At 40.6% G+C, this 72089-nt stretch overlaps 2 protein-coding genes across 4 annotated transcripts in view; both read left to right on the top strand.

Annotated features, from left to right (window-relative positions):
• The window catches only part of kpna6 (karyopherin alpha 6 (importin alpha 7)), a 19477-nt gene extending 8824 nt beyond the window's left edge, over positions 1-10653 (top strand). For both annotated transcript variants that reach the window (XM_069680967.1, XM_069680968.1), the window contains exons 10-14: positions 84-162; positions 2805-2930; positions 3137-3264; positions 5844-6028; positions 6283-10653. In XM_069680967.1, coding sequence (XP_069537068.1) covers positions 84-162; positions 2805-2930; positions 3137-3264; positions 5844-6028; positions 6283-6470 — 706 coding nt within the window. In that variant the 3' untranslated portion in view covers positions 6471-10653. The remainder of the gene's footprint in view (positions 1-83; positions 163-2804; positions 2931-3136; positions 3265-5843; positions 6029-6282) is intronic.
• Positions 10654-20320: 9667 nt separating this feature from the next.
• On the top strand, positions 20321-54847 carry txlna (taxilin alpha). 2 transcript variants are annotated; one of them, XM_069681903.1, is made up of 11 exons: positions 20321-20397; positions 22470-22653; positions 27078-27341; positions 27493-27584; positions 30648-30818; positions 33133-33327; positions 43597-43716; positions 43832-43906; positions 44445-44537; positions 51774-51869; positions 52602-54847. In XM_069681903.1, the coding sequence occupies exons 2-11, from the start codon at positions 22479-22481 to the stop codon at positions 52929-52931; spliced, it is 1611 nt and encodes a 536-aa protein (XP_069538004.1). In that variant the 5' UTR covers positions 20321-20397; positions 22470-22478; the 3' UTR covers positions 52932-54847. The 2 variants fall into 2 exon arrangements, with proteins under 2 accessions (XP_069538004.1, XP_069538005.1); XM_069681904.1 differs by having other exon boundaries at positions 20367-20427.
• Positions 54848-72089: the final 17242 nt, after the last annotated feature.

Raw genomic sequence — 72089 nt, 5'->3', positions numbered from 1 at the left:
CATACTTTCCATAGTCCTTGTCACAGTGAATATGGCTTGTAAACATTTACAATTTTCTCTCTATTAAACCTCCATTCTTCCAGGCACACTGACTATAAGGTGGCCTCCCCTGCCTTAAGAGCTGTAGGAAACATTGTTACTGGTGATGACATCCAGACACAGGTGAGAGTATAATAAAATTAAGTTGAATGTAATGAGATACACTCAGTCAGTGAGTAATGCGAAGTGACTTTTCAGGAATTCGATAGGACAGTGAATATTGGGAAGAGAGACTGAGTGACAGGCATCAAAGGGATGCGAGTTGGAGTCAAACCCGCTGCCGATGCAATGAGGACTTTGCCTCCTTATATGGGGCGCCTTCTCTACAAAATGAGATAAACCAGTACCCCCAAATAATACTTTTTGACAAATGCCCCGCCCAGACCTGGTATGAACATGTGGTTTTTGTGATTGGCGTTCTGCTGAGCAGACCGGGGCAAGAAAAATCACTCTTAACATACCTCACACCACAGGAAAATCTGGCACGATAATCTTTAGAATCTTTAGAAGAAGAAGATTTAGAAGATTTTTAAGTCCTGATGAAGGTGACTGAGGATCAATGTTAATTTTCAGACAGAGTGGGAAAGAGAGATCAAATCACAAGTGGTCACTGAAGACGCATTTCAGGTGTGAACAGCTGTGCTCAGAGCTGTCCACTTGTGAACGGATCACCCAGGACACATTATAATACCAAATGTCAACAGGGCCACATGTAGTGTTGTAGTGTTTCAAATAGCACCAACCAACCTTAAATATCAATATTACAGCTTCGACCATTCTATTTGTTTTTATCGACTCTTCTTCTTCATATATGTTTGTTATGATTGAATTTTCAAGGGCTTGAAATTAATATGATATTAAGCCACAAGCGGCGATGAACAGGCCCTTGCACCTTTGTGCATGTTGGGGTGTGCTGCAGCCGCAGGATGTGCTACAGCCACGGGCTGTGCACCAGTAGGTTATGCTTTTAGCATGACCCAAATTTAGATGTAGATCTTGTTCAGTCTGTCATAATACATGTGAAATTTGAAGCTGATTGAACATTGAACTAACCAAAACACACACTTATAAAAAAACAGCAAGGATCCCACATGCCGGCGTATTTAACAGCAGAAGAGCTTCTTTGTGTTGGTCTGAGGTTAATGTTGTCCAGAATGTTTGGATAGGTGGGCAGAGCCAGGAGGCATGAATGTAATTATCTCTAGTGTTAAAAGTGCAGTGTGTACATTGTCATTGTCTGTGAGTCCCATTTTTGTATTTATATTGTGTGCGATGAACTCTGTGTAAAACTTTGTATTGAATAAGTTGCACTTTGGACTCACGGGACATTGAGAAGATGTTATTGCATATATGCGTACAGGAGTTGCTATCAATTGAGATATTTACGTCATTTTTATTGTTGCTATTCTTCCAATTAGTGAGATGGGCAGGTTGTTCGAGCGGGTGAAATCCTCTTTAACGCTTTTTAGTAGTGGTGAGTAATTCAGTGCAAATAACTCTTGACAGCTTGGTGGAAACATTGATGCCGAGGTATTTGATGTTGCCTGCTATTATTGTCAGGGGGAGTTTTTTGGAAGCAGCATTCCAACCTTCCTCGCAAAGTGGGAGAATTTTAGAATAATCAGAAATTTTGGAGAATGTGGATATGAAACTGAAGACTTCTGGGAGGGATGTTGAATATGTTGTTAGAAATAACATGATGTCATCTGCATATAAGCTAATTTTGTGGTGAAAATGTCTAGTCTGTATGCCTGTAATGGTGGTGTTTTGTCGGATGGCAGCCGCAAGAGGTTCAATGAAAATGGCAAACAGTAGTGGAGAGACATCCTTGTCTTTTGCCCCGTTGTAGTATGAAACGCTGAGAGGTGTAGTTGTTGTTTATAACCGATGCAGATGGTGAGTTGTAAATGATTTTGATCCATTGAATTCACCATGGAATTTGATAGGAACTTTAAATATTTGTAAATGTTTATAGTTAAGCTGCTTTCCCACTGGTCAAAAAACCCACTAACATCCGGCTTTTTTGCTTAGTGGGAAAGGTTACAATCGTCATTCAGACCTGGGTCAAATGAATCTGCAGTAGACCTGGGTAAGGTTTATTGGAATTCAGTTTTAAACTAATTAATTCAGTTTCAAATGATGTCATTCAAATTTTGAATTCAATTATTTAAGTTGTGCAGTTCAAATATGAATAATTCAAATTCAGTTTCTGCTGATTCTATTTCTGTCCATGGACATTCCTCTGTGGCTGAGTCAGTCGTCTCTCAATTGGAAGGTTGGGGGTTCGATCCCTGACTGCTACAGTCACATGGCGAAGTGTCCTTGAGCAAGACACTGAACCCCAAATTGCTCCCGAAAGCATAGCCTACGGTGTTTGAATGGGCATAGAATTCTGATTGTAGATCGGAAGTTAGGCCTTTGCCATCAGTGTGTGAATGAGTGTGTGAATGGGTGAATGTGACATGTTGTATGCTTCTGTTTTAAAAGCGTATAAGCGCATGTTGTTTTAAAAATCATTAATAACAATCTTTCTCCACACAAGGTTCACCTGAAAACTGAATCATGGGAGAAAAAATTAGAAATGATAAAAAAAGTAGTGTTAATTGGGGGGACTTTATAAAACATACTGCTGATGAGGGACATATACACAAATTTTCACTTTTTACCTAAACTGTTTCAGCTAACTTGGACTCTACAGAATCATGCAGAAAGGGGTACCTATTTTGCCATAACCACATAAGCTCTGTATCTTTTGCTGTGCATAGGTGGTGTTGAACTGCTCCGCCTTGCCCTGTCTGCTGCACCTTCTCAGCAGTGCTAAAGAGTCCATTCGCAAAGAGGCGTGCTGGACCATCTCAAACATTACAGCAGGAAACCGAGCGCAAATACAGGTGAAGCATACACCATAGTTTATGACTAACATGTGGACAACATCCAGAATAAATAATGTTGGGTTGATAGAGAATGACTCTTACTGTACTGTGCAAACTGATTTTTTATTCTTAAAATAACTGCTTCAGGGGTTTAATTTGCAAAAGTGAAGATGCCATGAAGCTGCATTTTTGAGACTGATTTTAAATTTCATCTTACCCAACAGACAGTTATCGATGCCAACATATTTCCAGTGCTGATTGACATCCTACAGAAAGCAGAATTCAGGACAAGGAAAGAGGCGGCCTGGGCCATCACTAACGCCACCTCTGGAGGAACACCAGAACAGATAAGGTCAGAACTACAGTAACAGTACTACCCCCTCATCTAATAAGCTGATTGATTTGGAAAAGATTGCCTTATATTCAATATCTATGTTTTTTCAGTAATTTAAACTTCACAATACCAGATAATTTGTGTCAACAGGGAATTAGTCACTTGAAAGTCTTTTATGGTCAATCTTTTGACATGCGATGATGAGAGCTGTAAACCAAGAGCAAGTTTATCAGAATTTAAAAATGCTCTTATCCAGTGCTGTCACCGTCTCTTGCTTGACGGCAGCTGTCACTTAGGGCAGTGTCTCAGCATCCCACTTTTTGTCTTCTTTTACCCTGATGGTTTAATATTTTTTGTCAGCAGACTAGATCTTTTGGTTATAGGTTGCCTGTCGGCTGAGTGCCTCCTAGACTGCCTTGACTGCAGCTAGCCTGATCTGTTTTCACTGTTCCACTGTCATCATAACCCAAGCAAAACATCTCCCAGTCCTGAGCTCATCTGGCTATGGCTACCGTAATGCGACCAGCCTATCTCACTGCTCTGCTCCGCCAACTTAAGACATGCACAGTGATCTTACTGTTCTGTGGTCCGGCTCCATGACCACTAGTGTTCCAGATCCTGAGGCTGTTTTGGTCCTGCCAAAATGCCCTTACATCAATAGGTTCTTCCCTACTCTCAATTAAAAAATAGCTCCCTACAATCCGGTTGTGTCCCACCTTATTTTATATGTGTCTTGGGTCTCATTTTATTTTCTTTAAATATGCTTCCACTAGGCCATGTTATCAGCAAATTTCAAGGAATTTCATATCACTGCTATGCGTTTGACATGCAACTGTACATATCTTTTAAGTCTGATGACACTGAAAAACGTACTGTTTTGCACAACTGTCTGACTGCCATTCAGGATTGGATTAATGACAACTGCCTTCAGTTAAATACTAATAAGACTGAGGTCCTTATCATTGCCACTGATATCATTGCTTCCAAGGTTGCCAAGTGTATTGGATCCTTTCTTTTTCTGTAAAATCAAATTTAAAAAAACTCATATTTGATCAGGCGATTCTCTTTGGTCAACATATTATGTCATTAACCCGTTCATGTTTCTTTAATTTAAGAAACCTTGCCAATACAAAATCTGTTTTCTCACAAGCTGAGTTAGAGATGCTCATTCATGCTTTTGTTTGTTCTCGGCTTAAATACTGCAATTCTCTTTTCACTTGCCTCAGTAAGTCTTTCCTCGTCCGTCTACAAATGGACTCCAAGACTGCAGTGGAGTTCACATATTTCACTGATGAACACAGAACTGCAAAGGATTATCAGGCTTCAGGATCAAACAAAGTTTTATATCACGTCATCACTTGAATCTGTGATCATCTGCTCCCTCCCTCTGTGCTCATGCACATGAACGCAGCTCTCCCCCTCTCTTTGCTGCCAGTCTGCATCAGTTTTTTTAATTATATATTTTTAAAGTCTAATGAAGGTGAACCAGGCTCTGTGTTTATTTGCATACTGAGCAGGAAGGTGAGATCCGATCACAAGTGGTCACTGAAGACTAATTTGAGTGGCTCATTAATGCTAGATGTGAACAGCTGTGCTTAGAGCTGTCCACTTGATCAGCATTGTCTCACAGACACACACAAACAAACAACAGCTATCGACAAGGAAATTGATCACCGCTACAATCGTTAATGATAATCAAGCATGCTGTTGTCCGATGTACATTTAACTTGTCTCCCACGGTGTTTTGAAATGCATGTCATAAAATCTGAGTGCAATCAGCGCCCGCAGGGTGGGAGACAGTGCTGCATTTTGTAGCTGTAGCTGAGGAGGGAGCTCTTCAATTAATTCAAGTAGGGCTCGTCTGCCTAAATAGAACCTTTAAATCAGCTCACTGTCCGAGTAGGTGGGTTGGTCCGGTCAAGTACGACTCTCTTGTTTGAATGCTCTTTCATTTATCATTCTGTAAACACAAGCGCTGCCATTGTGTTTTTCTTAAGTTTTGTGACTGTTACTTTTACTTTTTGCTTTATCTTGGATTTAAGTCTGACTTTCAAAACCTGCACCTGTTCCATCCTAGGTGCAAAAGATACTCCTGCATGCAAGACAAACAGTGTACTCAGCTCTAGGTTACAACAGAGCAGCTATTTCTTTTGACATTTTTCTGTATGTTTTTGGGAGACTTTGGGATGTAAACAGGAAAAATACCCTACTTTTTCCATGGCAGCAGTTACTTATCTGTTTGCTACAGTTTGAGCCCCCTTTGTTTTACCCATGTTTGTTTTAATTTTTGGCAAAGTATGCTGAATTAGTCAAGAGTTCATGTTTGCTTTGGACACAAGCCATTTTATATTTGAACTCTGAACATTCTCCAGGCAATTAGGTCTTCAAGTATTCCAGACTTGCTCTTTCACACATTTTGCACACAGTGGCAGGTTCTTTATTTATTTTTAATCATTTCTAAGCATGGAAATGCAATGCAGTGTCCATGTCACTGCTTGAAAGCTTTCATATTTTTAATTAATTTGGGAGCTTGAAATTCAACATTGAGAGTCAAATCTTTAAATGTATCTTGTGCTTGTTTGTCTGTTTGCATGTAGATATCTGGTGAACCTGGGCTGCATTAAGCCACTGTGTGATCTGCTGACTGTGATGGACTCTAAGATCGTTCAGGTAGCTCTAAACGGCCTAGAGAATATCCTGAGGCTGGGTGAGCAAGAGGCCAAGCAGGAAAACAACGGCAGTGGAGTTAATCCTTACTGCAGCCTTATTGAAGAAGCCTATGGTACTGTTAATGAAGTCCACCCACACACATGATATGAGTTTGATATTTTGTATACATTTCAACACTGTTGGAAAAGAAGCTAATAGTAGATAATTTACTGCACACAAACTATGTTTAATCTGTTAATCTTTTAATCTTAAAGACTTTAAGACCATGTATTCAAGCCTAAAAAATAATGGAAGCAGTCATTTATTCTTACGAGGGATTTTATCAAAGATAAAACGTAACCCGTGATCTAACTTTTTTTTTTCCAGGTCTTGATAAGATAGAGTTCCTCCAGAGCCATGACAACCAAGAGATCTACCAGAAGGCCTTTGACCTAATTGAGCACTACTTTGGGGTTGAGGACGAGGACAGCAGTCTAGCACCTCAGGTTGACCAAGCCAACCAGCAGTTCCTATTCCCCCAGCAGGAGGCCCCCATGGAGGGTTTCCAGCTATAAGTTGCCCTTCTCCTCTAAAACATCTTCACTTCATAACTCCCCATCTCATGGACGGCCCCTAGATCCCTGAGTCATACATTTATGCCTCTTTCCTGATCTTCCACTACCCTCCACCTCTACCATCTCCTAAACATATTCTCATTCTGACCCCTGAAGGCTGAAACTGTCCCACTCTCCTGGGATGAATGCCCCTCTTTATGCTCCTCTACCAGTGGTCTGACTTCTTGTAAGGCAGACTCAAGAAATATAGTTTTATTTGTTACTTGGCCAAGGGAATTGTGTCAGATAAACTCCATTACACTTACAGAGAAGTGATCACCTCACAGCCAATTATGTCTACCCTACCATAAAATGCACACACTGACATCTTTCTGCCATTTGATAGCTCTTAGATCCTGTCATTCGCAGTAACCATAGTTTATTAGCAAAAATCTTTATGTACACTCAAATTCCTTTTTCTATTGGACATTCTTATTTCCAGAATTACCCATGTATCCCCATGTGAAGTCTACAGTGTGGGTGCATGAGGCGAAATACACCTAGCTCTTGATGTCAGTTAGAATGAGTGCAATTCAAAGAAAAAAAATATTTTTGTTTTATTAGGTATTTTCACCAAATCCTTTATTTATCTGCTCTTTGTTAGTTCTTTTGATTTTTCTTGTTCTTGACTAGCTTGGGGCCAATGGACTAAAGAATTTTATCTGTACCTTTTAAAGAGAGACAAACATTTAGGAAGGGCTCCTAATAGGATATTGGAAAATGGATTGGTGTTTTAGAGGATATGTTTAAACATCTAGTAAAAAAAAATCAAGGGTTTGAGGTTGGGATAGTTACAGATCCAATGTTTGTTGTGTGCAGTGTTATAACAACAATATATTTGAATTATGAAGTGATATAACTATTAGAATAAGGCTGGTTCTGCAGCAACCAAAAAATATTTTTATATTGGAATACATTCAAGGGGAGGCAAATGTTTAAAGAAAAGGGTGAAGTTTCACTTTCTGTTTCGACATGTCCTGGGAATTTCATAAGACAAACATTTATAGTTAGGAGATACTATGCCCCCTTCACCCTCCCAGATGTTTGTGGTAGGGTTTTTGCATGGTGTTATATGTTCCTTCTTATAGTCACTTAGTATCCCTGGCCAAGCAAACAGTTGGCACGGAGAGATAGAGAACAGAATTTCGAGTTACAGCGCAGGAAGTGGGCCACAACTAGTTGGTTTGGTGATGTTAACAGTGATAGTTTAGTGGCAGTGGTTGTGTTTTGTATAGTTAATATTAAAAATAGCATTATATATCACTATATTTTTAAGGAATGGTAATGACGGCTAAAATAGATTTTGCACGGTTCATTTATGTTATGAATAGGTTTTTTGTAAATAGCCTATCCTCTGCCTGGCTAGGATAGTCTATGCCGCTACTTTGTCCCTTTGTGGGATAACAACAACCCAATCAGAGTTTGGCTAGGGATATATCTCAAGTGACAAGTGACAACTGCAACATCTATTTTTGAGTTTAGATGTTATATGCAAACTTCATGCACACTTGCATACAACACCAGCAGACGCATAACCCACACCTCACACAGATGAGTGGCTAGTAGCAAAAAAGATGGTTTCCATAGCCTTATAAATAAAAAAAAGTTTTGCGTTTCACCAGTGTGTGAATATTGCCATATTGGCTTTTTTGTTTTCGAGCACTTTGCTATTTCTTTATTTATTAAAATATAGGCCTTTGTTCAATTTAATAAAGATTGTTTTCTGTTTTAATTAAGGCATTGGAAAGAGATTAATTTAAAAGTAATTTGACCGCACACATATAGTTGATGGAAACTTTTTTTGTTGTTTCTAGCCTTCTCATCTGACTTATGATGGTTTTAATTAGCTCTGTAAACCCTGACCTCAGAATCGCGCTGCCTCGACAGAAGCTGAATTGGATCAGGGTTTAGGCTTTGTGGATGCAGCAGAGGTATGGTCTTGTGATGTTTGACTGACAGGCGCTGCGTGAGGAAGAGTTTGGTTTACTCTGTGATTACTTTCCCCATCAGAGTGTAGGGGCCCCTGTTCTGTGAATTGCTGAACCAGCCAACTTTGAATAATGGAACCAGGAACAGAATTATGTTAATCCCAACCAAAATTTGGTTGATCATTCTGAATATTGTGTTTACACGGAAAAACACTTGTTTTTTTTATTTAAAAAAAACGATTTCATCATTAAGTTTTTACAAATGCCTTTAATGTCAGCCTATGGTGCTGCTATGAAATGAGTTTGAGATGTTTTTCACAGAACATGTGTGCACCTATAAGACATGAGTTTAAATCATGAATGAATAATTGAGCATTAAGAACAGAACTTAACCTCTACATGACAGATGTGTAGAACAGCATTTATAACTGAAGTCTACAATTTCAAGGCCAATTCTGTGCTTGGCCTACAAATAATGCCGGAATTGCAATGTAAAAAAAAAAGAATCCGTGCATCAACAAGAAAAAATATCTTTATTTCTGAAAAAAGGAAAATGCACTCCTATTCACAAAAGTGCCAATCTAACCACAAAGACTGGAGGCTCTTATGTGTCTGTGTTTGACTTGTTTTTTTCCTTTATATTTTTCTTTACTTGAATGTGCACACATTTTGTGCAGAACATTGCTGCTCTACTTTCCTTATTTTTAAAGTAACATTATGTGCCATTGTTTCATTGGAAAAGTGGAATTCTATACTGTAGACACTCAAATGAGGAATTGAATTAAGGCAGTGTAATTGTCTGGAGGAAAAATAAGTATTCTAATTGCCTAAAACTTTTTTTCCCGAGCAAACTGTTGTCCATTGATGGGAAGATCCCTAACTATTGCAGTCTTCTAATGGTTTTAACTGTGCATAGTTAAGCTGCAAATGTTTTGGAATCAAATAATTGATCTTATGTGGCGCATACAATAGAATGAAATATTCAGCTTTTTTTTTTACTTCATGACCTATAGTCAGTCCCTCTTTGTGCAAAGAAGAGAGAGGAAAAAAACGGTGCCGATACAAATATGATAGCACATTAATGTGGCACATAATGTAAACTGAGAATACTGTATGTTAGTGACCATCAGAGCAGACAATTGAAGGTAAAAACCTTATTGTCGTAGTTTCCTTAAGTAGGACTGAGAAATTGTTCAAGTTAAAAACTTTCTCCTCTTCTTTAAAAGCTGCAATATCCTAGTCCCTCTATTCTCACTCACCTTTGTTTTGTTTTTTTATTTAAGTACCATTTATAGAGTCCAAGAAGACAGTAATAAATATTGACCAAAATATGGCACCCCAGAGGCAAGATCCTCCCCCTAACTGCTCTCACAGGTGACACTCCTTCCTCTTTGTGCAGTTAAGAGAAGCAACTACTATACTTTTTTTGTTTTAGATAAAATCTGGGATTCAGAAACTGTGCAGTGATTTACATTAAAAAGTATTATAAGTTAACCTATATGTATGTTCTGATACAATGACAGGGATTCAGATGCATTTCTAATCACTTCTGAGAAGTGGAGAAAAAGCCTCATTAGAACATGTCATGGGAAGAAAAAAGAAAAGAAAATCAGAGTTGAGGATGCAAGCCTCCTCTGCTTTTGATAATCTCTTTCCTGATCAGGATTTTCTGGGCTATATTTTTCGATAGTTATGTTTAGAGTAAAAGTTTGTTCTAGTCGAGCTGCATGATCTGGAACCTTTGTTATCAATAGGTGAATGAACAGATGTCACTGAATATCTCAAATCTGACTTGTCTTCCGTCCTAGAAGCTGTTCATGACTTTATCAAAATCTAAAGCCATGCTTGGCTTGGTCAAATAATGTTGTCTTCGCTACAGATGTTTACAATGCTACATGTTTGTAAAATACTTTTCATATGCCATCACTGACCAGTGTCTGCTCTGGTCCTCTCATTTCTATTACATTTATTTATTTTCGCTACTCTTGTTTATGATATTATATTTACTCAAAATTTCCCATCATATACTGTGACTTGATGTGACTTTACCGACGGTTTGAATGAGTGATGAGAAACTAATTCACTTCAACTGAACATGATACTCAAAAAATAAAAATACATACAGGACAAAGCAAATATATTTAAAATAAAAAGAAAATATATTGAATCTAAATTTGTTCAGTGGAAATACTGTACTAAACAAATAAAGCTATGATGCAACCCTTTAATGCAAATGTGTCTTCTTTCATCACTGGCATGCTGTGTGAAGAACTGTTGCTGTATTTCCATTTACAGTGATACAGCATTGAACAAACTGACAAGTGTCTTTATATCAAGGTGGGCACTTTCTTGATGGAAGTGTCAACATTTTTTGTTAACCATTGGGGAAATTAAGACGAATATCCATTGTCTAAAATGTCAGACACGATGTGAATGGGTCAGCAGTGTCACCTTCACATTTCACCCGGAGCAGAGAGAAGAGACTGAATCTTGAATTTCTACATTCGATTCGATGTAGAAATACGCCGTCAGGCGCACAGAGCGCACCAGACAGTTTATGGTGGCTGTTTCACACTCTCCCTAAACCTCCACCGTAATATACTCACAACCACACACATTGTTTGTGTAAATAAGCAAAGAAATAAAGCCAGTGACAGCTCTCGCTAAATCATAAGGCTACATATGTTTTTAATCAGTACGAAACATAGAGCAACTTTATCATAACTAAACTGACATAAATAAAAAGCCTGCGTTTCACCAATCGAACTTCAGATAATACAAAAATTCTGTGACACTTGATCCATACATGTCTGAGACTGCTACTCTGTCCTGTGGTGTGCGTCAGGGCTCTGTCTTGGGTCCCATTTCATTTTCCTTATATATGCTCCCAATAGGCCATGTTATCAGCAAATTTCAAGGAATCTTATCTATGCTGATGACATTTAGTTGTATGTATCCTTTAAGCCTGGTGACACTGAAAAACTTTCTGTGCTGCACAACTCTCTGTTTGCCATAAAGGACTGGATGATTATTGCTAAGTGCTACTCATAGTGATTCATGTTGGGCCTCTCTTTAAATAACATAACAAAGAGTCGGTCTAGACCTGCTCTTTTTGTGAAGTGTCTTGACATAACTCTGGTTATGATTTGGTGCTATACAAATAAAATTTGATTGATTGATTGATTGATTGATTGAAGTCACATTACACCAATCTTATTTTCATTACATTGGCTTCCACTTATTCAGAATACATTTTAAGGTCCTTGTTTTCATTTATAAAGCCCTGCATGATCAGGCACCTTCGTACATCTCAGACCTGCTCCATCCCTACATCCCCTGCAGATCCCTCAGGTCTTCTGACCAGGGTCTACTTGTCGTCCCTCGTGTCCGAATGAAAACTAAAGGAGATCATGCTTTCGAAGTTCTAAGCTAATCGTATGAAACTTACTAAGAAAGGAATAACAACTTGGATTACTCAATAACAGTCGCTAGTAGCCTTGGGACCGTGTCGGTCGGAGCAGCGAAGTTTTTCGCCCTCCAAGGGCTGCGACGGCCGTCTAGCCCTCTTCGGGAAACGGTTTGTTTGTGTTCTTTGTTTGTACCCGACACCGGTGTGGTGGGCCTACACTCCCCTCCACAGATGTAAGGTACGTGTGTTTGCTTTAATGAAATTACTGTGTTTCGCCGAAGCTGATTAGCCAAAGTTAAGTTGTCCCTAACCCTTGACGGTGAAGTCAGCTTTGTGCTTCCCGCTCCCGGTAACGGTGGGTATTTTGTTTATACTTTATAAGCCTCTGCGGGCATAGGCGGCGTGCTCGTCTCTTCCTCCCGCTGAGGGTACTTATTATTACCTTAGCCAGCCGTGGCTTCACAGTGCTGAGAGAGGGTGCATTACTTTTGTTCTGCTAAATTTACTGCAATCTCCCCCGGTATAGGTGGCGTAAGCGCCCTCTTCTCCCGGCTTATGGTGCCGAAATTGTTTGGTTAGCCGCAGCTAGCCGGTTACAGTGTACTGTTAGCTACTCTCTAACCCTAGGTTATAGTGAGAGGCTAAATTTCCTGTGGCATCCATGATCAGGCTGACTGGAATTAAACGTGCGTAAAGTTAGAGGAGCAATAACGTAAACCTCTGCTGTTGTAGGTGGCGTCCGCACCCCCTTCCCTCAGCTTATGGTTATATTGGTCTGGTTCATGGTCACATCCGAACCGACAGCTCATCACTCCAACATCTGCTGTTCAAGCGGCGTTTTTATGCCCCTTCCCTCAGCTTACTGTTATATTTGTCTAGTTCACGGTCGCATCTGAACCGACGTCTAATCACTCCCACCTCTGCTGTTTAGGCAACGTTTTACGCCCCCTTCCCTCAGCTTAGGTAGCATCTGCCACAATGGATGATTGTCATTATTGTGCTGGCTGCGCGGCTTCTCTTCAGGCTGATGATGGCCATGACCACCTGCAAGAGGCTCTCTCAGAGAACCCATGCATGAACTGCAGCTACATGCCTCGGGCATTGAGAGTTGCGAGATTGGCGCAGGTTGGGCCCTCAGTAGATGCTGGGGACCTCCCTGCATCAGGTCAGCTGCCTCCAGCCCAACCTAGACGTTCAAGACGCCGGGCTGCTCCCGCTGCTGTAGCGGCCCCCTCCAAGAAGACAGCGAAGACAGAAGGTAAGCTTTCTTCCAAAGTGGATCGCCTGTCAGCCGAACTGGCAGAGATGAGGTCCCTCTTCCAGGCTCGTCAACTGGAGACCTCAGGCCCGGAAAAGGCAGGGGTGCTCTTGCTGTCCCAGAGGATGATGTCCTCTCCCTGGCAGCTTCTGCCTCTTATTTCCATGAAGACCAGAGGGACAGCATTTCCCTAGCCTCTGAGCCGGGCTCCCATTCCTCAACTCAGAGCTCATCCAGTGATGTTGGGGACGGCTCCATGCAGGCCACCATGCATATGGCCCTGGAGCGCCTGCAGAGGGAAATACCTCAACAGGCTGAGTCAGCTCCTGAAAGCGCCTCTTCGGCCGAGCAGAGGTGGATCTCTTTGCCTCAGGGATGTCGACCCACTGCCCCCTCTGGTTTTCCTTGGCAGAGGCAACCAGCCCCCTGGGCCAAGACGCACTGGCCCACCCTTGGCCAGAAGGTCTTCTGTATGCTTTTCCGCCGCTTCCTCTGATTTGGCCAACACTTCAGAGAGTACTTCAAGAGGGTCACAGGATGTTACTCGTGGCCCCATTCTGGCCAGCAAGGACATGGTTCCCTCTGCTGCACAGACTCTGTCGCAGCACGCCGTGGTGCCTCCCCGAACGGACAGACCTGCTGGGTGGTCGGATCTGGCATCCCAACCCTCAGCGCCTCAAACTGTGGGTTTGGCCACTGGAGGGCCCGATCCGCTGCTGAGCAGCTGCGTTGGACCCTGTCAGGCAGACCATCATGAACGCCAGAGCACCATCCATCCATCTGCAGTATGACAACAGGTGGAAACTTTTCTCTGACTGGTGTATCGGCCGGAGGGAAGACCCAGTCCTCTGCTCTGTGCCTACTGTCCTGGAGTTCCTACAGTCCCTCCTGGATGATGGCCGGTCTCCGTCTACCCTTAGAGTGTATGTGGCGGCAATATCATGTAGACACGCTAGAATCGATAATGGCACAGTAAGGGGTCACAATCTAGTGTCCCTCTTTCTTAGGGGGGCTCGAAGGTTGCATCCCCCGAGAGTTCCAAGAACTCCACCATGGGACCTACCTCTGGTGCTGGATGCCCTTTGCCAGCCTCCTTTTGAGCCCTTGGCACGGGCAGAATTGAAGTGGGTGTCATGTAAGACCGCATTCCTACTGGCCATTATTTCAGCTAAGCGCGTCAGCGAGTCACACGCCCTGCCAGTTACCAGATTACTCCCTGGTTGCACCATTAGAGGAAGATGGCTGCTTCACAGCTCTGACAAAAAAGGTTACTGAAGTATCTTAATATGAAGATAAAACAACAATTTTTGGTAAACGTCATCTTTAAGGTGTGTAGTATTGATATATGTATACAATCACTGAACTTTGTTCAGTGTGGTCACAGCATGAGTAAACATGTTGACGGAAACAGAAGTGACCGGTGGGATAACAGTGAATCTGGATAGACACATACTTATACATATACAGAGGTCTTGTTCTACCTAACTTTCTACTCTGGTCTTTCTTTTAGTTTAACTTTGAATTGCATATGTAGGACCTGGAGAACCATCCAGACAAGGCATGCAACATTGTAGTCTGTCTGTCTGTCTGTCTGTCTCTCTGTCTACATGTCTGTCTGTCTATTCGTCTGTCTATATGTTTGTCAATAGCCTATGTCTGTCTGTGTATCTGTCTATATGTCTGTCTGCCTGTTTGTCGATATGTCTGTCTGTCTGTCTGTAGCCTATGTCTGTGTATCTGTCTGTCTGTCTGTTTGTCTATATGTCTGTTTGCCGGTCTGTGTATCTGTCTGTCTGTCTATATGTCTCTCTGTCTGTTTGTCTATATGTCTGTCTGTCTGTCTATAGCCTATGTCTGTCTGTCTGTTTGTCTATATGTCTGTTTGCCTGTCATTTGTCTATATGTATGTTTGCCTTTCTATTTGTCTATATGTCTGTCTGTCTGTGTACCTGTCTATATGTCTGTCTGTTTGCCTATATGTCTATATGTCTGTCTATAATGTACTTATATAGCGCTTTTCTAGTCTTTGCAACCACTCAAAGCTGCTTTTACACTATATGTGACATTCACCCAATCACACACACATACTTTTTTAAGATTTTTTTTGGGGGGGGGTATTTGCCTTTAATTGATAGGACAGCTGATGATAGACAGGAAATGTAAGGAGGAGAGAGTGGGGGACGACATGCACCAAATGATCGGCAGATCGGGAGTCGAACCTGCGAGCAGTGCAACGAGGACTGCAGCCTCTGTATATGGGGTGCCTGCTCTACTAACTGAGCTAAACCAGTGTCCCACACACACACATTCTTACACTGATGGCAGAGGCTGCTACATAAAGTGACCAACTGTCAATCAATTACCACATTCATCCCTGTTGGCTTTGCCACTGGGAGCAATTTGGGGTTCAGTGTCTCGCCCAAGGACCACCGACTCGACCACCAACTCTACCACTGAGCCACAGCTGCCCCGTCTTTCTGTGTGTCTGTCTATAAGTCTGTCTATGTGTCTGTCTGTCTATCTGTCTGTCTGTTTGTCTATATGTCTGTCTGTGTGTATATCTGTGTCTGTCTGTGTGTCTGTCTATATATCTGTCTGTCTGTCTGTCTATATGTCTATGTCTATATGCATTTACGTATGTATGTATGTATATATAAATTGTCTGGGACTGGGATGGGATATAAGAATTCTGATAAATGTGAAGGAGAAATAAGTTAATTCAGTATAGACATTAGCCCACCGGCCACCATTGTGACTGATCATAAAACACACTTTTTTACCTACTTTTCCATTACTGTAAAATGAAAAAAAAAGATTGATTATTTCAAAGGGTTAGCCTACTAACTTGGATATTTTCATGTCTGGGAAAAATTTGGGATTAAATGGATTAATACGTAAATCTATTTATTTATTTTTTGTTTATTTAATCGTTGGTCAGTAAATAGGAGTCAGGAGTTGTTGGCGTTTCCCCGGAGAGATTACAGCGGATCGTAGTGATGAAGAGACCGGTTCTTTTACGTTTCCCGTTACGTGTCGGCTCGCCGCTCTCTCACCGGGCGAGCGAGCGAGCAGCGAGTCTGCTACTTCTTTAGTCTGATAACTAAACACCTGCAGTCAGTCACTGACAGAATCTCCTCCTGGGAAAGTCAAACCAGCTCATTCATGATTTATACAGTCTATGGATAATAACCGTTAGCTACACTGAGGAGCATATAGCCTAGCTTCATAGCCGTAGCTGGCTGATTCATGCGGCCCGCCCATAGAGCTCAGCCATAGGCTGTAGCTCGGTCGCGCTCTGCCTCTTTTATGGAATTAGATTTGTGCCAAAATAATCAAACAAAACTTTTTAAATATCAAACAAAAATACGAATTTGAAAGAGAATAAAACTCACCCAAGCAAAAAAAATTAATCTCAAAATTAAAACTTATCACTTGCAAACAAATTATCTGTGTAATTGTGTAAAGTATTGGTCTTTTACTCTTTTCATAACATATCATTTTGTTTACAGTTCCCTTTGTTTCTTTCTCACTGCTGGCTTTACGGTTGCGCTCCCAGCTGTCTCGTTTGCGCTCCCTGATTTTTTGTTTGGAGTTCTGGCACAAACCTCTCGAGTGGGCGGGTTCTTTAAGGGGTACATCCCCATTGGCTAATGAGTTTTTGAGTGACAGCTCAGTATACGGACTTGGCTTGGGAACTAGAGGGTGGCCGGTTCAAGTCCCAAAATGGACCAAGCGTGGAATTGGGGCTGGTAGCTAGAGAGATGCCAGCTCCTTTTCTGGGCTCTGGCGAGGTCTCCTTGAGCAAGGCACCAAATCCCCCACTGCTCAGGGCACACGTCCATGTGCAGCCCCCTCACTCTGACAGCTCTCCATTTGTGCATGTCCATGGAGTCCTGTTTGTGCATGTGTGTATTTCGGGCCTGTGTAGCATGTTTGTCCTTACAGAGTGGGAAAAAATAGAATTCATAAAGTATCTCTTCTTATTATTATTATTTGCAGAGATGACCACAATGTGGTATATGGTGGATGTGAGGTTTTTAAAAGGAAGGTACAGGTTCAACAAGTCAGAGTGCAAATTGCATGTTCAGAAGCTGTCAAGGTGATTAACCAGGGGAGAGAGAGATATACAGGAGACACAAATGATGGTCAACAAAACAAACAGCAAGAACAAACTAAAGATAGTAAAGTGTTAATTGATTTGAAGAGATTATGCTGATAGAACAGGAGTCATAAATGCATAAATGAATCAATGGAAACAAAACAAAAACTAAAAGAATATAGTTTATAGTAAAAGCAGCAACAAATCATCTAAACATTAACAAACTGACATGGAGAAAAGCGAGGAACAATCTCAATGCTCAGGCAACTCAACAGGCATTATGGGTTGGTTAGCAAAAGGCTAAGGCATGGTTGTTATATTACAATGGAATGCAAGGAGGTTAGTAGTAAAATGGACAAGAATTTAAGAAATTTAAGTATTCATCAATTACCAAGTATACCAGAAGTTATCTGTGTCTGTGTATAAGAAACATGGTTGAAACCTCATCTAGACTTTACAATCTGTATTTATACTGCTGGTAGGTGTGATAGGGTGGAGGGAGTAGGTGGAGGGTGTGCTACATTAATCAAGCAGAATATGCCATTCAAAGTTGTCAGTAAGGGGAAAGAGGAAGATAGTAATAGAAATATGGACAAATGAAGTACTGTTCACCATCATAAATTAATATAACCCATGCAAAAACTAGCTATCAACAAATAAAAGCAAATTCAAAGACAGACTAGAAATCATATCTTTTGGTGTGGACATTTCACTTCACATAGCACATTATGGGGATGACAAAAGACTTTTTGGAGGACAGTAAATTGGTGTGTATTAATAATGGGATGAGGTCAAGAATAGATGTCCACATGGGTAAGTTTAGCACTTGATTTCAGAATCAGAAGTGCTTTACTTATCATCGGTGGGAAATCTGGGCGTTACAGTTGAGAAGCATGAAGACATATATGGCATAAAGAATATAGGAACTATAAATAGTAAGAAATATGTCAAATATATGCATTATATATAAAATAAGAAATAAAGGTCAAATATAAAATGCTGAAATATGGGCTCTGTGGTGACTTAAATATGAATGCCAGAATTTAATATGATTGCCAGAATAATGGTAAATACAAGTTAAAAAGTTAAATACAGCAACACAACATTGTTAAATTGACAGTATAAATGCAGTATGTCAGAATATTGTACAGGTGAGTTATTGTACAGTTGGTTTATGCCACATATTATTATCTAGTTTATGTACAGTGTTCAGTGCACAGTTGAAAATAAGTGTCTGACAGTCAGAGGGAGGAGTTGAAAAGTTTGATAGCCACAGGCAGGAATTACTTGTTGTGGCATTCTGTGGTCTAATCTCAGGGGAATTAGTCTTTCACTGAACGTGCTCCTGTGCTTAACCAGAACATCATGGAGAGGGTGGGAGACATTGTCCAAGATTACATGTAACTTGGACAGCATCCTCCTCTCTAACACAGCCGTCAGAGAGTCGAGCTCTACCCCCACAACGTCACTGGCCTTGCAGATCAGTTTGTTCAGTCTGTTGGCATCAGTTACCCCCAGTCTGCTGCCCCAGCACACAACAGCAAACAGGATAGCACTAACCACCACAGACTCATAGAACATCCTCAGCATTGTCCTGCAGATGTTAAAGGACCTCAGCCTCCCCAGGAAGTAGAGGCAACTTAGGCCCTTGTAGATGGCTTTAGTGTTCTTGGCCCAGTGCAGTTTATTATCTAAGTACAACCCCAATATTCCTCCACAATGTCCACACGGGTGAAAATAGGGGTCACCTGTTTGCCCTCCTCAGATCCACAATTAGTTCCTTTGTCTTTGTCATGTTGAGCTGAAGATGGTTCTGCTCACAACATGTGACAACCAAAATCCTGTTTTCAGCCTCCAGGACTGTGATGGGTTTAACACTGGTTTTAATGGAGGCAGGCAGATGTGAATGGGAATAATGGGAAGACTCAACAGTTGTTAGTGATAATTTTTCAATTTTTAGTAGTATCCATGTAGATAGAGAAGTAGAGGTCAAAGAAAGAGAAGCAAAGTGGATATTTAGTAAAGCATGGGATCAGTTTGTGTATTTATGTAAGAGGGAAAGGGGGAAATAGATTTAAATCACAAAATAGTTTATAATATTATATTATATTATATTATATTATATCATCTATAATTAAAAATAATATTATATATTATTGAATAATATTAAAGGCAGCAAAGTTATCAATTCAATAAAATGTTAAAATATTTGGATGTTCAGACAAAACTTATTACATAATTTATAAGTATATTAAAAACAGGAAAGGACCCCACAAAGCCTACAAGCTACAGACCCATTGTACTAACTTCACATGTTCGAAAAATAATGGAAAGGATGATTGCAGAAAGAATTACTTGTTACATAGAAACCAGAGGATTACTATTATTTAGCAGTATACACAGTTGAAATGCTAGCAATTAAATGGAAAATTACTGGAGGACATGCTGGTGGAAGCCCCCATGGTCTCATGGATTGTGTGTGAGGCTACAGAGCTGTGTGTCTGACCATCTTTTGAGCAACATCGGAGCCCCTTAGGGAACTGTTTTATCTCCCTTCACCCACTTCTTTTCACCACCTACACATCAGACTTTAAATGCAACTCCAACTCATGTCATCTATAAAAGTTGCGTTTTAAGCTGCTATTACATTCTAATTTTCTAATTAATCATTGGGTATTGGGTATATCAAGGGAATTTATCTCAAGTTGAATTTTAGATCAAGAACGGATTGTTAGCTGAACTTGTTATGTAGATGTCTGTTTATAGAGATTAATAAGAAGGTAAATCATTGTCAGATGGCCGCTGATAGGGCACAGCAATTTAAACAGTACACTACAGTTAATAGGAAAACATCCAACAGGGTGCCTGAGACAAAAAATGATTACAGACGATGAGGCGAGTGGAGAACAGTGTCAAAAGTATTTTGCAAAGTGGACACAGTTAACAGGGAAGAAAGTGGATATTAGCCTTTTTAAGGGCGACTGGACTTAACAAACGGATTTAAAATAGTTGGAAAACGAAGAAAAGTAAAGCCTGAAGGTGGCAGTAATGCAACTTTGTGGATGCCGGCTGCCGTAAAACACAAAAGAAGAAGAAGAAGAAGAAGAAGAAGAACAACAACAACACCGGAAGTCATTTTCTCTAGCTTATGCTGTGACGGAAACACATTAGCGGTTTCCTGCTCGATTCTGAAGGTAAACAATTCCCCAATATCTGAGAAAGCGGTAAATAATGTCGAAAGAAATACAAGTTTTGTCTGCCAATGTGTTTACATGTTTGTGCCCTGTTTACACGAGGTTACATTAGCTAACTAGTGGTCGTGCCGGCTGTTTTAGTTGCATCTGGCAGCTAGCGATTGTTAGCATGTGTTAGCTAACGTGATGTGAATGCCAGGTGGTACAAGTGGTAAAGCGAAAGCTTGTGAGGACAAGGGGCATTGGATAGGAAACGTTGGTTACATTTGCAATGACATTTTTAAGTCCACATGCGATCTGAAACTATCTTAACTAAATGGTGTTATTATCCAAGGCACACGCATCGTCATTGGTCATCTGACAAGGTTATTTAACCACAAAATAAAGGTTAGGTTACATAAAAAGTAAACTAGCTACAATTCTGGCGGTTAGAAAAGTCATTTCTAGAATCTACATTGTTTGCTTTTATTAGATGCCAGGCTTCAGTCCAACTATTACCAAACTAACACTGTAGCTATTATCCCAAATTCTGACACCTCAATTAGTCTAAATGGCACGTCCTAAGCTATATTTTCCGCGTAGGACCATGTTTAGCAGTATGAATCTCAGTCTTATATTGAGTAAATTAATTTTGCATGAGGATTTTTAACAGAATTAAATAAACTTGCGAGCAAAAATCTTAAAACACTTAGCCTACCAACACATCTGTAGTTATTGTTATTATAAGCATACTTTTCCTAATATAATGTTGATAGGCAAGGACTGCACAATATTGGGAAAAAACTAACATTGCAATATGTTTTGTTTCTGCGATATATATTGTGATTTGATTTGTGAAAAGTATAGGAAATTATACCAGATAAATGCAGTTTTATGGATTTCATGGGCATTTTCTGTAATTGTTTTGTGTGGCCAAGTACCAAGCCTTGTACTCACAAGAAAAGTATTGGATTTATTATTTTAAAATCACTGTATAGAGTCTCAGTAGAGACACTGTATTTGGAGGCTGGATTAGGAAGCTCATGAAAGTAAGACAATCACATGGAAGCCTTTAATCGGTAAGAAGTGATAGTACCATGATTGGGTATAAAAGGAGCATTACTGAAAGGCTCAGTCGTTCACAATCAACAAGGGCACAAGGTTCCGAATCAGAATCAGGTTTATTGCCAAGTAGGTTTACACATACAAGGAATTTGTTTTGGTGGTTTTGGTGCAGAGCAGTTAACACAGAACTAGAATAAAAATGAGTAAAAGACTTAAATAGAATAACATTAAAAAACAGGCAAAAAAAATAAAAATATAAAAAGCAATACGTATAATACAAAATATGTACAACAGGTGTGAATTAAAAACTGTACAGATGTGCAGGATATTGGTGAGTGCAAAAACTTACAGTATAAAGTTAAACTTAAAAATAAAAATAGTGCAGTGTACAGACAATATAAAAGTTCAGTGTGCGTTAATGTAACGCATATATGTTCTCCACTTTGTGAAAGACTGGCTGGCCAAATAGTCCAACAGTTTATGAACAACATTCCTCAACGTGCAATTGCAAGGAATTAAGACATTTCACCATCTACAGTCCATAATATCATCAAAAGATTCAGAGAATCTGGAGAAATCACTATGGAAAACCATTGTCACTTAACACAGTACATCGCTGCATCTACAAATGTAAGTTAAGACTCCCAGAAGCGCCGCCAACTTCTCTGGGCCCTAGCTCATCTGAGATGGACTGATTTAAAGTGGAAAAGTGTGCTGTGGTCTGACAAGTCCACATTTCAAATTGTTTTTGGAAATAATGGCCGTCAAGTCCTCCAGGCTAAAGAGGAAAAGGACCATCCAGATTGTTATCAACGCAAAGTTCAAAAACCAGCATGTGTGATGGTATGGGGGTGTATTAGTGCCCATGGCACAACAACACATCTGTGAAGGCACCATTAATAGATAGGCACTGAATTAAGAGTACTAAAATAGCTCAATTGTAAAAAGTTTGGTTTCCTGTTGTTTAGAATTTTACTTCTGTGGTATTGCCAGTGAGCCATGTAACATTGGTGTTTCTACTTTAAAAGATACTAAAGATGATAAAACAAGACACAGAAGAGTCTGCCCCTCAGAGCAATGAGGATTCTCCACCCACAGCAGAGGGGGTGGAGTCACCTGCAAGTGCTGAAGTGAACTTGGACATCAACAGGCCCAAAGACTCTGAATCACAGACAGACACACCTCCACAAGTTGATGAGCCTGGAAGTGAAGGTAAAGTTTAGTTATTTACACAATTATGTTGTTTCTATTACATGAAAATGTGAATCCTTCACAGAGGGGAGTGGACTACAGGCATTTTTCTTACTAGGGGAACTTTTTCATATTTCAAGAACAGTTGGAGGACCCCAGCAGTTTTTTTTGGGTTCTATCTGCAGGAATTGTAGTGGATCATAGTTGACTTAATTTTGAAAACATTTTAAGTTCTTCTTCAGAGCAGGATCTAAACAAAAGATGAATCTTTAGTGATGTAATGTACAATAATTTGCAAAAGGTGCTGTCTAAAAACCTTAGTTGTAAATGGTAAATTGAATGGATCGTTTAAACTTATAGGGCCTTGGTAGTCTCTGACCAGTGCTCGACACTATTCAAAGTGCCAACCTGCCCACCACAATCTAATATAATAAGCACAAACATGTGAATTTATGCATAGATGACTTTGCCTTTTTGAGTAATTTGGGATTCAGTGTCTTACCCAAAGACACTTAGGACATGTGGGCTGCAGAAGTCAGCGATCCTGTCTTCCAATTAGGGGCCAAACTGTTGCACCTCTGATCACGGCCCTAAGCCTCTGACTGTTAAATCTGCCATATTAGTGGGGTGCTTATTATCAACCAAATCAGCCCTTGTTCTTGACCATCTGTAAATCAGGTCACAGTTTTAGTAACTTTCACTCCTTATGGGTTGAACCTTTCTCACTAGGGATGCATATGGTTTACAACAAGCAAGTGATTTGCTGTGGTAGTGGGTGTCATGTGTTTTGGGCGTACCCCTATTACACACAGATTATATTACTTAGTTAGTGCCCCCATCACGTTTATGATTTAAAAAACAAAAACAAGATGTGAAACCCATTTAGTTAATTTGCACACCAGTGTCCATATTCATCAAATACAAAAACTCTCATATGTAAACTCATTTGCTTATTATCAATACTAATTCTGATGACCGATGCTACAGTTACTAAATTAACAGAGACACAATTAGACAATACACAGGTCTGCTGCATGTGACAGTCAGATTTTTATTAACATTAGGTGTGTCATGTGTCTCCAAATCCACAATTCTTATCTTCTTATATTATCTTAATTCGACTGGTTGCTAGGTTCACAATTACATTTTTTAACCACTGATTGCTATGCCAGTGGAATCATATGACAGATGTTTTACTATGTTTATGAATATGAACATTTTCAGAATTTGATGAGTCCTATTATTAGTCAGGTCATTTTTCAGGGACAATGCAGTTTATAAACAATAAAGTAAATATGAAAAGTTATCTGTTCGCCTAGTTTAAAAACTACAAAAATAAAATCAGCGTAGTTTAAAACAATAATCATGATGTAAAGCAAGTCTATTACAAAAAATTTACAGCACAGACATGGCAGCAATAAAGCAGAGCATGTAAGCTCCATTTGGATAACCCAAACAAGGCCTTATAAATGTGCAGCATTTTCTCATGTCATCAATTCCTTTTTGGTTTAGAATTTAAATCGTGACACCATTACCTGTCATGTGACGAGAGTAAGGACAAAAGACTTTTATGGTGGATTTGGTGTATAAGCCTTGTTGGACCTCACCATGTGGCTCAAACTAAGAGCGGCCTACATGAAACACCAAAGCCTGAAACAAAATTAAACCACAAGAAAAACATCAAAAGTGTGCTGAATTCTTGTCAAGCCCTGCAAATTTCTCCTAAGTGTGAGATCTTGCAATCTGAAATCAGACTATCCCTTTTTTTTTTATCTTGGTACCCCTTTTTTTCATTTGCCTAGGCACAGTCCCCAACTTGCTGGCCAAGCACAGATTGTTTTTTTTCACAATATTTTTCCAGTCCATGAACGTTTCCAGGAAAGACCACTGCCCAAACAGCGTCTCATTTTTGCCTGCAGAAGAGAGAAAGAAAAGGAACATTTTCTTTGTCAGCGAGAAGGATAAATCCTATGGCCCAGTGTTGTTTGATTAGACCCGTGGTTTTCAACTGGGGAGTAGGGACCCAAAAGTGGGTCGTGGAGCTGTTTTTAGTGGGTTGCAGGTGTATGCTTAGAAAAACAAGTTGTGGCTCTATGCTGCGCTTTTATTTTGAACGACATGGTTTCCTGTGCATGCAGTAGTAGTGTAGTTTATTCACACTCCATGTGATCCACAGATAATCTCAGCTACAGTTACATTTACATTCTTGAAACTTGATGAGCCCTACATTAGTTGCAGTTTTTTTCTCTTGAAAAATGGCTGTATTTTATTTTTTTTAATTATTTTTTGGGCTTTTTTGCCTTTTATTATATAGGATAGCTGAAGATAGACAGGAAATATGGGGAACAGAGAGTGGGGGATGACATGCACCAAATTATCAGCAGACCGGGGGTCAAACCTGCGATCAGTATGTTGAGGACTATAGCCTCTGTACATGGGGCACCTGCTCTACCAACTGAGCTAAACCAGTGCCCCAAAATGGCTTTTAATTTAATGAATTATAGAGGGAATATCTCCCTCACACTGCTACCTGCTGGTCATTTTGGTTGACTATTGTACTGTTGTGTTTTGTGATGTTGACATACTGTGAAAAGTCGTTCGTCTCAGGTCCAAACTGCACCATTTTTCATTAAATACATCCGAGTGGTTGAAAAATGTCAGGAAAAAAATCAGAATGCGGGTTGCGATTTGACATTAAGGAAGTGGTGGTGGATCCTGAGGCTGAGGTGGATGATTTCAGCTGCTTTGATCAGCCCAAATCTGTGGACAAAATGTCCACTGATCCATCTGTGTTAGTGCCGAGGACCATGCTGAACAACAGACAAATCAAACAGATGGCTACAGAGAGCACTGCTAAATAAGAGGCTTTTGTCTGGGCAGAGACGGTGTTAGAGAGTGTTCATAACTGTTTGTGAAAACTGCTGTACTGTGTTTTACTGTCGAGGAACCGCTTCATCTTGTTAAACCACTTCTTTGTGTTTGCTGCGTCTTGTTTTGCTGCTTGTGAGTATTTACTCTCAACCACCTTGGTAATACTCCGTAAACTGCCTTTTTTCAAGCGACGTGAAGCGATGTCCGTTTCTGATGACAGAGCCAGCTGGATAAGCTGTCAATTGGCTTTAACAGCTGTTTGCCTCTGCAAACACGGGCACTTTATTAATCCTAATTAAAACAAGCACCAACAGTGTGTTCTCTCTGTATCCTGTTTGACAAACACCTGCACATGAAGAACAGGCTTCCTGTACTGTACTGTACTGTTAACCATACAAACATTTTTACTGACACATGCTTTTATATTATTCACTTACTATTTAAAATTGCCGATAATCTGATTGCAAATTCATTATTTAATAAACCCAAATACTTTTATGGTCTCTCATGAACACTGGAAGTTTTTTATTAGGTCAATAGTTTCAGGGAAAATAGAAATCAAATCTGACGCCTATTAATGATAAGCCTCACATGTGACTGAATGAAATAACCATGTTATAAGTGTTTCTTGACAGAGAGACTCCCCTGCTCTCTTTGACTTCAATTTTAGCTGTAATAATAGTTAACGAGGCACACGTGCCACTCCTCTAATTTGGTTTTATAGACTTGGTCGCTTGTAGTTTCTTTTGATGATACTTGTTTGTTTTTCTTGAGTGCCATTGATTTTTATTAATGCTAATTTTGTTAAAACATTCTTTTATACTTTTTAAAGAGCTGTTTATTTGTGCCTGTGCCTTTTTATATTGTAAAAGTCAGCTCTCAGAGTCAACCCTTCTCTTATCACTAACAAATGTGAAATAATGTTTAGCTATTGACATTTCATAAGTAAATGACTGATTTCTTATTAACCCTTTTTGGTTATTACTCCCTGATCCCAGGGTAGTACCCTTAAACTTAAACTTCGATTCATATTTTTTCAAATTAAAATATCAATAACCATTTTATTCAATATTAATATTTGACTAGTAACCAATCTGCTCCAATCATGTCCCAACATCTCCTAAAATTCTAGGCATTTGCTTTGTCCAAAATAAGGGCAGTATCTAAAGATTTAATGTTAGGGATCAAAGTAATCATCGTACAAATGTTGAATTTCATTGACAAATGACTTTTTCTGTTGTTGTTGTTGCCAGTAGCAGTACCAAGCTAATGTTGTAGTGTGTATTTTATAGGTTCATGTCTTTCTTTACAGTCAAAGAATTTTGCTTTTAGGTTAGCGGTAGACTGGTGGTTTGATCCCCAGCCTCTGCAGTTCATGTCCATGTGTCCTTGAGCATGAATGTGTAAGACAAGTTACTGATGAGCAGTCTGGCACTTTGCATAGCAGCCACTGCTTACAGTGTGTAAATTTGTGTGTGAAAGGGTCAATATGACATGCAGTGTAGCGCTTTGAATGGTTTGAAGGCTCGAAAAGTGCCATATAAGTGCAGTTCATTTACCATTGACCCCATCAGATGCAGAGGCAGCACTGTCTCAATGTGACATGGCTGAGGAATTGAGCCGGCAACTGGAGGACATCCTCAGCACTTACTGTCGAGAAAGCATTTCTGACGATGCCGGCACCCTGCCCAATGGCCAGTCACACAGCCCAGAGCTCAATGGCCTGACCAACGAGAGGGAGGGCGACAAACCAAGGCAGGGCAAAGTCAGTGGAGCAAACAACGAGATAGAGAAGGAGCAGAAGAAGAGTCAAGACAAGAGGAAAGTGAAGGGTCTTGGTAAGGAGATACTCGCTCTTATGTAATCTTTTTTCGGAACATCTGGATACACTCTGAATCCATTTTGCTGACCACCAGAGGCAAAAAGTCTTGGAAGTAATCCCAGGTTGAGTTGTGTTCTGTCCTGTGTCTGTTTTACTTGTTTTTGCAGGCAAAGAGATCACTCTTCTCATGCAGACTCTGAATACATTGAGCACCCCTGAGGAAAAACTTGCAGGCCTTTGTAAAAAGTATGCAGAGTTGGTAAGTACTTTTTGCAAATGGGATCAATATTTTTCCATAGTCAGCCTGTGGCTCTAAACTTGTGTCACCATGTGCAAAATTTGCATCCATGTCATATGAGTCACTTTAATTTAAATAATCTATTTGCAATTTTCATTTTACTCAATTGTCTACCTTATTTAAGTGTTTAGTCAAAAACGTCTTTTATCTGCGTACCTAGCTTTTCTTCAGCTCTCTCTTTTAGTGTTCGGTATCAACAGCTTGTTCTTAATTGGAAAGGGTAATACATTGGCTTTGTGGTCAATTTGAGAGTCTTTGTAAAATAATGTTCAGACGAATTCAGACATACCAAAGACTGTAGTTAATAAACCAGGACAGCATGGGCATCGGTTTTAAGCACTTCTAATTTATGTTCCTTAATAATCATTAAGAAATCAATAGTAGAAATTAATGAAGGTACCCTAATCAGGCGATCTGAACATTATTTAGATTTTACATATTAGACACCATTTACAACAACAGCCTGATTACATAATGGAGAAATAGAGTAAAAACTTGACCATCTGCCACATATTTTTGATGTGGTTTGAAGTGCTCTGTAATAAAACGTCTACTGGCCTGTTTGCTTAACAATTTTAACACATGCATTTAATCATCACACACTAGATTTTTATAGATATTCATTAAACACGTATGTCTTAGGGGTGGCCGATATGACCTAAAATATATATCATGCTATATTTTTTCGAGTTGTGAGTGAACTGTATTGGTGAGCAACATGGGTCTGAGCAATTAAGTATATTTAGTGAAGTATTTTAGACTTTCTTCTTAATATCCTCACTCATCCCTATTTTGTCCTCTTCTGGCTTCAAGATATCTTAATTTGGGGCAGGGGTATATTTCAAATATAGGGTAATACATGACCCTATTTAAAGAAGGTTATAACTAGGGCTGTCATTCAATTAAAATATTTAATCTGTGATTAATTGCAAATTAATTGCACATTTTACCTGTTGTAAATGTACCTTTTAAAGAGATATTTTTTATATAATACACTTATCAACATGGGAATGGACAAATATGCTTCCTTTATGCAAATTTATGTTTATTATTATTGCAAAATTCCAAAACAAAGAAAAATACTATCCAGTATATTTTACAGAATAACCTCAAAGGTACTGCATGCTCAAAAAATATGCTGAAAGCATAACTTGGCAATCATCGCATATATCAATGATTTCTGTGAGAAGCACATCACATGTAGACTCAGTCTGGATTCCCCTCTTTCTAGATGCTTATTTCTTCCTTCTACAGTTTAATTGTACTCTCTTCTTCACCTTAATTCACGTTTTAATTCACAAACTACTTTAATCTGATCACTTTGCTTTGCAGTCCCCCCAACACACCTGCACCTCAGCTCTCTGCACAGCTGCTGGCCCCGCCCCCCTCTTTCTGTCTGTCTCTCTGTCTGCTGTGTTGACTGTCTTTATCAGCAGTCTTTTTAGGTAACAAAAGTTAGATATTTTCTCTCGCTATTCAGTTCTCACAGCACGTGAGCCGTGTGTGCCCAAGGGACTTTATTAATGATGTAATGTTCAAAATGATCAATTGTTATCGAATGACATCTGCACCTTTTTCTAAGCTTTATAAACAGCGACAATCAATGCATTTACAATAGGGACATACGGAGATGCACAGTAGGAATGTTTACATTGCGTTACAGAACTGCATTGTGTGCGGACAGAGAGCGTCCTGATGTCCTGTGTATCCTGTCACTGTTTCAGTGCTCTTCCTCAACAAGGAGAGCGGGCGAACGACTGTTCATTTGGAGCGTAGTTTAATTGCACGGAAATCTCTTGAGTTATTTTTCCCCAACACACCTACACCTCTGCTGTAACTGCACACAGCGGCTTGTCTCACCCTGCCTCTTTCTGTTTCTCTCTCCTAAAATGTGTCTGCTCTGTTGACATTCATAATGAGCTGTATATTTTAGACCGGACATATATACGTGCTTTTCAACTTTGCGTACGTGTACACAACCAGCTGCATCATGAACGTAATTGTTCACATACTTGGCTATGCACTCTGTGTGTTACTGGAGGATACCTCTAGAGGGCACACCAGAGAACACAGGCCATATGAAAGTAATGGATGTGCAGTATGGAAACAACAGACATGGCGACACTCAAGGGGCATACTATTATGTTAATTCTAAATGCTCAATGGCCTGTTGACTGACAAAATTCTGTAGCCAGCGCAGGTGACTAATGACTGGTTCACAGAACACACTGTCGGCACTGTCCACACTACATTTCTCAAACATTTTCCTCCATGCATGGATGTAACGGTCTTAGACCTGTTTCCATTTAGTTTTGCAGGTTTCCATGTCGACTTCTAAAATGGAACGGATTGATTGAAATTTTTGTTGCTGTGGAGTGGCAATGACAATTCGTACAGATAATTGTGGACTTTCTCTAGCAGTTTGTCTTTAAAACTTTCTGCCATTGTTGTCCCTCCTGCTGTGTTGACCCTGTCACATCTCCTCTGCCTCTACACTGCTCCTATTGTTCATGTGCGTACTGCATCTTCTGTTAGCATTGTGTTAATGTTTGAGGACGTGGACAGCTGACACTGCAGGGAGCACAGGGCAGCCATCATGCACATGCGATTCCGTTTACACAGCAGCAGGTGAGCCGCGTGTGAAGGAGGCTTGTCATTAAATATATTGTGTGTTGAAACAAACAAAACCGACGTGGTTATAAATGACACCATAACTACACGGCTGTACTTAAAAGCTATTAAAACTATTAACTATAACTATTTTTAGTAATCATTCAATTGTGGATGAAGATCTTAGACAGATAAAATAAAAAATATGCTAGAATTAGTCCCTGAATATACTTGAGCGGCGTTTTTATACCGGGACGGCCTCCCCAGGTATAGTCCATGTATGGGAAACACTGCTGGGTGCTACGTAGGTCATCGGTGTTGGGGGAAGCAAATCAACCTCTTGTGTGCAGTTAAACCAAAATGTGTTTTTATCCCGGTAATGACGGTATTAACATATTTCTGTGTTTGGGACAGCTGGAAGAGCACCGTAACACCGAAAAACAGATGCGAGTGCTACAAAAGAAGCAGAACCAGCTGGTCCAGGAGAAAGACAACCTGAGGACAGAACACAGCAAGGCCATCCTCGCTCGCAGCAAGTTGGAAAGTCTGTGCAGAGAACTGCAGAGACACAACCGCACTCTTAAGGTAAAGGGAACCAATTTGTTTGTAAGGATCATATATAACACAGAACAAGTAAAAGTATTTGCATTTACTCCATGTGTAATCGATTTTGTCAGATGTTTACTTTGCCGGAAACAAATGAGAAAAATCTGTGATATGGTAAAACATTAAAATTTTACACTGCACCTGTTATAGCATCTTCTCTCTGAAATCCGAAATATTTCCAAATGGTAGAAGTTCTTATTTAGTCGCTGTTTTCTCCTGTTTAATATTTTTATGTGAAATGCCCTGATCCAATGTGCGAGTGTGGCTGAAGTAACCCGAGCGGTTTTCTTTCTTGACAGTTTTCCTAATATATTGTGTTTCAGGCAGTCTTTTGTGATTCTTATCACAATACAATTTAAATCAGTTCAGTGGCTGACACTAATTTCTAACAACCTGTAGTCTGTGGAGGTCCATTCATAATACCTATAGTAGTACTTTGCAAAAGTTTTAGGCAGGTTTAAAAAAATGCTGTAAACTAAGAATGCTTTCAAAAATATAAATAATAATTGTTTATTTTTATCAATTTACAAAATGATAAGTGAGCAACCAAAATAAAAATCTAGATCAAATCAATATTTCGTGTTACTACCCTTTGCTTTCAAACCAGCATCAATTCTTATAGGTACACTTGCACAAAGTCAGGGATTTTGTAGGATTATAGTCAGGTGTATGATAAACCAGTTATACCAAACAGGTGCTAATGATCATCATTTTCACATGTAGGCTGAAACACAGTCATTAATTGTAGCAGAAACATCTGTGTAGGAGGCTTCAAACTGGGTGAAGAACAGCCAAACTCTGCTACCAAGGTGAGGTTTTGGAAGACAGTTTCATGTCACAGGTCATACACCATGGCAAGACTGAGCACGGCGACGAGACAGAAGGTAGTTATACTGCATCAGCAAGGTCTCTCCCAGACAAAGATTTCAAAGCAGACTGGGGTTTCAAGATGTGCTGTTCAAGCTCTTCTGAAGAAGACCAAAAAAACGGGCAACATTGAGGATCGTAGACACAGTGGTCGGCCAAGGAACCTTAGTGCAGCAGATGTTAAACACATCAAGCTTATTTCAATTAGAAATTGGAAGATGTCCAGCAGTGCCATCAGCTCAGAACTGGCAGAAACCAGTGGGACCCAGGTACACCCATCTACTGTCCGCAGATGTCTGGCCAGAAGTGGTCTTCATGGAAGAGTTGCAGCCAAAAAGCCATACCTCCAACATGGAAACAAGGCCAAGCGACTCAACTATGCACGAAAACATAGGAACTGGGGTGAAGAAAAATGGCAGCAGGTGCTCTGGACTGATGAGTCAAAATTTTAAATGGCTGGGGAGTGGTACAATAATAATAGAGTGTCTGCAGGCAACGCATGGTGGAGGTTCCTTGCAAGTTTGGGGCTGCATTTTTACAAATGGAGTTGGAGATTTGGTGAGGATTAATGGTTTTCTCAATGCTGAGAAATACAGGCAGATACTTATCCATCATGCAGTACCATCAGGGAGGCGTATGATTGGCCTCAAATTTATTCTGCAGCAGGACAACGACCCCAAACATACAGCCAATGTCATTAAGAACTATCTTCAGCGTAAAGAAGAACAAGAAGTCCTGGAAGTGATGGTGTGGCCCTGACAGAGCCCTGATCTCAACATCATCAAGTCTGTCTGGGATTACCTGAAGAGACAGAAGGATTTGAGGAAGCATACATCCACAGAAGATCTGTGGTTAGTTCTCCAAGATGTTCGGAACAGCCTACCAGCCGAGTTCCTTCAAAAACTGAGTGCAAGTATACCTAGAAGAATTGATGCTGTTTTGAAGGCAAAGGGTAGTCACACCAAATATTGATTTGATTTAAATTTCTCTCCCTCCCTCTGTTCATTCACAGCATTTTGTTAATTGATGAAAATAAACTACTTCCACTTTTGAAAGCATTCCTAGTTTACAGCATTTTTTCCACACCTGCCTAAAACTTTTGCACAGTACTTTATATAGCACCTTTAAAACCAGAATGTTTACAAAGTGCTTTGACAAAGCAAAGGCATAAACTCAGGAAGATTACAGAATACAAAACTGATTAAAGAACTTTCAACAATGAGGCCAAATAGAGAGTATTCAAGAAATTCCATAATTGGCAAGAATTCAGGTCAAACGCCAAAAGAACAGGAAGAAAAAGGAAGTGTCTTGTGTATTACTTATAAGTACTTATCTTAAAGGTTTGATGCTGAGGAAATCCAGCTATTCATGCTTTTACAAACATTCCTTTCTAGTGTAATCATGTTCCACTTCTTTTCCTCTTCAGGAGGAAGGAGTGCAAAGAACACGTCTGGAGGAGGAGAAAAGGAAAGAAGTAACCTCCCATTTCCAGGTGACACTAAATGACATCCAGGCTCAGATGGAGCAGCACAACGAGAGAAATGTCAGTCTTCGACAAGAGAACACAGAGCTGGCAGAGAAACTGAAGAAGCTTTATGAACAGTACAAACTACGAGAAGAGGTGGGTGGTCAGTCTTTTGACTTTCAAGTACGGTACATCTCTGTGATGTTATACTGCATGTGGAATGTCATAAATATGTTCAGACCAAATTTTTTAACGTGAAAGAAATTTGTGTGACACTGTCGCGAAGACATATCAACGTTTATCTTGACGTCATGAACGGGCGCTCTGCAGATGAAACAAAATGCTGGCTAGTTGGTTTCCAACTGAAAAATCCTTGAGCAGAGTCAGGCCTCACATATCTAAAAGTGCATAAAATTGAGCACTTGTCAGCATCAATTAGCTGGATGCAGAACTTTATTGCTGTTTATTGTAATAATTGCATAAATGACCAGGATGTACATGACAAGTGAAGTCTTGTTTCAAATCAGGGGTGTTGGAGCAAGGTTAGAAGGTATGACGAAGTATTAGGGACAAAAAATCTCTAAGATTTTGAGAATTAAGTCATAATATTGTAATTTTACGAGAATGAAGTTGTAATTTTAGGCTGCATCTTAATTTGTAGGGTAATATCAGAAGGGCAGCCAGCCGCCTGCGCTAAAATGACTAAGATCAAGAGTCATTTTCAAATAAAATCACTTTTCAGAGTCCTGACGGTTATGACAAAGTGATGCTGATGTTCCGAAAGATTAAGTATTTCGTAATTGTGAAACCTATACTATTGTATTGATATATAGCCGTTTAGTGTGCTTGCACATTACTAGGCAGGAAATCTCGCATGTTCTCTCGAGGTACATGTATGCTATTGTTGTGTCTAAAAGGTCTGGCCATAAGGGCCAAATTAAAGCCAGGACCCCCTGCCACAAAGTAATTAACAGCATTCTTAAAAATATAGTCAAAGTCTTCAAAAAAAGCTCAGCAGACAAGCAGGCAATGGAGACTGGCAGAATCTGATGCAAAGAGAGTTTATTCCTGTACAGACATTCTATACAAGCAACAAACTCTGAGTCGCTCCGGAGAGTTACTAACTACCCTGTGAAGCTCCCCCTATCTTGACTCGGTCCTCCATCCCTTTTAGAAATCTAACCAGTCCTAAACCTGGAATCATTGGTGTCACACAAATTTGGTACTTCTGAAGTACTTCTTCATTTGCATAATGCTGACTCAGAAGTTCTAAGGATGACCTAAGTTGCTAGTAGTTTTCCAAGGCCGCCTTCTGTCTCGTGGCCTTGTGAGGTGCTACATGTGATATCAGGCACAGCTACAAGGCTGCTCTATCGTCTAAGTGCAACACTCCGAAAACATATCATCAGATTTCATTGTGTTCTATTACCATTTTAAAATTAAAGCATTTGATCCTTAAACACATTTTTACCAGAATACACGTTTTTCACACAGAATATGATTTACTTCACACTCAAGTTGATTATGAAGTTTCAAAAATGTTCCAACACTATGCTTCCATGCTGACGGGTGTGTTCAATAAATACAGCTCCGGCTCAAGTTGTGTTTAGCCTCCTGTGCATCATTTACAAGCATAGCTTCACAAGATGTTCACTGTGAAGTTATACTTCACACGTTCCTCATTTTAGTGAAGGTGGCTGGCTGCTCTTCTGATATTTATAATATTTAGGCTAACAACAGTCTAAAATTATTCTCGTAAAATTACCACTTTATTCTCGTAATATTGCATCTTTTTTCTCATAATCTCTCTTTTTTTTTTTCTTTAATGGGGCCCTAATACTCTGTTGAAAGAAGGTAACGGACAAAACAAGAACAAAAAAAAATAAAAAAAGAGACTGTTTTTTTCTTCCTGACTATTTTTTTTTTTTTGCTGTAACGGTATTACATATATTAACAATCTCTATTGTCATTGTATGGGAACATATCTGAGCACAGAGAAAATCATTTTTTGGGGGGGCATGAAATAAAAACGAGGTAAAGGCCTGGCCTTCATGTGTTTTGGGAGAAGTAGCCTGCCCTGTTTTGGGCTGTGAGTGAACTGTATTGGTTAGCAAACCTGGGTCTGAGCAATAATGAATATTTGGGGAAGTAATGTAAGACTTTCTTTTTAATATCCTCCCTCAGCCCTGTTTGTCCTCTTCTGGCTTCAAGATATCTAAATTTAGTAGGTGGAGGACTGGCTTCACATCAGAGATGCTGACCTATTCCTCCAATGATGAGGCATCAGTGAAATCCTTGAGGGGCTTAAGTGCTTCAGCCCTTGTGAAAAAATAGTATTCTAAATTGTACTAAATGTTAGTATACTAAAAGTGTACCAGCCAACAGACTTATAGTTAGTATATTTAAATTGTGTTAAAATGGAACAACTAATTTTATACTTAATATTCTTTGTTGGATTTTCAATTGTAAGTGTCTTTAGTGTACTTTATTGTACTAAAATGGGACTTTTTTAAGTAAACTTAATTACACTACTAATATACTACTGCATATGTACTTCCTTACATAATGTAAAACAGTTGCACTTCAAGCATACTTTAAATGTGCAAGCAACAGAGAATAAATACATTAATTATGCAATAATAGCTTACTTGTAATCATACTTCAAGTTTATTTAAATTACCAAAATAGTACACTTCCAGGAAAGGTTGGTAGTACTCAACAAATACACTTCAATATATTTTGCCACACTTCAAAACACAATTTATGTATTAAATTAAGGTAGGGGCGACCGTTTGAGACAAAGCTATGTCTTGAAAAAAAGTAATGTAACGCCTGTCAATCACAAACTTCCACTGCTGTCCAAGAAACTTGCAGACCAATGCATTCGTTGTAAATCATCACACGTGACGCTTCTCAGCCAATCAAATCTGTCACTCAGATTAACATCGCGACTGACCCAGTGGGTGTGTGAGAATACAGATACAGACTGAAGAGCCAGCCGACAGGAGAGTTACAGAGACACAGTGGGAGAAAATAAGTGAGTCAAGGAAAAGCAGACATAGAGAAAACCACACTTCTGTTCTTATATGTACCCGTATGTGCCCTCTCTCTCTCCCCCTTGCTCTCGCTCTCTCCAGCAGTCCGTCAGTGTACAGTGCGTTTAAATATTTTTTTCATAGTCATTGCCTGTTTTAAAACTCACCATGAGTCACCATGAGAAAAAGTCTAATGCAATTGCATTTCGGCAAAACATAAAATAAAATTTGGCAAACATAAAATAAAATATAAAATGAATCCCCCTGTCATGGTCAAATCTCGATAATTCTGTCAGGAGGCAGAGAGATCAATCAATCAAATTTATTTGTACAGCGCCAAATCATAACCAGAGTTATCTCGAGACACTTCACAAAAAGAGCAGGTCTAGACCGACTCTTTGTTATGTTATTTAAAGAGAGGCCCCACATGAATCACCATGAGTAGCACTTAGCAATATTCGGCACATTGGCAAGGAAAAACTTCCTTTTAACAGGCAGAAACCTCGAGCAGAACCAGACTCATTTTGAACAGCCATGTGCCTTGGCTGGATGGGCCGAAAATGGGATAGAAGGAGATGCAGGATAGAGACAGGCAAAGAGAGAAACAAAAACATATGTTCTTGTTACAACAACAACATATGTCCTTGTTACATGAACAACAACAGACACATACTTATGGTTACAATGCCAATAATAGTGGTAGACTAGGGTGAAGATTAGCTAAATAAATAAATAATAAATTAGCGAGAGAAGAAGAGTAATGATAAAGGCTGAGGTAATCGTAATTGTAACAGTTGAAGTCAACAGGTCTACTATTAGCACTAGCAGTAACAATAATGATACTATGGGGAAGACTGATGTTAGTAGTTGTTGCAGTCGAGCAGGTCCACAGCAGCAGGTGGTCTGCAGCAACGATCTCCAGGAACCTTCAAGACAAGGGAGCACAAGAACTCCCGGTGTTACTACACTACAGATAAAACACTTTAGGTACCACAAGCAGGCCTGCATCCTGGGAGCGCAATGTTCTAGAGGGGTAATATGGCACTATGAGCTCTTTAAGATATGATGGTGCCTGACCATTAAGAGCTTTGTAAGTAAGAAGAAGGATTTTAAATGCAATTCTAGATTTTACAGGAAGTCAGTGCAGAGAGGCTAATACAGGAGAGATGTGATCTCTCTTCCTAGTTCTTGTCAGCACACGTGCTGCAGCATTTTGTACCAGCTGCAGAGTTTTTAGTGACTTATTAGCGCAGCCTGATAGTAACGAGTTACAATAATCCAACCTGGAATTAATGAATGCATGGACTAGTTTTTCTGCATCGTTTTGAGACAAGATGTGTCTGATTTTTGCTATGTTGCGAAGATGAACGAAGGCTGTCCTTGATATTTGTTTTATTTGGGAGATGAAGGACATATCCTGATCAAATAGAACTCCCAGATTCCTAACAGTAGTGCTGGATGCCAGGCTGATGCCATCTAGGGCAGTTATATCATTAGAGAAAGAATCTCTAAGGTGTTTTGGGCCGAGCACAATAACTTCAGTTTTGTCTGAATTAAGTAGCAGAAGGTTTCTAGTCATCCAGATCTTAATGTCCTTAAGGCATGCTTCTAGTTTAGATAGCTGATTGGTTTCGTGTGGCTTCATTGATAAGTATTATTGAGTATTATCTGCATAACAAGAAAATGAATGGAGTCTTTCCTCATGATATTACCAAGAGGAAGCTTATATAAGGTAAAAAGAATCGATCCGAGCACAGAACCTTGTGGAACTCCATGACTAACTTTGGTGTGCATAGAGGACACATCATGAACATTAACAAACTGAGATTGAGCTGATAAATAAGATTTAAACCAACTTAATGCAGATCCTGTAATGCCAATTAAATGTTCTAGTCTCTGTAACAGGGTGTGATGGTCTATCGTGTCGAAAGCGGCACTAAGATCTAACAGGACGAGTACATAGAGAAGTCCTCTGTCTGAAGCAGTAAGTAGATCATTTGAAACTCGCACATGTGCTGTCTCACTGCTATGGTGGACTCTAAATCCTGACTGAAAGTCCTCAAATAAACTGTAGTTATGAAGAAAGTCACATAATTGATTAGCGACTGCTTTCTCAAGGATCTTTGAGATAAAAGGAAGGTTAGATATAGGTCTATAGTTAGCTAAGATGCCTGAATCTAGGGTAGGCTTTTTAAGAAGTGGCTTAATTACAGCTAGTTTAAAAGACTGGAGTACATAGCCAGTTGATAAAGACATATTGATCTAGTAAAGAAGTGCTTATTGAGGGAAAGACTTCCTTAAGCAGCCTGGTTGGAATCGAGTCTAAAAGACAAGTTGATGGTTTAGACAAGGTCAATGGGAGAGAAACAGTCAAGGTAAACATCAGGTTTTTGAGCAGTTTCCAAAGATACATCTGCACCAGTTAACAGCAGGAGGTTACAAACTTTAGGTTTTTGTCATTAAAGAAGCTCATGAAATCATCACTGCTGAGGGCTATAGGAATACTTGGCTCAATGGAGCTGTGACTCTCTGTCAGCCTGGCTACAGTGCTGAAAAGGCACCTGGGATTGTTTTTATGTTCTTCTATGAGAGAGGAGTAGTAGACACCTCGAGCATGCGGTTGGGCCTTCCTGTATTCATTAAGACTATTTTGCCGGATTAAACGAGACTCTTCTGTTTTGGTGGATCGCCACATTCTTTCAAATTTACGCAACATTTGCTTCAAGTTACGAGTTTCTGAGTCATACCATGGAGCTAGCCTCTGTCGTTTAATAATCTTCTTTTTTAAGGGGGCAATCGAGTCTAGAGTACTTCTCAGCGAACCTGCAGTACTATCAACAGACTGTTCAAGCTGAGAGGGACTAACATTAGCATAAGAGCTTTCTGTAGTAAACAGATGTGGTAAAGAATTAAAAGCAGCTGGAATTGTTTCCTTAAATTTAGCTACAGTCCTATCAGACAAACATCTTGTGAGTACATTTTTGTTAACTGGAGAGTAGTCGGTTAATAGGACATTGGATGTTACTAGATAGTGATCTGATAAAAGAGGATTTTGTGGGAAGACAATTAAGTTTTCGGTTTCAAGGCCATAAGATAGAACAAGGTCGAGGGTGTGGTTAAAGCGGTGAGTAGGCTGGTTTACACTTTGAGTGAAACCAATAGAGTCCAAAAGGGACATAAATGCCATGCTAAGACTATCATTATCAACATCTACATGAAGTTTGAAGTCCCCTGCAATAATTATTTTATCTGAACTCAGGAATAAATCTGATAAAAACTCTGAGAATTCAGTTAGAAAACCAGAGTATGCGCCAGGAGGGTTAGGGTTAGGGTATCACAAATAAAACAGGCTGTAAAGTTTTCCAAGCTGGGTGTGAAAAACTCAGAACAAGGCTTTCAAAAGAGCTGAAACTAAGTTATTGTCTCGGGTTGATTAGAAGACTAGAACTGAAAATAGCTGCCACTCCACCACCTCGAACAGTGTCTCGAGGAATATGTGTATTAAGATGACTGGGAGGAGTGGATTCATTTAAGCTGACATATTCTTCCTGACACAGCCAAGTCTCAGTTAAAGAGAGTAAATCAATATGATAATCTCATATCAGATCATTCACTAATAGAGCTTTAGATGACAGGGATCTGATATTTAACAGACCACATTTAATTCTCATATTTCTTGGCATAACTTTGGTTGTTGTTTAAATTTTTATTACATTTTTTTGATTTACTCCTTTTTTATATAAGTTTGAATTAACTGTAATAAAAGGCCTAGGTTGGGGGGCAGACACAGTCTCTATAACATTAAACACTGATAAACACATAAGCTTGGTCCCTACCCAGGGACTGCAGCCTTCGAAAGGCCGTATTTGAAGGCCGATTGCGTCACAGAAGTGCGGAACTTGTAATCTCGGGTTTGTCCATCAGAAAGGACACAAATCTGCCAGAGACAGCAGATTTAGCTAGCGCTTATTAGCTGATATTTGGTCAGAGAGACACTGGTATATAACATAACATTATGGAGTTTTTGAATATTTCATGCCATTAGTTAGAGATGGACTTCAGTGAATCTTTTATTTATTCACAGAAACTTATATTATACACAGTTCATGGCTGCATCCCCAATGTCCTTTTTTTTATTGTAGTGGCCTTGTCTGTACTTTCCTTTACATAAGCAATTATTAAGTAAATCAAGATTATTAAGATATTAATTGAATTACATTATTGATATATTAACATTGCATTACAAGAACACAATGTTTGCGTTTTGAATACAATGCCGGAAATACTAAAACTGAGCTTTTATCAAAATAGTTGTTAGTTGCAGCCCTCTACTCAATACAATTCAAAGGTGTGTTTATACATATTTGTATGTCATCACTTGTGAAAAATTACAAATTTTTCTGAACGCTGTATGTCAAAGGCTTTTTTTAAGCAAAACTGCTGCTCTTTACACAGTACAAATAGATCCTGTGTTGACTCCAAATTAAAAGAAAAGTGCTTAACATTAAAAACTAAACAAATAATTATATTATTATTTTTTAAATAAAGAATGCAATCAACATATCAAATAAACATATCAAAGAAATCTTTCATCCGTTTCCTGGCAAACTGAATTAAGGTTTTTCAAAGGGTAGCATTTATGAGGTCGATGTATTTGGAACTCTTTCGATGACTGCACAAAGAAAATAAATGATAAATAGTATAGGATTGAGTGCAGAATCTTAATCATGCAGCTTCATTTACTTATACTTTAGTTATTATTTTGTTATACTTTTAAAGCACTGAAAATAACAAATATTGATGTTTGTTTGATAATGTAAGGAAGGTATAAATTAATTTTTAAGCATGGACAGTTCTACAGTAAGCCTGTTGTTCCAAATGACATTGGTACTAGCTAAATGCTAAATAATATAAATAAGTAAAAATATGATAAATGGAAAAATAGATTATTGTTGAGACAATTGTGCATGGTTACCTTTTATGGTACCTTCTATACATCAGATGTCTTCTTTGTGGGGCTCCCTTTTAAGTTCTTTCAGGGAGGATGGATTCCCTCAAAGCTTTCTTGGCTACTGTGTGAAGATTCTCATCCTACTTCTGTTGAGGTCAAAATGGTGATTGAGCCTATGGCCCACTGATGAAAGCCTTTGCATTTGCAGTATATAGTATTATTATGGACTGGGAGCATCCATTAGTGCATTTCCGGTCTTTGCAAGTGTTGAGAGTAAACGGTAATCTACTATGGCTAAGGAAACAAAGAAAAGAACCCTGACTACAGATAAACTTCTAAAATGAATGAAAATCCAAAGAAAAAAAATGATTCGCCACTCAGATGAAGGGAAACAGTCTAAAATAGAAAGCGACCGTCAGCGAGGAAAATCAAGAGTTACAACCGTTACAAAGGGAGCCAACCTTTGACGTCTGGTTAAATTGGGAAGTGTACTCCCACATTTACTGTTTATTGCCATTAGATGCCGCCAAAGTGAACTAACCTGAAATCTTCCAGATTATATCTTAAAGCAAGACAGTCAGTTAAACGTTCTTAGCTAGCTGCAAACAACTGTTAGCATAATTATTAGCTTGAGGTAGACGGTGGCTCAGTCTGTAGGGACTTGGCTTGTGAACCGGAGGGTGGCCAGTTCAAGTCCAGCTGCGGACCAAGCATAGAATTGCGGCTGGTAGCTTGAGAGGTGTCAGTTCCCTTCCTGGGTTCTGAATCCCCCACTGCTTGTGGCGCATGTCATTCTGACATCTGTCCGTTAATGCATGTCCATAGGATCCTGTTTGTGCATGTCTGTACATTGGGTATAATGTGTGTAGCATGTTTGTAAAAAACAGAGTGAAAAGATTGAATTTCCCCTTGGGGATTAATAAAGTATACCTTCTTCTTCTTCTTCTAAAACCAGGTATCTTTAACTCACTATACAATGTCATTTTTTAATGACGCAAAATCTCTGCAACTGATTGGTCGAAGGTCTGGTGTACAATGTGCTACATCAGAAACGATTTGATTGCTACGAGTGTCTGTGTTTGTTCACCTCCCGATATTGAGTAGGGTATACTTCTCTTAAATGCCTCTTAATGCTTCGTTTTGATGCCCTATCTCGTTTGACTTCTGAAGGCTCTAGAGTCAGCAACATCAAAGAACGTAGATATGCTGTGAATTATATAGTAGTAGTAGTAGTAGTATGTATTTATTAAAAGTATACTATAGTACAATTTTTTTGAAGTGTAATCAAAGTGCACTTACATGTACAGTATATTATGAAAGTATGTAAGAAAAATACTTTTTAAATACATATGGATTAAGTACATAATCCGTTAGTAATGTAACATACACAATAAGATTTCGGTATATTTTAACTACACTTTCGTATAATTTTTTCCACTAGGGAGTGATAGCTTCTCACAACTAGAAGGGGGAGGAGGGTGTATTGCACATATAATATAGGGTAAAACATGAGTTTTATGGTTTGTGGTCAATTCGAGACTCTTTGTAAAATAACGTTCAGACAAGTTCAGACATAGCAGAGTCTGTAGTTATTAAACCAGGACAGCATGGGCATGGCATGGGTTTGAAGCACTTCTAATTTATGTTCCTAAATAATCACTAAGATATCAGTAGTAGAAATAAATTAAAAAGCAGATGAAACAGTTTTCCTCTTCTGACTTTTTTGGAAACCACATGTATTTATTTATTTATTGTCTTTTAAAAGCTTTCTGTGCTTCAATGCCAGGAACACAGGCTGCACCATTGTTTGAAGAGATTTTCCATATTTGTGCTATAGATGTATCTATCTTGGTGTACTGTAGTACACTACAAGTGAGCTGTAATTTACAATAAGCAAGGTTTTCACGTCGCAGTATGGCTACAGTGAATATGCAACTCCCACACCATTCATTCAGGGGATTTTAGTGCATTTTGCTTCACCGCTTCACCTGTAGCACAGGTGTTATGTGAGTTACAGCTACAACACACAACAAAGGGTGAGCTTTCCTTTTGGGATTATGTCTTAAGCAACCAAGTCCTGTCTTTGCATCACCTCTCCTCAATGCTTTCATGCTATGTGAAGTACCGTGGTGAAACTAGTGCTGCAGCAGCTGCTAAGTTTTTTTTTGTTTGTTTGTTTGTTTTTTCCCAAAACTTGCCTCTGGGGTATGTTACTAACTCAGATATGACAGTTTTTTATTTTGCTTTGCTTTATTTTTGAGATATATTGAGGGGTGAATATCCAAGAGTTATGTGTAACCACAACTAATAAGTACAAATTATCCAACAGTCGCATTCTGTGTGAACACGCCTTTATAACACACAATCGTGTAAATTTACAATTAGTTTTCAATTAAAAGGCATGTTTTTTAATCTCTAACCTTTTGAAACCCTTAACAGCACATAGACAAAGTGGTAAAACACAAAGACCTTCAGCAACAGCTGGTGGATGCCAAGCTGCACCAGGCTCAGGAGCTGCTAAAGGAGTCTGAGGAACGCCACGACAGAGAAAAAGACTTTGTAATTATCAGCTCAACATGCACTAATAAATATACAATATAGAAGAAGTTGTCTGTTAGTTTGTTGCCCTGTTTTTTAATTGAATGTTTAAATTGTCTTTTTCCCTTGGTTTTAGCTGCTAAAAGAAGCTGTAGAGTCTCAAAGGATGTGTGAGCTGATGAAGCAGCAGGAAGTTCACCTCAAACAGCAGGTTTCCCATCTGTCTTTACACTTCACGTTTATAGCTCTACGAGGATTGTCTTTACTGACAACATTTTTGTTTTCTTTCAACAACTACCCAGGGTTCTTTCGCACTATAGAAATGTATGGAAAGGCAACAAATTTGTTTATCGTTACATACAGGTTGGATATGTATGGAAAAGTTCAGGCAGTTTTGCAAATTATCTGTCTCCAGACTTTTGCCCCATTTTGTGTTTTGATGTAGAAAATACAGAATTTCGCAAAATGAGTAGTTCATACAATTACTTAACTTTTTCAACTTATTTTTGGTCCAATTTCTTTTATGTATTTGACATTATTTTGTTCAAGATGTTCGGTTAATAGATAGCCCATGAATAGAAGTGTGGACTGGACAGCCACATTGGACAAATGCAATTTTTTACAAAGACATTCCGAATGTAAAGCCTCGTAGGCTGAGTATTCCTGAGTATAAAGTATGGAACTTTGAAATAAAAAGTATGTATGAAATACCTTTTATATGAACAACTGTTTGATGTGTTGTTTTCCAGCTGTCACTCTACACAGAGAAGTTTGAAGAGTTCCAGACCACTTTGTCAAAGAGTAATGAGGTCTTCACCACATTCAAACAGGAAATGGAGAAGGTAAGGTGTATGTATGTGTGCATGTATATTAGCCATAACATTATTACCACCTGCCTAATTTTGTGTAGGACACCCTTTTACCACCAAAACAACCCTGACCCGTCGAGGCATGGACTCTAGACTAGACCTCTGAAGGTATGCTGTTGTATCTGGCACCAAGACGTTAGTAGCAGATCCTTTAAGTAACTTTTCAAGTTGAGAAAGTCAAATATAAATAATTCAAATTTAGTTTCTACAGACACATGTTTCTTCCCATTGGTTGTAGCTCATCCACTTTTAGAGGTTAACCCCCCCGTATAACCATCTGTTTTGCTTCCTCCTCTGATGATAAAGACTTTAAGCAATCATCCACATAGAAATTGCATTTGACTGTACTGACCACTTCTGTGAAGAAATGAGACTAGTTGTCATCAGCATTCTTCTTAAGGGCTTGATTCGCACAACTAGGTGACGACACAGCTCCAAACAGGTGAATGGTCATGCCATATTCAACTTTACTGCTGTCGATTCCACCTCGAAGTGGACCATTAAGAACCCATCCCACTTTGGTTCTCACTGCATAGGGTACATCTCTCTAGCTATTATCCAGCTCTCACTGCTTCATCACTTTTGATGCGTTTGTTCCAATGAGCAAGTCAATGTCAGAGTCAATTTCAAGGTCATTACCCCCTCAAGTATGGCCAGTGATCAACTTCTTCTTGCTTGGGAATATTCAGCTTGGTCACAGGCATACACCTTTGAATGAAAACATCAGGCAACTCAATGAAGTCGTAGTTGTCCAATCCAGACGGGTCCAAACCTGATATCGCATGATTGTCCTCAGTCCTTTCCTGACCCATTGTTCCTAACAGAATGTGGCTTCTCCATCCACTCACATCCAACCAGACTATTTGTGTGCAATGTATCATAACTTCAAGGGTCCAAGAAAGCATAGGTTTGCACCTTATTACCCTTTTGACTCTTTACTCAGACTAATTTTTATGTTCATATCTGCCAGTCAAACTAAAATATAAGGGGATATTTAAGGCACATACAACACATAACTCAACATTATTTGTAGTTCAGGCAGTGGTGGAATAATATTTCATGTATCCAACTCTTATATTACCTGCAGGAATTAGAAAAACTAAGTTTACACTATTGGTACAAAGTAGTGAGAGAGTTGGCATACCTGGAGGTCCACTTGAGCTAGTGCCGCGCGTGCACAAGGTTCATTGTTAAAGATGTTGCGTGTTGAAACGATCAGATCTGGCATGGTTCTTAAAGACAGACGCTACACAGCTGCACTTAAAAGCTTCTAAAACAGCGACTTGTGTGTCTGTGTGTCTGTGTGTCTGTGTCTGTGTCTGTGTGTGTGTGTGTGTGTGTGTGTGTGTGTGTGTGCGTGTGCGTGTGCGCGCGCGCCCCTGGTGTATTGCTCTAGAAAGTGCAGACAGTCACCTAGGTTGTTTGTCTTTTCCTCTACTCCATTTCTAAATGCTCTGATAAAAGCATGATACTGAAGAGGATCTCCATTGAACTCTGGAATGTCTGTCGGTGGGAGAGAAGAGGAGAGATATTGTTGGTCCAATAAAGTAGTAATATAATTTTGTCTATGCATGATATTGACAATGTCCCTTTGACTGTTATCACTCAGTATAGGAGTTTTAAAGGGAAACATATCCCACTGACTTTCCTTGTATACTGTTATGCATGCTGGACCTCAGTTGAGTTTCTTGCACTTGCTTTGTTACTTGAGTCTGGGTTCGGTGCCGACTAATATTGTAGAAACCTTTTCCTGTGTCCTTTCCTTTGGCGAACAACTGATGTTGGAGGCAAGAAGTCGGTTAGCCCCTTTACAGGAATTTTAACACCTGCTGTATGATTGAGGTTTCAGCATTTGCCTTTTCAAAATCAGAGCACATTCCATCTGACACTTATCCTTGACGTATTAGTTCCAATACATGGATTTTAGCAGTTGCCATCTGTTTCCAGTAAAAATACCTCCTTTACTTTCGTCAGTTGTCCCTCTTGTGCCTCTATTCTTTCTTCAGGGCTGCAACACGTTCTATAAGAGCTGCCTTTTCAGCTTCAGCCTTGATGCTTGCAGAGGATTTTAAAGAGACATGTTACACTTCAGAGATTAATCCTTTATATGGTTTGATCTAGAGCAGAAGACACATTTGAAACACTATCATCAGGTCCAACTTCCTCTCAGTCCTTCATGCTCAAGACATCTTTAGGCTTGATCAGCATCAACAAGCCATTTTTCACCTTTCTGTAAAGTCTTGGTACAATTCCATTTGTGTTTAAAACCACTTAGTTTGGGTTTCAACTTCATCTTGGGGTATTGGTTAGCTGAGGAACGATTCATGCTCATATTTTGCTTCTTCATAGCACTTGAGGAAATTTGACTGTTCACAATGCACATCATTGCACTTGAAGCCTTTCCTATGTTTGCTTTCTTACTTGCATTTTGCTCTTCTCCTCCTTTACATGAGGTAAACCAGACCCTTAGCAGTGTATGTGGTGTCTCTTTTTTATGATGGCATAAAAATGCCTCCCTTTGTCAATGATGTCAGACATCTTGTGTGTATACCTTTTAACAAATGCGACCAACACTGCAGCATAAATATAAATCACTAGCACAGATTCACAATGCTTTCTAAATAGGCTCATTAAAACAAACAAATACAAGCAGGTATTGAAACAATGTATTATACAGCTGCTGATATATTTCTGCACAGTGGGGTCAAACAATGACATGTCAAACAATCAGCCCAAATCTGACAACCAACATTCTGGTTCACACAATTGAAACTACCAAAGGACAGTACTGATCGTTGAAAACGTGAGTCAACTCCAATCGTTGCACCATAATCCAATACAGCTTTACAGTCACATACTGTCTCTGCTAGTGTTTCTACTTTGTGATGTCAGGGCGTTCCACAAACATATGGAAATACTCAGCCAGTCGGAAAAAGTAGCCAGCTAGGGGGGGTCCAGGGGAGAATAAATTTGGCCGTAAAAACCCAAATTTGGTGGCTTGTGGCACATTTTAATGCCACTATTCTATAATATATAGAGCCCGGCCGATATTGGATTTTTTGGGCCGAGTCAAACAATTCCGATATCGATATATATCGGCCCATATATTCACATTTGTTCAAAATGTGTCTGAAATTAAAATATTAAAATTCCAAATCTGAAAAGTTATTGTCACATTTGCATGACATACAAAATTCAAATAAAAGTGTTTCTGTAGCAGCTTAAATAACACTAAAATAAAATATCAAATTAAATAGAAGTGAGTATAACACAAAAACACACAAAAGTAATAACAAAAATGATTTTCTTGTTTTTCCCACCTTCACACAGTGCTGCTGAAGATAAAAGTCACTAAACACAGACCAACTCATTTCACAGACTGATACTGTTAATAATAATAATAAAAGGCTTAATGAGCAGGATTTTCTTTATTAAATATTCCCTATTAATCAACATCATAATCCAGGAGAAGTGTGAGCTGGTGTCTGTATCTGCAGAGGATCTGCCCTTCGTCTGTGTTTCTATTCTTTTATTATTCTGCTCTGTTTGGGACATTTTGCACTATCTATGGACTGTCTATCACGGGGCAGTGGTCTGGAGCTCAGCCAACAGTCTGCAGGTCGGGGCTCAATCAGAACGTAGCATCACGATGACATGGCTGTCTCTCTGCTATGCTCTCTGTCTGTCTGTAACACCGTAACATCGTTACTTTAACATCTTAATGAGACGTGAAAGGGACTTCACAAAACGTCTTCATTTGCCGTTCTGTGAATGAGAACAGTCCGCGCGCGTGTGTCTCACTGCTGTAAGGAGCTGCAGGTGTGACGGTGGGCGGAGTAGACGGACGCACACACCTGGCAGCAGCGCGACGATGGCTTATTAAAACAAAACCCTGTATCTTCCTGTGGGGTTGTACGGAGGAGTACGATACGATACGATACGATACACTTTATTGTCCCCTTAAGGAATTTGTCTTGGACTCCAATGCTGCACACACTTCACTGCCAATACAGTAGGATCAGAAAATTAGACGTGTAAGCTTGTTGTTTGGAGTGTAACCGCTGTGAAACTAGCAGACAATAAAGTTCCTGTACCTTCTTCACTATCGAACTTAAAAGTAACTGAGAGCCAGACTGTACACACGGGATCTCGTATGCGCAGTTTGGATGCATAGAGGTAGAAACAGCAGTGCTCTGAAAGCAAGCTTTCTTTGGCTGATTACTTTGATTTTAACATGAGTTTGTTGTTCACAATGTTTCATTCTGTATGGGAAAGATAATGCTTCCCTTTGCTGTGTGTGCTGCTCTGCTCAGCTGTGACGCGCACTCTGGCAGCGACTCATGACGTCCTCATTTCCCATCATGCCTGCTGCCTAGTGCTGACTGAGTAGTTTAAGTTAAGTTTGACATTTATGTTCCAAAATGCAAAAAAATATTTTGTTCTGTTTAGAACATATGTTCTGCATATGTTGGCATTTGTCATTTTTGTGCTGGTTTATACACTGCTCAAAAAAATAAAGGGAATACATAATCATTACAATGTAACTCCAAGACAATCACACTTCTGGGATATCAACCTGTCCAGTTAGGGAGCAACACTGATTGTGAATCAATTTCACCTGCTGTTGTGCAAATGGAACATACAACAGGTGGAAATGAGAGGCAATTAGCAAGACAACCCCTATAAAGGAATGGTTCTGCAGGTGGTGGCCACAGACCATTTCCCTGTCCTCCTCCTTTCTGGCTGATATTTGGTCACTTTTGCATTTTGCCAGTGCCCTCAATACTAGAGGTAACATGAGGCGGTGTCTGCAACCCATAGAAGTTGCTCAGGTAGTGCAGCTCATCCAGGATGGTACATCAAGGCGCGCTGTGGCGAGAAGGTTTGCTGTGTCTCCCAGCACAGTGTCAAGAGCATGGAGGAGATACCAGGAGACAGGCCAGTACACCAGGAGATGTGGAGGGGGCCGTAGGAGGACAACAACCCAGCAGCAGGACCGCTATCTGCTCCTTTGTGCAACGAGGAACAGGAGGAGCACTGCCAGAGACCTACAAAATGACCTCCAGCAGGCCACTAATGTGCATGTTTCTGCTTAAACTGTCAAAAAACAGACTCCATGAGGGTGGTATTAGGGCCCGACGTCCACAAGTGGGGCCTGTGCTCACAGCCCAACACCGTGCAGCCCGATTGGCATTTGCCAGAGAACACCAGGATTGGCAGTTGCCATTGGGGCCTTGTGCTCTTCATAGATGAGAGCAGGTTCACACTGAGCATGTGACAGAAGTGACAGAGTCTGGAGACGCCGTGGACAACGTTCTGCTGCCTGCAACATCCTCCAGCATGACCGGTTTGGCGGTGGGACAGTAACCGTCTGGGGAGGCATATCCTTGGAGGGCCGCACAGACCTCCATGTGCTAGCCAGAGGTACCCTGACTGCCATTATGTACTGGGATGAAATCCTCAGACCCATTGTCAGACCATATGCTGGTGCAGTGGGCCCGGGGTTCCTTCTGATGCATGACAATGCTCTGTCTCATGTGGCTGGAGTGTGTCAGCAGTTCCTGCATGACGAGGGCATTGATGCTATGGACTGGCCTGCCCGTTCCCCAGACCTGAATCAGATCGAGCACCTCTGGGACATCATGTCTCGTTCCATCCACCGACGCCACGTCGCACCATAGACTGTCCAGGAGTTGACTGATGCCCTGATCCAGGTCTGGGAGGAGATCCCTCAGAAGAACATCTTTCGTCTCATCAGCAGCATGCCCAGACATTGTAGGGGGTGCATACAGGCACGTGGAGGCCACACGCACTACTGAGCCTCATTTTGAATTGTCTTGAGGAATTTCCACAGAAGTTGGAGCCTGTGATCTGATTTTTCCACTTTTATTTTGAGTGATTCTGAATCCAGACCTCCATGGATTAATGATTTTGATTTCCATTGATCATTCTTATGTTATTTTGTTCTCAACGCATTCCACTATGTAATAAATAAAGATTTTCAACTGGAATATTTCATTCATCGAGATCTAGGATGTGTTGTTTAAGTGTTCCCTTTATTTTTTTGAGCAGTGTTGTTATACCATGAGTGAGGTGGATGTTTCATTTCTTGACTTCAGCTGTATTTTGATATGAGGAATCTTGGAGCTTAGCTCTCATGCTGTCGTAGTTAAAACTGCGCTATCTGTTTGTCAGAGGGTGTAATGGCTTTTTCCCACAGCAGTGCAAAAAATTAAATTAATTTATATTGTAGCATATCGGAGGACATTTACGCCAATACCAATATATCTGCGAAGTGTAAATGTTGGCCGATAAAATCAGTTGACTGATAAATTGGTCGGGCTCTAATAATATACACTGATATTTATTATTATATATTTTAGTGAGTTTGCTCACCCAATTCTTAACAGTTAATAATCAAAAACAGTAGGCTACAGTACTGCCCACTATTTGTAATGCATCTTGGAGATCGCTCTGCTGTAAAAGTGCAATGTAGGCTATATAAAGGTAATTCATTGATCTGTTAATTTATTAAACCATAAATGTCTGTGTGGCGTATTGCATCTTTCTCACGCTCGTAGTGATTTGAAGCACAGGTGAGTGCTTCTTAAATATACAGATAAAGCAAGTCTCAACTTGTCAGTCAAAACAATTTTATTAGAATCAAGTGACCAGTAATAATTGCAACAGTGTAATTAAGTGTTTGGCAGACAGCAGCAGCTGTGATGTGCGCTCCTTCTATAGCTAATTAAAGTTCATCTTGCGTGGCTTACCAGTGATTTATTTGGCAGGTTGGCGAAAGCTTGCCTTTTTGCCATGTGCATCCAAGTTTACCCATCCACGCGTAATCCAAACAATCCAACAACAGTTCTAAGAAATGTTCCACCAGCGAGTCCTTTACTTTGTTCCAAAAGAAAGTTTTTTACTTTTGCTGTAGCTATTTTTCAAAAATACTAAAAAGAGATCTTCAAACATAATTACGTTCAACAAAAGGCCAATGATGCACTGTTCCATTTGGGTTGTACTCGGGCAATAAGTTCAATCTACAGTTGAGATTCACGATTCAAGCTGAACAAAATACTAAAATATCAAAATATAATCTACCAATGAAAATGGCTCCTACAGATAGATTTTTCATGATCACTTTTGACAACCCTAGGTGAATGTGTTAATATGACGATCTTGCTTCTTTTCTTTTTTTTGTTACAGATGACTAAAAAGATTAAAAAGCTGGAGAAGGAGACAGCCATGTATCGGTCCAGATGGGAGAGCAGCAACAAGGCTCTTCTGGAGATGGCAGAGGAGGTAAATCAGCTTTAGGTTGATACACAGCATCAGTGATCTTATGGACTATCTGTGAAGGTTTTCAGTGATCAAGGTCTATCCCAGCATCATTATCTAAAAAAATTGAGACTAATAAACTGCTAGCTTTACATGGCTTGATTATGGAATGTGTTTTATACACATAATTATTAAGTAAAAATGAAGCCATTTATTAGACCGAAATCATGCAATGCATTTTCTGGCAGACATATCACAAAATACAAATTTGTTGGTAATTTTACCAGAACTTTATTTGAGCCTCACAAAATTTTACGTCATCTGTATAATTTTTTGCACAATATTGGCTCAGGTATTATGTAAATTGTAAATTATATTGAGTTAAGAAATAATTTATAGGGCCTGATAGAACATATAGAAATGTGACTGGATTTTATTTATGCAGAGGTTGCATAAATGTAGTTGCAAACATGAAGTTGTCAGAAATCAGGTTGCAATACAAGAGGAAAGACGTGCGAGTATTCATAGTGGATTACAAATTATTATATAACATGGTAACAGTTGGTTTGTATCCTAATCCTAATTCTTTCTTTTTCATATCTTTGCTGCTGTTAACACAGAAAATTTCCCGGTTGTGGGATCAATAAAGGCTTATCTTATCTTATCTAAGTATAAAGACATTTGCATAATTTTTTGTGTGTGTGTGTGTGTGTGTGTGTGTGTGTGTGTGTGTGTGTGTGTGTGCTTTGGATACAGAAATCTGTGCGGGACCAAGAGTTTGAGGCACTTCAAAGTAAAGTCCAGCGGCTTGAGAAGCTGCGGCGGGCACTAAAAGTAGAACGCAATGAGCTCAACAAGAAGGTTCAGAAGCTTGGTGACCTGCAAAGTGGCACCGCAAGTGCCCCAGTCTCTGACCCAGGAACTGACTCACCTTCTCCACCACCTACAGACTCTTTGCTGGAGCCTGCGAGCAACCCTGTCCCAGACACCGCCCCCTGCTCCCAGTCCTGCCACTTTGACCCAGAACTGGACACAGATGCTTTATTGGGAGGGGCCAAGGCTCAGCCTGTATCTGCACAGGAATGAAGCTATGTTGCTCACAGTCTCTTCTCTCTCCTACAGCATCAAGCCACTGAACATTAATGTCCTGGTCTGCAAGCCACTACTTCCTGCTGTATGAAGCTGATGTTAATCACCCGTCCAGAACCAATCAAATAGGAAGTTTAACTTCTGTTCCACCAGCATGCACTGCAGACTATTTTAAGAATAAGATTGTGCCTCATCTATCAGCACATTTAATTGCACACCTTTATTTGGTTTTTGGTTTTCAAGTTGATGAACAAATGAATTTAATTGGTCGTAAAATTATTCCATTCTACACATACTACTGCTTGTCTATAGGAAGAGATTGAAAATGTAAACAAAATCAACACAACATATTTACAAACATATTTATGTACATAGTAATAAGTAAAAACATAAGTGACTAGTTATCCAGCTGTTAACCATCTTCCATTTAAACCTAAACTTGACTAAGGCAACCCTGTTTACATGATAGCTGCAAAGATCTGTTATAATCACATTTTTTATTGTGCATGTAAATGCCCAGACAACTTTTGTGCTGTTCAGTTTACTACACATTACTACCCTTTTTGACTGGCATCAAAAACAGAACTGCATGACAAGATAAATAACAGTGCTGCTTGGGGTGTTGTAAGACAAACAGGTAGATTCATCAGAGGATAAACAATGTGTGTTTGAGGGTGCCACACTGTCTCATTTTCATCTACCATCAATGTTGATATGATTGGCAGGGTTTGTATTCATAGCTTGTATTAGGCTTAAGGACCTAAAAGTACCTTTATGTATATCTTTCAGGTCTGTTTCTGTCAGGTGAAGTCTTCCCAGAAATGTCAAAAACATTTTTTTTTCTTCAGCTAATTTTGTTCTTAATAACACAAATGTTCTACAAATTTCACATGTTGATATGAAACATATTGAATATTCATCAAATACATATTGAATTTTTGTTTCTCTTTACACTGTCCAACTGTTCAGAACACTTGGCACAATTTTCAGTTTTTGGTAGTCCTTTTTAGGGAAATGTTCGTGTCATGTTTGAGTCGCACTCCTTCAGTGTTTCATTTTGAGCTGCGTATTTATTGTTTGAAGCATATGTATCTTACAGAGCACCAATATAAAAATACATGTTAATTTTTTAGTAATTTAGAAAAGGTGTTTGAATTATGACCAACCTTAATGCTTAACTTTTCATTTGCTCTAAGCTACATTAATTTTAAATGTTTTTCATTCCTACAACCTTAAAATGACCACCACTAGTTGAACTTCATCTTTGTGTAATGGCATGTATTTTGTAGGTGTAGCTTACATGACTATGATTGTCTCCTCCCAGCCCTGATAATTGCAGTAGTTTGTAATCAGGTTTAACTAGAGAATGTTCAAGGACCTCTATGCAATACTTGCCTCTTGAACTGACAAGCACTTAGCTAAGAATGTATATTCATTATATCCACTGTCTTGTGTGGATGTATTTTATAAACAGACAATATATCTAACTGCGGAGAATTACTTTTGCTTCGGTTTGGGCCCTGTTAATTGCCTCTCAGTTGCTGTTAGACATTGAACATTTGGCATTTCCCTGGATTTTGGTGCAGTGACTGAGCCAAGTGGCAGTAAGGGAGGGAAATGAAAAAAGATATTGTGCCACTACTCTATTTGTAGTTTCACTCCCAAACATGTCAATTCATCCTTACATTCCTATGTACTTGAATCTAGCGATGGGAAGGTGTCAACTTATTGAGTCATTTTCAAGTTAGATAAAAATGGAAACCCAGTCTTCCATTGAGTAACTGGAAAGATTTATTTTACTGCTGTTCCCATAGTTTTTGAAGGTTTATTGGCCATGAGAAGGAACCAAAGTTTATCTGTCCCTGTGTATTTTGTTTCTTGTTGAATAAAAGATGTAACGGTGAATGTTTAAATTTTTGTGGATTGAATTGTTTTCTTATTTAGAAAAATTTTGTTAAAGCACATTTTAACAACCTTTATTCACTCAACATTCTGAGAACACTCTCAGAGAGCTCTTAACTTAGCTTAAAAACTTCTAGCAAGTGATTTAGGAACACTCTTAGAGCAACTCTGAGCAAGGAAGAGACCGAAACTTTTATTTTAGTGGCGTGGTTGACCCCGTTGCTAGGTATGACATATTCTTTCACATGCTAAAGCCCTATTCGCACGGTACTAGTATTACCTGGGGACCTGTAGTAATTTGTAATAATTGCGGAGGTCGTCTGTGATCTTCTGTGCGAATTAGCGAATTAGCCGTGTCCGTAATTTGTAAACGACAAGTTCCAGCGCAAATTACCTACCCTATTTAAGTCCCCTGTAAATCGTCGGGGGGGGGGGCAGCCCCTGTTAGCTGTGTGGAGGTGCCTTTGCATTTTTGCAGGGGCAACACATAGAGTGGAGTCAATTAAGAAATCTGTGTTGCCTGAGCTACTCTGATTGAACTGATTAGTAGGGCACAGTTAAACTTAATATTTTTAGTACACCTAACATTTAAGTTGAGCCCACTTAAAGAAGTGAGCTGAGGTAGCTAAAACCTCAAATCCTTTTTTACAGTGTAGCACTAGTGAGTCAAAAGAACTTCTCAGGCTTGTTTCTGGTGTTGTACAGACTTATTATAGAGAAAGTGATAAGCTAATGAGGTTTCAATTGAAAATCCTGTTAGCCTTAGTCTTCTAAACAAGCCCCGACTGTGGAGCCGATACTATGACAGGGGAGGATTAGATAATGGTGTGACTCAGTTTACAAGCTAGCATAGCTTCCTTCACTGAGGGCTCACCGTCTCCGTTAAAGATGCCGTTCTCTTGCTTAATTAAGTAAATGTTTCTATTAAAGTTTCTCACTGTTGAGCTCCACATGAAAATATGCTGAGAATTTTTAGACTACAGGCTCAATCCAACATTTTTTTTTTTATTCTATTGGACATCATTTATTCTGCTGCATAATTTTCATATGGAGTGGTCTGATATATTTTGTTTTTCAGCATCTATTGTTCAAAGTTTTCATTTTATATTCAATATGTTTATGATGTTCAATTATTTAATACTGGTTTTTCTTTCTTCATTGATAATTCTCTAAATGTAACCATAAAAAAACTCTCAAGTTTAGATCCTTCATAAAGAGCTGCCTATACATGCTGTTTCACTCACCTGAAGGGCCCTAAGTTTCACAAATCTTATTTGTATCTTATACTGCTTGATTAACTGTGTCTGTTTTTACAAAGCCTTGATCAACCAAACCAGTCACACAATGAGATTGTGCATTATTAAACAGTATAAAGTACTCATAATAATGAGAATAAAAACTAATATTTTGATCAGAATTCAAGAATTTTTATAATCAGCATGTAGTATTATTATTGTTATATAAACTACTTTTGTTTCACCAAATTATTTCAAATCACACAACTCATAATAACACTTAGAATAATAACATTTCTGAGTCTAAGGAAAATGTATATAATAATGGATTTATTCAAAATGTCACGCAGTGAAAAATACATCAGATAATACTATTGTTGGATCTTTGTGATCCATCCTGAGCTCTGTGTCTTCTTCTTGAAGTTCTTCTTTCCGAGCAAAGACACAAAGAGGTTGGTGACGACTTCCTTGTTGGTGTGTGAGGAACTTCTCAAACCCACAAGCACAGAAGAAGCTGATTGAAAAAGCGATGAGGAGCTCCCCAGCTGACTGCTGGCTGAAGAGGGTGGGGGGGTGGAGGGTCAGGTCCTGTCCTGTGAGACAGAAACACACAAGTGGTGAATACGTTTGAACAGCTTTGCATTTTTGGTACATCCATCTATCCATTATGTATACCATTTATCTTGTTCAGGGTTGCCAGGGGGCTGGAGCCCATCCCAGCTGTCTTTGGGTGAAAGGCGGGGTACACCCTGGACAGGACGCCAGTCAACCACAGGGCACACACAGACACACCCACACCTATGGGCAGTTTAGAGTACATTTTTGTTAAATATTTAGATGAATTCAGACTCCAATGAAATAATTGTTCAACATAAAAGAAGGAAATAATACAAAAGTAAAGTTAATTTTAACTCATCACTTCTTTCTGTCTCTCCTGCTACTTTTGTAATCTCAGAGAAGGGGTCACTTACTTAGTCTGTTGTAAGAAAGGTGACCACCGCTCTCCAGCTGGTCCTCTAGTTGTACATCCTTTTCATCTGGTCTGGAGTAAATGTCGTCATGGAGATCCTAGGATTGGAGTTCTGGGGAGGTTGAACGAATGAGCATAATCCTGCTCCATCTGCACACCTGTGGCAAAACAAAAATCAATGTAAAACAGAGCGATTTTTCTAAATGTTGGTAATTATCATCAACTTACCTCTGTCTGGTACATCCACCTACACCTAACTAAGAAAACACCATGGAGCAGGAAACTGAGTTAAATTAACAGGGATTAAGATTTGAAGTCGATTTTTGTCTGTTGTCATTAAGTATAAACTTACCGTCGTCTTCTAAAACCTTTTATACAGAAAAAAACAAAGTTACTAGAAACATTTTAACATATTGAATTTAAATTTGTAGGACACATTTAATGCTGTAATTAATATTTAACTTACCTCAGGTACATCTACAGCTTCATTAATAACATCAAAAACAATCATGTTCACTTTCAGACATCAGTGTGTGTGTGTGTGTGTGTGTGTGTGTGTAGGTGTGTGTGTAGGTGTGTGTGCAGGGTAACATACTACCTGCGTTGTCACCAACCCCACCAGACATGTGGGAAGGTGACCTGGGCTTGGTTTTTGTACTTTACCTGAAGACAGGAGCTCAGTGTTAATCTGAGTCGCTGTCGTCAGCCCAGCTCGAAGGCTGCTCCTCACCTTCATCCCGTCTCTGCCTCTTCGCACTTACCTGTGATGCAGAGCTCTCCGCCCTACGTCTCTTCGCAGAGGAGCCAAGGCCGAAGGTGGAGGGAGCAGACTCTTCTGGACCAGGACCAGCCGGAGGACCTGCAGGAGGACCTGTGGAGACAGAAGGAAAATGCTGAGGAGGGGAGCCAGGTCTTATGTCATCATCATCACCATTCTCTTCGTCCTCGTCCTCTGCAACGTACCCTGAGTCGTCGAACTCCAAGTCAGGACAGTCACACCATCTGCTGCTGTCCTCGCTGTCGGTGTCCTTGCTGTCGATGTTTTCACCCCAGTCGACGTTGAAGTCCAAGGCGCCGAACGTCGTCATCAAACCCCTCAAGGTTGAATGGTTCGAAGTCGGAGTCATCAGAGTCGTCGAACATGGCGAGGAACTGAACTAATAATAATAATAATAATAATAATAATAATAATAATAACGTTATTTATAATGCACCTTTCAAAACGAGAGTTACAAAGTGAACTTGAAAATTACTAGAAATAATTGATCTTCTCGCTGATGGTGTTAATTTCGATCTGTCTCGTAACCTGCTAAAAGCTTCTCACAGGAGCTTTAATAAGTCGACTTCGAAGGAAACTTTTTCATAATGATTGAAATTTGGTTGAGATTGTCAGTTTAATCACATATATCTATGGTTAAAGAGTTTTAGTAACAAATGATTAACTAAACATAATTGCAGATATAAAATAATCATGTTAAACTGGCTTATTTACACACATAGCTGACTTACACAAACTTCGTACAGCGATTTACCTTCTAAACCATAACTGTAAGATGTGAAAAAGTCAGTGTATCAAAACATGAATCAAAACTATATCAACTTTCTCAGCACAATAATAATAACAATAATCATATTAATAATAGGAAGAATAACAATCTGCGAAAATGTAAGCAACATGAAAGATTGTCAACAGGCCATACACTCATCAATCATTTATTGTACAATGTGCATCGGTTAAATACTTTCCTTCTGAACTAATAATTATAAGGATTTCACTTTTATGTGGAAAAAACTGTCACTGGTTGGAAATAAACTGCTTAAATATATTGCATTTGCATTTAATCATACCCGTCATTACGCACTCCAAAGCATGGTTACATTAATTACCACTGATTAAATTATGCGCAACAAACAACATGGCTTCTCCAAAATAATAATTTATGGATTTCGTTTCACTGTGGAGATGGTCGCATGCTGGACGCGGGGCGCGCACATCCAGTCCTCCAGCTACGTGACAAATAACTTTATCCTCCCTCCAGAATAAAACACTTTTTCTAACAAGCAGAGGATGCGACTGTAATACCACCATGACAAAACTGTGTGATGATTAAACACATCAGTTTAGGTAGAAAGAGACATCATTCATTTTATCTTGTTCATTTAAGTTCTTAACAACACCGATGTGTTTGTTTACAATTCTGTGTCTGACAATTAGTTCATTGTGATCAACTTTTAAACAGACAAAACTGAATTTTTCAGCATCAGCTCCGGATACAATAAATGAAGCTTCAACAGACAAACGAACGCAGGTCCCCATGCACACAGAAGCACGTACCCTGTTTGTTTACACTTGTACGTTCTGACCAGTGACGTGCGGTCAGGAGAGGCAGGGTAGGCAGAGCCTTCCCCTGTCATCATAAATAAAATATATAATAAACAAATAAATTAAATGGTTATATTTATCAAATGGTTTGAACTATAAACTGATTTTCCATTTAACTTAAACAATTTGGATCGTTTTTTATTAAAAATCGCTGAATTTTCACATTTCCGTTCAAATACGGGGAAGAGACGCACAGTGAGGCAGCAGCAAGCTGAGCCTCACCTTGGATTGCGCAATCCCTCACAAACTGTGCTCTGCCATGCAATGAGAGCGTGTTACTGTCTCTCTGTATGTCGCCAATAAAACACTTTCAAACACTTTTAATATATGCCCCCCTGGCTTTCCATAGTTTAGCTGATGTATATAATATATGTGTGTAACCTGTTTAGTGTGCTCAGCGATCTTACAACGGCAGTGAAGAGGCACTGGGTGAGGCAGGCAGTTTTCTTGCCTCAACGTAGGGGGCGCTGGTGAGCCCAGAAATGTTTACGCTACTCCGCAGCTGCAGAGTAAGTGGCAGGTCAGTGGCAGGTCAGTAGCAGCTGCCTCAGACAACTGGAGTGGAAGGCAGGAAGCAGGAAGTGCCACTACTCGCTGCCGCTGCCACGAATTGAGCCAGCCCTTGCTGTCAAATGGTGAATAATCTACTCTGTTGTTGGGTTCATATATTTGTAAATCTGATTCTGATGGAGTCAGTGCCTCACCAGCCATGAACCTCACCGCACGTCACTGGTTCTGACGTTCAGAGGTCAAAGTTCCATCGTCTCCATGGAGCACAAGAAAGATACATTTTACGAAACTCGGTCTCATAGCCATCTTTTACTTATAATATCAGCACAACTTTTAGCAAAATGTATAGCAGGACTAATGCCCCAAACCAAAATAAAAATGTTTTTAAAACTATACACTAGTTATTAATAGGCTACATTCCTCCTTTTTACCGGGATATTTAAGATATTTTGAGCGTCAAAAATCATTTCAAACAGAGAAATCATTCACCACCAAATCTCTGAGTCTGTGCTTTCAAACAGGCCTAATAACATAATGTAAGCATAATGTTTCATAACATGAAAAGCTTTTCAGGGTATTGAGTAGCATTAAACAACAGATTATTCATAATTAAAATGATAAATAATGCAACATTAAAAGTAGCCTTACCTTCAGGGTTGACGTCCCAGAAGACGAAGATGGATCCACAGGGCGGCATCCTCAGGCTCGTCGGTGTCCCCTAAAAAAGATAGAGTATCAAAAAGATGGATGGGGTATCCAAAAGATGGAGATGGAGTATCCCAAAGGTTGGTTTATCCAAAAAGCTGTTCGTTGTCGATTCTCTCAAGGGCTTTCCAAAGGTTAGCTTCACAGCTCAGATTTGCAGGGCAACTCGTCAAAGTTTAGATGCAAAAGGGGAAAATAGAATGTTCTGCAGCCCTTAAATACCCTTGGTTCGTGCATTTTTCAATTTCCATGGCAATTACTGACGCGTCTGCGTGCGTGCGTGTGCTTGAGCGAGATTAATAATTAGAGATATTAAAATGATTTTCCCCCCATATTTACTAAATGTATTTCCGATTTATTAATTATTATTATTATTATATTACACCCACACCTGCTCACTGGCCCAGCAAGGCGATCGATGCAGGTGCACTTTTACACAAAGATGCAAAGACACACACACACACACACGAAGGGAGAGGACATTTACATTAAGGCCTCCCCTTATTTTTACTGAAGCCTCTAGGGTATTTTACAAATAACCTATTCCTGACTTTCACACACACCCATTAATACTGTGTTTATTGGTGTGGGTATTTTGAGGATTGTTTTTATACACAACTACAACTGAAAATGTAAGAAATAAAACCATTCGGCCTGCTAACATGTTAACAGTTTTTCTTAAAAGTTTATGCCTTTGTAAATCAATACAAAAATTTAATCAAAACAGTTTGAAAATCTTAGGTAGCAGAAAGAATTCATCCATTGATCCATCATCTATAACCATATCTATCCCAGCTGTCAATGGGCGAGAGGCGGGGTACACGCTGGACTGGTCACCAGTCAATCACAGGGCTGACAGGAGGGAGGGAGCAGGCTCTTCTGGACCAGGACCAGCCGGAGGACCTGCAGGAGGACCTGTGGAGACAGAAGGAAAATGCTGAGGAGGGGAGCCAGGTCTTATGCCATCATCATCACCATTCTCTTCGTTCTCGTCCACTGCAACGTACCCGGAGTCGTCGAACTCCAAGTCAGGACAGTCACACCATCCGCTGCTGTCCTCCCTCGCTGTCAGTGTCCTCGCTGACGGTGTCCTCGCTGACGGTGTCCTCGCTGACGGTGTCTTTACCCCAGTCGACGCTGAAGTCCAAGGCGCCGAACGTCGTCATCAAACCCCTCAAGGTCGAATGGATCGAAGTCAGAGTCATCAGAGTCGTCGAACATGGCGAGGAACTGAACTAATAATAATAATAATAATAATAATAACGTTATTTATAATGCACCTTCCAAAACGAGAGTTACAAAGTGAACTTGAAAATGACTAGAAATAATTGATCTTCTCGCTGATGGTGTTAATTTCAGTCTGTCTCGTAACCTACTAAAAGCTTCTCACAGGAGCTCACAGTTTTTCTTAAAAATTTATGCCTTTGTAAATCAATACAAAAATGTAATCAAAACAGTTTGAAAATCTTAGGTAGCAGAAAGAATTCATCCATTGAGCCATCCTCTATAACTATATCTATCCCAGCTGTCAGTGGGCGAGAGGCGGGGTACACGATGGACTGGTCACCAGTCAATCACAGGGCTGACACACATGCTGATTCACACCTACAGGCATAGTCACCAGTGAACCTAACGAGCATATCTTTGGACTGTGGGAGGAAGCTGGAGGATACCCATGCGCCATGCCAACGCCAATGTCCACTCCTTTTGTAGCCTCCTCTTCCGAACTGGAAGTCTGAAAAATAAAGTATTCAGTAATTGAGCCGGCTCTAAAGCAAACTTCATTTGAATCCCTAACAACAAGTATCTGTGTAGCTCCAGCCTGCTATAGCTAATTCTACTATATATTTGTAAATGTGTATAGAATGATAACTAAAATAGAATAAAAAAGTCTTAGGTTTTAATATTTCTCTTAGTGTGAACATCATATAGCTTGAAACAGATTGAATTGTCATAGTACAGTTTTTAAAATTAAATGAAAACCATGTTGAAATGACAATTATTTAGCTTTATTGCTTACATGAATTCATTGTTTTTCACATTGAAATCTACTCACACACCTGACACAGATGAAACCGTCAGGATCCTCCTTCAGGTAATACGAAGTCCAAGCAAAGCAGCTGCTCTTCTCTTCTGGTTTGAAGCCTTAACACACAAGGAGAACAACATCAAAAGACAAACGTTCATGTTAGATAACGCTTGGTTACATGGTAACCTTGGTTCTCTGAGTGAAGAGACTGTCTCTCCACCCTACATATATGTCATATGTATGGGACTGATCCCCTTGGGACAGTTGACGTGGATACACCTTTAAGACACACAACCGCATGCGTGGTCATAAAAGGCCCAGGTGCGCATGCAATCACTGATTCAGATTGATTGGAACGGTCTCCGAGCGGCCTTGGCGTGGAGAGATAGTCTCTTCACACAGAGAACCAAGGTTACCATGTAACCAAGTCTTCTCTATCGTATCGAGACTATCTCTCCACCCTACATATTTCATATGTATGGGACCCTTTAAGACACACCGCGAGTAGACCAAGGAGACAGAGAGCAGCTCCCCAAGTACTCCACAGGTCCCTGACCCTGATATTCGAATGAGACGTCACCATCACCAGAATGCTCTAAATCATGTGATCAAACTAAGACACCTCGTGAAACACTATATACAACATATACATCTTACACATTTTTTGGCTAGTGACACCGCCAGTCCCTGCGTGTCACTGCCCCATGCTTAGGCACCAGCCGCAGCCTTGGACATGGCCAACCCTGCAAGACGCAAGGGTTGGGTGTGAAGATACAGTATGTGATGCTCAGAAGACCCGTCTCCTACCGGTCCTACTGACAAGGATACAAGACATCCCCTTCGCCGGGTCTACCGGACCCACTTGCACAGGGGCACAGCTTTGAATAAGTCCTTTTTTTGGTCTATTGCGTAGTGGCACCCAGCACCCGTTCCCCAAAGAAGGTGCTGGCAGCCCCATGCTTAGCAGACTGGCCCTCTCAGGGGCCAGGCCCAGAGTTTGAGTCCTTGTGGAAAGGGATGGAACAGGGCCCCCTGTGCCTGACTGAGGAGGTCCTGGCGAACTGGAAGTTCCCATGGTTTCCCGTCTAAGAGGGGGGTTATCCCTGAGAACCACATCATGTGGGGCCACCAGGATCAGCCTCGCCTCCTCGTCCCAAACTCTCTGCAGCAGGGACGGAAGAAGACTGAATGGGGGGAACACATACAGCAGCCCCCAAGGCCATTGGGGAGCCATGGCGTCAATGCCCAGGGGGGGAGTGTCTCTCCCTATGGAGAAGTACTGTGGGCACTGTTCATTGTCTCTGGATGCGAACAGGTCGGCAGCCGCCCTGCCGAAGTGTCGCCAGATTTCCTCGACCACTTCCAGGTGCAGCCTCCATTCCCCTGGGGCTGGGTCTTTTCTGGAGAGAAGGTCTGCCCCCAGGTTCGTCGTGCATGGCTCTGAATGACAGAAAATGCGTGCATGCCCATGTCCACAGGCTGTGTGCCATACTGCAAAGGCGTGGGGAGCACAATCCTCCTTGCCTGTTCACGTATGCCGCTGCAACCGTGCTGTCTGTTCGCACAAGCACATGGCGGCCCTGCAGGCTTGATGCAAAGTACTGAAGGGCCAAGCCGATGGCCCTCAGCTCCAGAGTATTGATGTGCTGACCCTTCCAGGGGGCACACCAGTCCCCGCTGGCACCCTTGCCATCGTGGACTGCGCCCCATCCTGTCAGGGATGCATCCGCTGAGAGCACCGGACCAAGCATACTTCCCTTTGAAATATTGCCTGGGATCTTCCACCACCTGAGGGCCACCCACAGCCTCCTGGTGACCAGCACCAGGGCTTGTAGGTGTCTCCGTGGGCATAGCCCCAGGCGCCACAGACAGCTCTGCACTGGGCACATATGCAGGAGAGCCAGTGGCACCACTTGTACTGATGCTGCCATAAGGCCCATGAGGCGTAGACAAAGCCTCCAAGTAACCTTGGTACCTAACCGAAAATGAGAGAGGCAGACCCTGAGGGATTCCTGCCTCTCCTGAGTCAGTGTTACCAGCCCAGCCCTGGCATCTAGCCACATGCCCAGAAACTGGGTGGTCTGTGCAGGCTGTAGTCTGCACTTTTCTTTGTTGATGCGTAGCCCCAGACTCCGGATGTGTGCCAACAAAACCGATACATGGTGGTGGCACTGCTCCTCTGTCTGGGCGCACACAAGCCAATTGTCCAGGTAGTTCAGTATCCTGATACCTTGCTGACGCAGAGGCCCCAAAACCGCATCCATACACCTGGTGAAGGTGCGGGGGGCTAGTGAAATCCTGAAAGGGAGAATGCAGAACTCAAAGGTCTTGCCTTCAAAGGCGAACCTTAGAAACCTCCTGTGTCCTTCCCAGATTGGTATCTGGAAATAGGCGTCCTTGAGGTCGATAGTTGCCCACCAATTGCCTACAAGGATAGCCTGCTTTACTCTCGGCACAGTTAGCATTTTGCACTTCAGGGGCATGAGGTGTGCCGTGCCGCTTCGGGACGAGGAAATATCGGGAATAGAATCCTGCCTGCCAATTTTCCCTCTTCACTTCCCTGATGGCTGTCTTTGCCAGGAGAGTGGAGAGCTCTGAGTGCAAAGCCTCTCTGTGCGGGGGGTCTGCGATGATGGAAAATGCAGCCACCTTCGTCACTGCAGGAACACTCGTGAACTGAAGTCGGTACCCCTGGGTCATTGTTGAGATGATCCAGGGATCTGCCCTCAGGGTTTCCCATGATGCCCGAACTCCCCGAGGGCGGGGGCAGGTTCGGGGTGGCGCTCTGTCAGAAACGAGGTGAGGGCTGGCCACCTCTCCCTTGTCTATTCTGTCTATTCTGTCTCGCCCTGCTCCGCCGTGATGCCTCCAGCAGGCCCCTCAGATCCCCCTGACTCCAGGTAGGCTGGGGTTGCTTTGGCTGGTGTGGCCGGTGCCATGCCCGGTTCTGCCTTAAGGTACCTGATACCTCACGGCCCAGCGACGAGCTTCTTGTGCCTGCTGAAGCATCCTAGCAGCATCAGGCCCGAACATGGCAGATGGCTCTACAGGTAACTTCAGTAGGCACGCCCTGTCCTCTGGCTGCAGCATAGACTGTGACAGCCATAGGTGGCGCCTAACTCCCCAGAGTCCTGTCATGGCCCTGCCAGCTGCCTGCTCCCTCATCAGTTTAGGGAGGAGTTAGGAGACCTGTTGCAACTCCGCTATCAGTCCTGCCTCACATCCCTCTTTCAGCTGCTGAGTCAGGTGACACTGGTAAAGAGTCAGTATGGCCCCCTGTATTAGCCAGCCGAGTCTGTACTGCCATTGTGGCATGCATCCTCGTCAGCATGGCATCCATCTTTTTGCAGTTCTTGCTAGGGCAACCACTCTTCCCGAGAACTGAATTAGATGGAGACACCAAGGCTGCCAACGCCTGGTCCACGGTCCACAACTTATCCTTTCCGGATTGTGGACCGACGCCAAGCGCTTACAGAGCCCAGAGCAGCGACCAGTCGCTGACGTCATCTGAAACTGCTTTAGCATTACCCCCTCAAAATCGGAGAGAAGAGGCACCTAAAGGCGCATGGGCCAACACCCAGCCTCGTCATCAGAGCGGGAGGGGGCGGGCCCTTGATCGGGTGGCATATTAATATTTAATGCTGCTGCCGCCCTGCTAATAATCTCTTGGAGGAGAGGTGACCACTGTTCTCGATCCTCCATGTCTGTTTCCTGCTGCCCAAGAGGGAACATCTCATCATCATCAGAGGCTGCCAGGGTGAGAACATCCACCTCCCCTTCTGATTCGGGAGAAAGGGGGCAGTTCTCTTCCACAAGTCCAGGAGTGGGAGGCTTACTAACAGTCGCCTGAGGCTTGTGTGACACAGCTCTCTGACCCCCCCTTTTATTTACCACTATAGTGAAAGGCAAGGGGGCATCTTTGCCTGCTGTAGGAGCCATGTAAGTGTCTTTCTTTTCTTTTTGTTTTCTCTCTCCCTACTCGCCAGTGTAATTCATGTCACGTGGGTGAGGGTAGAAATTAATGAATGAATTCACCTGCTCACTTGTTTTGTCAGTAAGGAGAGGGGGTGAGTGAGAAGGACGCATTTTTGTTAACCGCCTTTAAGACCGCATTTTTGATATTATGGGCTGTATTTCGAGTTTGCTGTTTTTACTGTTTTTGTTTAATAAATAATCAAATGGATCTTGGACTCGAGCTGGATCATTGCATGTCAAACAGATGTCACACTCCTTCACTTAGCCTCTTGCGATCTTTGGAGTCAAGTAGATCGCAACATTTGTCAACAAAAATGTAGTCATCCATTACAAACAGCAGTTCATGGCAATAACTGGATTCAGCGAAAACATTCTGGAGGTTGTATCACACGCTCAAACAAAGGACGGAGCAAACAAACATAACGCGGAAACAAGCCAGCCGGCTGTTCAACACTTCAGCATGGGGAGACGCTTCTTCAGCAACGCTGTGGAGAAAGCGGTAGGCCGGCCTTTGGCTGTCTTTCATTCATACTGTGTATTTTGTAGATGTTTAGAACACAGATTTAATTGTTGTGTCTGCCGGTCTATGGGGAAGTAACGCAATTGTGTGCGCTCTGCTGAGTGAAGTGCGATAGCCGAATAATTGTGCCATTCTGGACGCTGTTTGTTTTGGTTTGTGGCTGAGGACACGTGTATGTTGGCTTTGTGGTAATTGAGCCGTATCGGCTAAAAAAGGAAAAAGGAACTATGGCGGAAAAAGTGTTATCCCTGATGTCAATGGCTCTGAAAGGCTGGATGGAAAAAGGGAAAGGAAACTGACTACCAAAGCCTTCACTAATAAAAATTGAAATGCTTCAAAAGGATCGTAAAACTAAAGTTAACAAGATTAAAGGACTAATACCAGTAATTAAGGATCTAATGAAAACAGATGAAAATGCCAAACTGGTGCGATCTAAACTTGAGAATTTAAAACACTCTGAAGCTGCCATTCAACTTCATGAATTAATACTTCCATTACTGCCTGATGATGAACAGGAAAAGAAAAATGAGTGGTTCACTAGCATCACTAAGTACAACAGTGCATTTCAAGAGGATGTGAAAATATGGTTGGCAAAAATAAGGAAACCCTTTTACATCACCAATGTGCAATCCATTTCTTTGTATAAAAACCTTCCACCCACTGTATTGGATCCTGTGCCTCCAGTTCCAAATACTGATTTAGCAGATAAATCACAAGATCAAGTACAACCATCTCACAGTGTGTCAAATGTTGGAAGTAGAAGATCCAGCACACACAGCTCTGCTACAGGAAGAAAATCTACAGCCTCCACCACTTCATCTGTACGCGTTCAGGCAGAGGCTGACTTGGCTGCACTAATAGCTCGTCAGAAAATGGATAAAGGACAAGCATGCACTGGAAGAACAAGAGGGAAATCTTTGCAAAAGGAAGGAACAACTAAAACTGGAGGAGGAAATTGTCGCACATATGGCCAGAGTGAGTGTGTTAAGAGCCTCTAGTGTGACAAGCGCTTCAACAAAGGGGTCTAAAGAGTCAAAAAGGAAAACACTTAATGTTGATGCACATTCATTCATTCCACAAGCACAACCATGTGGTCATGTGGATCCAGGCACAAGGCCAAAGCGGGTAAATACAGCCCAGGTTTTTTCATCCTCAGGCTGCACCATTGAGACACATGGAACCCAGGTTACACCCATTGTCCCAAGGCACTCCAGGTAGCATCCACATGCAGCACAGCAACGTCTCTAATGCTATAACCGCACAAAATGGAAATGATCAAAACACTCTCTATGTCATTATGAGAAGGCAGAATGAAATAACCTCTTTTCTGGTGCGCCAACAATGTCTTTCATCTTTACCAAAACGAGAAATACAAGTCTACGACGGTGACCCATTGCAGTTTCATGCATTCATTAAAGCCTTTAAGAATGGAGTTGAGAGCAAGGCTAACAGCCATAGTGACTGCTTGTATTTCCTCGAGCAGTACACGAGGGGTCGCCCAAGAGACCTAATCAGATCCTGCCAGCATGGAGAACCCGAAACGGGATATCTAAAGGCAAAATCTCTGCTATGGGAACATTTTGGCAATGAGCACACAATCGCCTCCACCTATATAGAAAGGGCTCTCTCTTGGGCTCCCATCAAACCTGAAGATGTGAATGCACTTCAGGATTACAGTCTTTTTCTTCGAGGTTGCTATAATGCTATGGAAGACATCAAACACATGTGTGAACTGGATATGCCCTCTAATATGTCCCACATTGTAAAAAAGTTGCCCTATAAGCTTAGGGACATATGGAGAACAGTGGCTTGTGAACAACAGGAAAACAACCACCACAGACCAACCTTTAAAGACATTGTTCAATTTGTTGAAAAACAAGTGAGGATCACATCAGATCCAGTGTTTGGAAACAAACGGGATGCAGCAGCACCAGCAGAAAGCAGAGGTGTGACTAAATTAAAGTCCCAACCTCACTTGGCAAACGGAAGCAGTTTTGCCACTACCATGTCCGGCGTGGATGGGAGACTTGAACCTGGAACTAACGGAGGAGAACATGGTCCATCCGCCAAAAGGGTCTGTCTGTTCTGTGTCCTCAGCTGGGAAAGATGGATCATAGTGAGAAGATTGCCTTCCTTAAAGATAAAGGAGTTTGCTTCAGCTGTTGTTGTGTACAGGGCACATAAGTAAACGTGTAGGGGTAGACTGTTTTGGACCTTTTCAAGTGAAGAGCAGAAGGAGCACAGTGAAGTGGTACGGAGTCTTATTTACCTGTCTGACGACAAGAGCAGTTCATATTGAAGTGGCATCATCACTGGACACTGATGCTTTCATAAATGCTCTTCGTCACTTCATAGCAAGACGAGGACAGGTCTTGGAAATGCTCTCCGATAATGGAACAAATTTTGTTGGAGCCGAGCGTGAGCTGAGGCGCACCACTGAGAAGTGGAATCATGCTCAGATCAATGAAACCCTCCTTCAAAAGGGTATCAAGTGGACCTTTAACCCCCCAACCGGTTCACATCACGGAGGAAAATGGGAGAGATCTAGGTCTGTGCGAAAAGTCCTGAATTCTACTTTGAATGTTCAGAACCTTGATGAGGAAGGCCTTCACACAGTGCTTTGTGAAGCAGAAGCCATTATAAATGGTCGCCCAATCACTAAGGCATCCTTTGATCCAAATGACTTGGAAGCGCTTACACCCAATCACCTTGACCACACCATGTTTGCCACCTGGAGAGTTTCAGAAGGATGATGTTTATGCTCATCGTAGATGGAGGCAGGTTCAATATATGTCTGACCTGTTTTAGAAACGGTGGGTCAAGGAGTACTTACCTCAGCTACAGGAACATCAGAAGTGGTCAGGGGTAAGGCGCAACTTTGTTCCAGGAGACATAGTGCTTGTGGTCGACGACCAACTCTTGGATGATGGGAAAAATCACGCAAACATTTCCAGATGGGAAAGGCCTGGTCCGTCAAGTGCGTATCAAGACCAAGACCAGCTGTCTTGACAGGCCTATAACTAAAGTCTGCCTCCTACAAGAGGCGGAGAGTTAAAGAATGCATGTTACTTCTTATGACATTTTTAGACATTTTTGGTTAGTGACTCAGACTGTTCTACTGACTTGACTGCAGAATGGTGGTAAAGATCATTCTCGACTGAGCCATGTATTGATGACCTCTGGCTCTAGGTGACTTTTACATTTTGCATGACACTTCCTGCGTTAAGAAGAAAAAGGAAACCAGGACACCAGCATCAGTGCACTATTATTGAAACATTCAATGTAATTTGCCTTTGTATGTGGCTCCTATTTATATGTATTTGAGTAATTATAGGTACGTTATGATAATTAGGGGCTGGAATGTAGGAGCCATGTGTCTTTCTTTTCTTTTTGTTTTCTCTCTCCCTACTTGCCGGTGTAATTCATGTCACGTCAGTAAGGAGAGGGGGGGAGTGAGGAGGACGCATTTTTGTTGACCGCTGTAGCGGATGATCCGATGATGAAGAATTAAAATCATTAACTCCTTAACAAAAACTGAATCTTTTTCTTCCTGTTCACATGACCTCTGGGCCAGTAACGACAAGTGAAGCCAGCTAATTTATGGCTCTTGTAGGAGGACGACTTTCCTCGATGTCTGGCTAACATCAAAAGACTCACTCGAGCAACAAGATGGAGATATCCAAAAACTGTATGAAAATAAAGAACTTTATGATTAAAATGTACATTTACTAATATGTTATGTGTAATAACCAACTGAAATTACTGGACTGATGCTTAATGTTGATTGTTGATTCTAAATGTACAGAGAGGATGAGTGTTATCTGTCCACTCTCCCTCTCATCCCCCCTTTGCCTACAGATACTACAGTTCTGTGACTCTCTGAATTTCATTTGTTCAAGAAACAGACAATTCCTAAACGTATAGGCTGAAACCTTAATTAATACGTATTCTATTACCTCAATTATTTTACATTATCATGTTAGACTTATATTTCTGTAACATGTTTCCTAAAGTCTCTGATAGGAATGTATGTGCACATTAGTGCTTAAGCCTAGGGAGGATGTTTGAGCAGACATCCTGACACCTCCTCATGGGCTTTGCACTCAAAGTCATAAAGATGACAAAAGTGATGCTTCCCAGTGATATCCCAGGTCCAGACACCTCAGGAAATGACCTTTCAGAAGACAAAGGGGTTAAACAGCAACAACCCTTCTACCTCTTATACCATGGACCCCCTAACAAGGGATTAACAAATAAACACTTTCTTATGGACTGAACAACACTCAGACAAAACAAAGTGAATCAACAAGAACTGGTTGATAAGGACACTAATTGACAATGGTTGCCTTTCCTGTGTTTTGTATATTGTGTGAATTTATCTGCCTGCAAGATCTCTCTGAGCACCTCTGCATGCCACAGGACACAGACACATTCCTGTGGTAGAGGGAGCATTGATAAGACTATTGAAGTTATTTCACTCACTAGGTGTACAAAAGGGTATACAGATGCATATATATAAAATGTATGTGTACAGGTATGCATATTTGTCTTCATCTATGTGGTTGTTGAAAACTTTTATTTCAATTGATGAAGTTTTATTCGGTGAGTGATATTAAGTATTTGGTCTTATTTCAAAGGAGAGAGAGCAAAACTTTCAAATATGGTAGAATTAAAAAGGTGAAGCGAATTAATATTAAGTTTGTTAAAGAAGTTTAACTGAAAGAATCAACAGATGGTTTATGATGGGGAGTGGTCAGCAGCTCCCGCCAATGCAAAACACCCCTATCACAAAGGATAATACCCAATGAGAAGGGATAAGACTAGTCTTCTGCTGTGGCTCTTCTCTTGAGGTACTGATGTGATTCTCCCTCTCTCTGGCCTAATGGCCGAAGCCGGAGAGAGGGGGGTAAAGCCTGCCGTCTGGCC

Source organism: Semicossyphus pulcher, unplaced genomic scaffold (assembly GCF_022749685.1).
Source record: "Semicossyphus pulcher isolate SPU_LCO1_2020_fin unplaced genomic scaffold, fSemPul1.0.p SCAF_5, whole genome shotgun sequence".
NCBI lineage: Eukaryota > Metazoa > Chordata > Actinopteri > Labriformes > Labridae > Semicossyphus > Semicossyphus pulcher.
This window is presented reverse-complemented; position numbering and strand designations above follow the sequence as displayed.

What these genes read in the sequence shown, in the direction of transcription:
- txlna (XM_069681903.1), top strand. Translation starts at nt 22,479, where the DNA reads ATGATAAAACAAGACACAGAAGAGTCTGCCCCTCAGAGCAATGAGGAT. An exon ending in AAGTTCACCTCAAACAGCAG is followed by an intron (nt 43,907 to 44,444) that starts GTTTCCCATCTG and finishes GTTGTTTTCCAG; the next exon opens with CTGTCACTCTACACAGAGAA. An exon ending in TTCTGGAGATGGCAGAGGAG is followed by an intron (nt 51,870 to 52,601) that starts GTAAATCAGCTT and finishes CTTTGGATACAG; the next exon opens with AAATCTGTGCGGGACCAAGA.